Source organism: Leptodactylus fuscus, chromosome 2, assembly GCF_031893055.1.
Source record: "Leptodactylus fuscus isolate aLepFus1 chromosome 2, aLepFus1.hap2, whole genome shotgun sequence".
NCBI classification, from domain to species: Eukaryota; Metazoa; Chordata; class Amphibia; order Anura; family Leptodactylidae; genus Leptodactylus; species Leptodactylus fuscus.
In genome coordinates this window covers 134,408,765-134,469,046 of record NC_134266.1, presented here as the reverse complement: position 1 = coordinate 134,469,046, position 60,282 = coordinate 134,408,765, and the positions used below count along the sequence as shown (strand labels likewise).

Sequence of the window (60,282 nt, the reverse complement as noted above, 5' to 3'; positions counted from 1 at the left end):
TGAGTATTTTTCTGCAATGTGTGGATGGGATTGCACATACTATATACCTACACACTCATAGATATACATTCATATACCATATATAAGCCATATATACACTTATATGAATGTATGAATACTATATATACTCACATATACACATTATTATAGCATACTCTATATAATCACACATACCTGTATACAAACATACAGTACTCACACAGTATACAAGACACATACTTTAACCCTTAAGTACTGTCATGGTGTCTATCATAATGATATGTGTATGGTAGTGGTGTATGATAGACACCATGATAGTACCGAAGGGTTAAACAAATGTACACAAATACATATTAAATATTACATTTTACAAAAAAAAGGAAAAATATATACTCACATTTGTGAAGCAGAAAGTGAGCTTCGCAGCAGCAGACTTGTCTCCGTCCCCACACGGTCCGATGTAAGAGATGACTCACTGCTGGGAGGGGGAGGGGAAGGAAGTCCGGGCTGCAGAAAAAGCTCTTCATAGGATGTCAGGGATATGTGCAGCTGCTGCCCTAGTGTCCTCCCGATGTATACTTTCCCTATATTAATAGGGAAGGTATAGCACTGGCAGGAGGCCCCTCTGTGTAAGCGTCGGGGCCCTGGGAAACTGCTGGCAGCCGGCAATCTTTAATCATTACAGTGCTGCCGGCAGCCTGGGGCCCCGAACTGATAGTCAAGGCTCGGGGCCCACTGGGGGATTCACTGATTCCCCGGCGGGCCAGTCCGACCCTGCCCCCCCCCTGCATTTCTGTGCACACTGTAATGCTCAATAATGGCCCCTGAACACAATATTATCCCCCATAGTGGCCCCTCCACACAGTATTATTCCCCATAGTGGAATTCAGCGCATTGTTGGCTTTCAAACAGTATATAACACCACATGTGCCCAAATCCATGAAAAGTCCTCTTTAATAGATACACAGTCCAGTGCAGCTTTAGCTCTACCCTGGGAGATGTAACACAGCTTGGCTATACTGTGCAATGTGGCTATACTATTGCAGGGTACTAAAGCGGTGAATCAACGACGTGGAAGCCACGTAGGTTAGATCCAGCTGGGCAACCCAGGCAGAGGACTTGTTTATCCAACAGGTTATTCCTCTGGCTTAGGCCAATAGAACAGGATTAAACTTTTTAGATGATCTCCGTGGACTGGTAGGAATTCAGTAGTTGGGATGGACTGGTAGCTGTATATAGCCCATGTGAGGTTCTGAACAGCCTAGAGCAATGCTGGCAGACATGTGAACTGGCTGTAAGCCAGGCTTAGACTCCATTTGTAGTCACCTCTTTATGTGAACGCAGGGGCTGGACTAGGGACAAGTCTCAGCTCGCCCCAGAAGCAGCTTGTGCTTCTATAGGCTGAGAGCAAAACATGTGACTGAAGTAGCAGGATGTTAAAACATGTGGGTTTGCAAAGCTAACACAAGGTGCAAAGCTAGTTAACCCCTAAGGGTGAGTTCACACGGAGTAAAGTGCCGCGTGATGTGGCACGTAGACACTGCGTGAGCTTTTGCGGGCCGTATACGCTCCCATTGATTTCAATGGGAGCCGGGATCGTATACGCGGCGCTATATTGCGGCCGTGATTTCGCAAAATCACGGCCGCAAAATAGCACGGCGTATATGATCCCGGCTCCTATTGAAATCAATGGGAGCGTATATGGCCCGCAAAAGCTCACGCAGCGTCTACGTGCCACATCACGCGGGCACTTTACTCCGTGTGAACTCACCCTAACACTGCTGCAAACAATCCTCAGTGTATGCTAAGTAATGCAGTACAATACAATATACAACACACAAATAGAATGGCTGACATCAGAGATTACCATCTGACAATATACAAGACAATATGGTGACATAATGATGACAAACAGAACGTTACCATCCCGTTCTGGGACACTGCAGTATGGTACTTACTACTCAGCACCACTGTGAGGTCTTTTGCACTCTACAGTTAAAAATGGCCAATTTTATAACATGAAAATCTGTGGGAACATTTCCTTTTTTAATGGACCGTGAATAACATCTATCAAAAAATAAGACATGTCTAATTTTTGTCAAATTTTTTACAGCCAGATAAACCCAGTACAAGTCAGGGGTTTAGTTTTTTAGTTTCAAAGGTAGTTATTGAAAAACATCCAAAAAAATACAGAGCAGCAATAAGTAAAAAAGACAAAAGCAATTAGAGGAGATATGGATATGTGCAGTCATCTAATAAATTGAAGTAATTTATGCTGGGCAGATTTAAAGCAGGCCGGTTTAAGGCTTAAGAGAAAAATTGGAGCAGATGATGGGAACGTCCGGTCAAAGAGCCTTTGTGCCATTCTATGGATAGAGAACCAGAAGTGACAGGCATGCAGGCAGGATCACCAGATATGGAAAGTGCTTGACAAACCCTAAATCAAAGGGGAGATACTGTCGGGTAGAAGCTATGCAGCCTACAGGGGACCAAATAAGCCTTATGAAGAATTTTCAAAGAGGGTCCCATGAGGGTAACCTGTGAACTGCCTTTGCTAATGGATGTGTAACAGTCATTCCTTTTAGCTGAAGTTAAAGGGGCACTATCATTGGCAAAAGTCATTTTTAACTAATCACATCCTTGCATAGCCTTTAAAAAGGATTTTTCACACGTACTTTTTGTATGTAAATTGCCTTAGTAGTTTTGGATACGTCCGTTTTTCCGTAGTAGCCTTTGCTGTATATACAGAAGACGGGGTTCACGGAGAAGCTAATTAGCATATGAATAAAAACGGACTTATTCAAAATCTACTGAGGCAATTTACATACTAAAGGTAGGTGTGGAATAGGCTTTCTAAAGGCTATGCAAGGATGTGATTAGTTAAAAATGACTTTTTCCAATGATAGAGCCCCTTTAAGTTGGAATTAAGGTCTCGTTCTCAGGCCATCATAAAGTCTAATTTTGCATGAGGTGGTCCATAAATAAAGGAAAGGGAGCCTCTATCTGCTGCTCTATATAGGCATAGTCTCTCATAACAGGCGGGGGAAATTTTTGAACAAAGTGGGGTGAGGGAACTTAAGAAGTGAAAGATCTGTGTAGTCCTAAAGACCTCTGAGGGAGGCAGGGTATCCTTCTAAACAAAATTTTCTTTGGTGAAGACCCGCTGGTCACAGAGGACATCAATAAAATAGAGAAGCTGAGCACTAAACAAACACCTCAGGAGATAGTCCAGGAGGGAAGAGGGGATTGAGAAACGGGAATTAACAGTGACATTTGGGCAGCCATAGTTGCAACAGATAATCCCTCACTTTGGCAGTAGCTGGGATTGTATTACAACAAACCTCAAGGTAGGGTTTGCAGAGAGGAAGGGGCTACAAGTGTTGACTCTAGTGTGACCCATTGTAGGCAGTCTGATTCATTATAGATAGTACCAGTGGCGTAACTAGGAATGGCTTGGCCTTATGTCAAACTTTTGACATGGGGCCCTCCAACCCACGACCTCCCCCCCTCCCCCCCTGCATTCCTGCACACAGTATGATGCCCCATAGTGGCCCCTGCACAAAGTATTATTCCCCATGAAAAGACCCCCTGAGTATTATGATAATGTTTGTGGGGTTCACGGTCCCACGACCTCACTTATCCATCCTGGCTCCCACTCACAGCTACTGAAGAAGAAGCGCCAGTGGCTGTGAGCAGGATCCAGGATCAGTAAGTAAATAGGATCCATTACCTGCTGGGCCCTGTGGCAGCCACTACCACTGCTACCCCAGTAGTTACGCCCCTGGATAGCTGAACAGCAATATAGTATTTTTAGAGATGAGGGACCAATAGGCCGCCTAGCCTCTTGTGGAAAATCATAATGCGTCTGCAAATATGCGGTCACTTGTTTGCCCATATGAAGTTAATAGGAAAGAAGAGATCACTAGGGTTTGAAGAGTGCTAAAGTAATAAAGGAAGCAGGGTAAGGTAACCATCTTGACTAAGTACACTCTACCTATATAGGAGAGGGTGGAGGAATGCCATGCAACAACAGCCTTCAAAAGCTTGGGGTTCAGTGTGGCATAGTTCCACAGTTCCTATCCCTAGTCTGGAAGTCAAAGTTCAGGGTTATTAGTTTTTTGGTGCTTGAAGGGACATTACAATGCAATATTTCAGACTTAGATGTATTAAGTCTAAGGCCCGACAGTCGGGGGAAGCATGGCTAGCTCACAGAAATGTCTAGGGAAGATGGTAAAACACAATAGGCTTATGCAAAGAATAGAATTAAGAAGCCAGGGGGCTGTCCTGGAGTATAGCAATAAAAATGAAAATCAAAACATCTAGCTAAAAATCAACAGGATTTCAATGACAGGTCTGAAGCCAAGATAAAACCAGCTACCAAACAGAAATATCAAGATCGATACTTGGGACTGAAATTAGCAACCATAAGTAGAAAGCAAATAATTATGTCCATCTGAGAGAACCTGCAAGGAACAGGTCAGATACTTATCGGGATGGCACACCGGCCTCCTCTATGGGTCTTTTTTGCTTAGGCTGCCAGGAATGGGAGGGCCTTGGAGGCAAAGGGTGATCAGGAACTGGGTCCTCCATCTGTAGTCCCTCACGTCAAAGTATCTGAAGGACGTCCTTCAGAGACTGAATGAGGTAGTCCTTACTGTTAAGGGTACAAGCCAAATGAAAGGGGAAACACCAGCGGTAGCTTATCTGGGCCTTCTGGAGAACCAAAGTCACTGGGCGCATGGTTCAGCACCTGTCCAGGGCTAGGAGCTAGGTCTGTGAAAAGTTGTACTGTTGAGGCCATAGCAGGCAGAGGTTGTAAATTTTGGGCTACTGAGAGAATTCTGTCAGTGCAATTTAAGAATAATGTCTCTAGGTACATTTGGATTTTTTAGGTTGGAAAGACCATAGTTTCAAATGGGTTTGTTTACAATGGGGTATATCTATAGTGTACTGTTTCACCAAAATGATCTTCAATCCTCTGATTCTCTCTCTCAAAGAATCTACTTGTTGAAAATTCTGCTTTAGAGGAACAGTTTCTCTCAAAAGGAGATGCTGTCCCCTTGATATACCTTTTCTTCAGAGAGTAGAAATGACAACTATCTCATATGAGTAGATCAATCGTAGCTATAGGTTTACCATGAATAGAAGTGGATAGACTCCCAGACTGTGTTCTCATGATAGAAATTTCCAGAGATGACAGTTTGGAGCGGTGAACTTCAGATGTGAAGTGCAGTCCCATGTGGTTGATGTTAAGTCCCAAGCTGTTTCAATTGGGAATTTCTGCCTCCCCAGATGCTGAAAATATGATCAATGTACTTGGCACACAGACTCACCTATCCTCTCATCACCAAAAACAATGGGTCGTCCCCACCAGCCAAGGAACAAATTGATATACAATGCTGCACAAGAGCTGCCCCATGCAGTGTCCCTGAGCTGGTGGTAATCCATTATGTCGCAAACCATTGGTTTGTTATCATACAGGTGAAACTTATACTTACTGCAGTTATAAGCTGCATGCAGCTCTTTAGTAAAAAAAAAAATACCATGTAAACTCAACCTTATATAATTTCCTTCACATTAAAATCATCTGGGCCATATAGGTAGAATACTCCAGAGGTTATCCATTTGTAATTTTAGACCAGAATACACATATCTAATAACACACAGGCAATGTGTAGACTATAAAGGAGGCATTAACACTGAGTATTTATGTATACTTACTCTGCTGTCCTTCCTTTTACACGTTGCTATTGCAAAGTCCATCAGAAATCATAATCCTGGGGACACTATATCTATGATCTCTAAAGACACTTAGTGCAGCGACATAACACAAATATTAATTGAGGGCATAGTTTCCTAATGACTTCATTAGTTGTCAGAAAGATATTGCATAATGCATGCATTCATAATGCTCACTGAAGTGTATTGTAAAATGTACCGTCCTGTAAACAAATAAATCATACTGTGGTACCGCAGTAGTCATCAGCAGTCGGAAGCCTGAACAGTCCTCTCAGTCGAAGTCATTAGTCTCCTATAGTTTTATCTACCAAGGAACAGAAGGATGAACACGTTAATTAGGGAACATTCCCTCCAATGTTTGGCACAAACTAGTAAAAAGTTTGGGCAGCGATGGCATCTGTCTAGATCAGCTTTCATCTCTCTTCTTAGGGTACATTCACATGGAGGTTCGTTTTCAATGGGTCATTGTGTCCTTGCAACAAAAAAAAAAAAAAAAAAAAAGGTTTCTAGGCGTAGAGGCTGCATATGGACAGCGGCGGTCACGTTTAATAACCCATTCAAATGAATGGGTTTTAAAGCTGACCACCGGCAAGCCCTCCCCTGTCCAGTTTTCCCGGGGTTTACGACAGAATACAATGGTAGTGTGATCCCTGCCTAGGTGTTTGCCGATTGCCTCTTGACTATATACATCGCTGTCCTAGATAGGTGTAGGTAGTAGATAATTAAGGCTATATTCAAATGTCAACATTTCATGTACATATGCCATCTGCAGAAAATGGCATATGTCAGGCTCGGACTGGCCCACCGGGGTACCCCCACTCCTTTTTTAATAGGTAGTAGGGGATCGGATAATGGCCCCTATTAACTTACCTATCCCTGCTCCTGCTCACTGCTGTCTTTCTCCTCAGCCTTCAAGGGGCCCCGTGTGACGCACATTACATCATCGCAACATGTTGTGCGTTGCACAGGGCCCATTGAGGGTGAAGGTAAAAGAGGAGGCTACAAGCAGAAGTGGGGATCAGTAAGTGAATGCAGACAGTCCTCCCCAATTCTACTAATCTATTTGTTAAAAATACAACCGGTTCACGGAACCAGGGAGAAATCACGCCCTGACCCGGTTCTGCTACTCTCTGACCTGTAGACCACAGGCCACATTGAGCTTCAGCAGGATAAGGGATAAGTATCGGTACTTACCTATCTACTCTCTGGCCCTTCTGGCTTCTTCCCACTCCGGTCGCACATGACGGTGGACCTAAAGCAAGAAGGAGTGGGACCAGGGAGCAGACTTAAATAATGGTAAATAGTAACTAATACTACCATAAGGAGGAGCAAATGAAGGGGCCACTGTATGGTCCATACAATAGCCTCTTCACTACCCCTTCCCCTCCTTACAGTGGCCACTTCACTAAGTCCCCCATAATGTATGGAGACCAGTGATGGAGCATTAATGATCACATGACAGCTGAACTGGGAATTACAGGAGCTTCAGGGTCCCAGATCATCTCTGCATCACATGCTAGAAGGCTAATATAACAGGCCTTGGAGGGACTTGACTTGAGCATAAAAATGGGATAAAAAAAAACCTTGTAATTTAAGAGGACTATAAGTATTTACTAAAACAGAATTAAATGATCACTAACTTATTAGACAACTTAATTTCATTTAATAGAGAATATAATGAAAAATCTCTCTAAAGTTCCTGCCATTAGGTGTCTCCTTCCTTCATAACTTGCTGTTCACTCCCTGTTACTAGGGAAGTTTCATCTTTAGAAACCAGCAGGATGAAGATGGGACTTGAAGTGGAGGGAGAATGGGGGAGGTCTTTTGTTAACACATAGTTTAGCTGCTTGTTGCTTCCTGCTGAAGGGTTGTTAGTCATAGACAGGAAACAGTTTTGCTGATTGTGCTTTGCTGATGTCTGTCTCAATGATGTTTTTATGCTACATTATAGCCTAGATTTGGAATCCAGCATCCCTGAATCTCTTATATTATATTCACTTGGCCTTCTCAACTATTAGCTTGCTATTTTACAGTTATTTCTGGCAGAATTACATGTAAAGGAACCAGTAGTAATAATAATGGATGAGGGGACAGATTGCTCTGTATTGTACACGGAATTGAAAAATGTGCAGCCAGAATGAGGCTGTTAGCAGCAGAAAAACTGATATAACATGAAGGTTTAGACAACCAGAGAACAGATTGCCTAGCAAATCCCTTCAGAGATGTCAACTTTTAATGAAAACTCAGGTAAGTAAGAAGTGCTGATACGTCCTCTTTGAAAACACTTTTCTACTAATATAGAATACATAGTATTAGGATGGAATGAAAGACAGTTGAATTATAGGTAAGGAAAGACGTATAATATCCCTCTGTATTGCATTACATACTTGCCCATAAAAAGATAACAGATGATATGCATAGAGATGGGTTGCCCTCTTGTGGACACTTCTAAAAACAGTAGCTATGATTCCAAAGAGGCTTAAACATTTGTTACAAGTGATTTAAAATTTACAGGTTCCACATACCAACTACTTCAAATACAAATCAAATATCCATTCATATATTTCTGAGACAATAGGTCTCAGGTAATACAATTAAAATAAATAGGTTGAATATTAAATGAAAAATAGCTGAAATGTTTTTTTTTTCTTTTTCTTTTTTTTTTTTTCTTTTTTTTTGGGGGGGGGGCAGCAATTATGTGTGAATATATAACATTGAACAAGTGACAGTTGTGCCTGTCTCCATCTTACATTCCTTTTTCGAGCGCTCCCCAGAGGTCATTGCCTCATTTGCAGAAAACTGTTATCTATAATATAATAGTTATAATAATCTATAATAGTTAGAATAATAATAGCTAATAATACTTATAATAATCTATAAACCTCTTGGTGCCTTTTGGCCTCTTGGTGTGTTTCTCTGAGCCGGCTCATACACAATTGTACTAATTTGGACTTTCAATACGATGATACTAAGAACAGATTGCCCACACTTACTACAAAACTAGTACTTATCTGAGTCACAGCAAATAAAAAGTGGAGTCGTGTGTCCCATTTCAATCACATTTCAGCCATTGAAGTGATGGGAAACAAAGAAAACACTTCACAGGTTGTAATGGATATCACTACTGGTTAGTTTCCATTTCAGTAAGAGTTTATATATTATACAACACAAACACTAACTGTTCAGGCTCCTTATAATAGTTATATATAATAATCATCTTACCAACATTTCTTCCAGGACTCTATGATATATCACAGGGTGCAATGACACACAAATAATTCATTGGATATCATGTTACAATATACAGTATACATCTGCTTGCACAGGCATAATCTACAGGAAATGTACATTGGGAATTAGAAAAGTAGATATTTTTTACCTTAGTGAACAAGCCACTATCAGCATTCCGATATGAGAAAATGTAGGTATAGGAATGGAAGGTTCACAACTGGTTAAATAGTGAGCCCTGCGGTGAGAAAACATTCCCCAGGCTGTTACACAGTGGTAAACCTCAGAAGCGTAACTAAAGTCTTGTGGGCCTAAGTGTAAGCTTTGACTGGGGCCCTCTACCACCACCCTACAAAGTATTCTTGAACGCAATGGTTATGGGTGCTGCAGCGGTATCTCGGATACTTGAATGGATACAACTATAGTACACACAACTGGGATACAACAAGAATACAGTGAGTGAGCAGTGTGACCCCTTCACTATTTACATTGCACACTATCTGTTTTAGTGACAATGCAATGTAATCACAGGCTGTAATAACATTGCATGGGTGCTATAAAACAGATGTCATGCAATCTAAATAGTGAAGGGGTCCCACACAGTATAATATGCTCCTCAGAGCCCCCTTCCCACAGTATAATGCTCCACACAATGGCCACATACAATATAAAACGCTCCCAAGCCTGGTTGGAGCAGCTACTCCTTCGGACCCAACCTCCAAAGAGACTGCTCTCTTTTCTTTATTCTAACCTTTATCCATTCTATATCTGGTCTTGGGATACAGAACTTCAGTTGTCCTTTCTCTGATTGACATATCATATATCTTTAAACACTCCATGGGCCCCTCTTGGTGTGTGTGCCTACAAGTATTGAACTACAAACTATTGACCAGATGGTATAAAACACCTCTAGTGCTACAAACGTACACCCCAGATGTTTCGCCTGTGTGTTGGCGCTGTCACAAAATTTTTAGGCTCCTGCAGAAATATTTGTTGGGAATGTGAAGAGCTAGCCCATACTGGTCATGAGTACATCAGATTCTTGATCTCATTTGTAGAGTTACCCCTGACCCCGGTTGTTAAATCTATGGCCCACTTTCCCTTCTAAGTTCCTCTAAACTACTCTGGCTCCAGCTAGTATCCATAGCTAAATCGTTAGTCCTTTTCTATTGGCCAACAGATTCCCCGCGATTTCACATTACCTCAGAAAGGTGTGACAAATAGCCCATATGGAAGAACTCTCCTATCTGGAGCTTTGCACATACCCAAAATTTGGATATATACGTGCGCCAGGGACATAACTTATGGCCTCTTAGGGTGCCCATAAGCACTGGCATCAGTATTGAGATTGCAGCTTCCATCTGGCCCTTAAGCCAAGGAAACCCACAGATTCCCCTAACCACATTAATGTTGATTAAACTCCTTAGTTCCCATAACCAATACTATCAAGAATTCCCTGTAGGGATGAGGTAGGGGGCCCCAGATCAAAGATTACACCAGGGCCCACAAGACTTTAGTTACACCACTGATTGTCGCCAAAAACCCCATCTGGGCTCATTTGGGGCTGATGAACTCCCCCAACTTACTTGGTTGCTCTAGCTCTTTGCGCCATGACCTATCGTTCCACATAGTTTATGTTCTGTTATTACTTGTTTGTTTTTTCATAGTCTTAATGTTCCTCACTTTTAGTAAGAATGGATCTGTTTGTATGGATATCTATATTTTCTCTGCTACTGCCATTCCCCGCCCTGAAAGTTCAAGCTACTTTAGGCCGACCCCAGAGTATAAGTAAGGCCCAAGGGAGGTTAGTAAAATTAACAACCACTTTTACTCACCTTACCTCACCACCTCTGGGTATTCTTACAGCTCCAACATTCTTTTTAGGGTTCTTCCAGCCTGCAACTGATTTCATGCAAGCCAGGGTCAGCATTAAGGCTTGCTAGTTATGCCCTGGTAGTTGACTCCGCATATTCTTGTGATTTAAGTCAATTGTTAAACCTACCATTCTCATAGTGAAATTGTTATCATCGTTCACGTAAAATTTCTCTAGCATTAGGGGACCTATAGCCTCAATTTATGCTTTTCATAAGTGGAAGCGGAAGCTGCCATGGTCTTCAGCTACTGTAGTCTGTCCATTTCAAGACTCAGTGTGCTGTGCATCCACATAAACTACTTTTTTATACCAACTCTTGTAACACATGGAGCTGTCAAACTATTAACCTTAAAGGACATGTACAGATAGTAGGACACTGGAAAAATAGCAGCAGAGGATGAATGCATTTACCTTCATAAAAAGATGCTGTGTGATCATTCCTTAAAGGGGTATTCCCATGACGCTTGTTCACTAACCTGCAGGCTGTCGTGCTATCTTCACTTCCTGCTTTACTCGGCACATAGGTGGGCGGGGTTTCACTTGCACGGGATTGGTTGTAAATGAATTACCACAGTATGAAGCTGATGTAGAGGCTGATGTAGCAGAGCTGGATTTGTGTCACCTTCCATTACATACAGAGGTAACGGACTCCCTATCTCAGCCCTTATCAGCCAAATTCAATTAAACCTACTGATAAGAGCTCAGAAATCCCGGAGCTCTCACCTCCCCTATCTGAGAAGCTCCGCTACTTAAAAGACACGAACAGCTCAGAGCTGCTCCCAGCCCCTCCCTCCCCCCTGAGAGCAGGCAGCTACATCACTTGACAAATGAGCAGATAATCCCAAGGGCCATAGAAACGGAGTGTAAACAATGAAGTGAATAAATTAAGATAGCGGACAAACAAAGCTGTTTTGATAAAGCAATACATTTAGGAAAAGTCTTAAATCCACATAAACTAGCAGTATAGATAGGATCCTTGTGATGGGACAACCCCTTTAAAGGGGTTGTCCAAGACCCAGACGTTTTCCATTTACTGCACCAATTAAATATTCATACCATCTGAATCAGTTTTGCAATATAATGTCATTATGAGAATTTCCCTCATTCTCCTGTTCCTGCTATATATGGAGAGCAGCGGTCACAGGAGAGGGGTGGGTGAAGGCAGAACTAGACCAGCCCATGCTAGGGAAAGCTTGTGCTGCACCAGAAGCATGAGACACAGCATGTGGGAAGGTATATGTGACATCATGTGACCGTATTAGGAATGGGAGAAAGGGAGCCAGTGCTAGAGATATGAGCGAATATGCTCGATCGAATACCTCGGCCGCATAGCTCCTGATGCAAAAACACTTCCACGGCTTCAAATTTTTACTGCCCCTCCCACCTTCCCTGCTACTGGGAGCTATGTGGCCGAGGTATTCGATCGAGCACATTCGCTAATCTCTAGGAACCACTGTGGTCATAGCATATATTATAGATTGTATGAATATTTAAATAATACAGTAAATAGAACATGTGGGTTCTCGACAACCCCTTTAAAAATATATTCAAATATATCTAAAGAAACTAAAGCCATACAAATTAGTGTTTGATGATCATCATTAACTATCTCTTGATCAACATGAGATTAAATAGCACGCATCAGTAAAGGGATTGTCCAACAAATTATTGAAAGACTGAATAAATTCACTGCTCCCTGGTCCTACATTCCAGCAGAGGCAGCTCTGGTCTTCTGTTTACTGCTCCCCCTAGACTGTCAGTTGTGATACTCTAGTTATTTATATAATTAGCTTACTTGTATAGCGCCATCATATTCTGCAGTACTAAGTGACTGCTGCAATGCAGGTCTCAGCGGTGACCTCTTTACAAATAGAATATCACAGCGGTTGTATATGGTTTATGAATAGGTCACTATTGAGATTGTGGAGAGGCGACTTAGGTTTTATATATTATTGGCCACATCAGCTGCACTATTATATCTTAAATAAAACAATAAGACTGACAAACCTTTTATTACACCACATGAAGAAATACTTACAATTTATAATACTAAAACCATGCATATGACAATGAAGTATTGTTGAGGGGGAGGGGAAATAAATTCATGCATGTGACAATGAAATATTACAGAAGGGAGAGAAAGGAAAATATGTACTGTATTCTGAAAAAAAAAAAAATACTGCTGCACTCCTCGGATCATCCTTGTTGGGAGCATGCTTAGAAGCTCTTGTGGAATGGTGCATGGTCTGGCAGTACCGGACCTCTAACATTTTACAAAGATTAATGTGGAAAACTTTGGTAAAATCTTGTATCCTGACCATGCTTTTATAGGATGATGTTCTTTGACTCCATGGTGGTGCTATATAGTACTATTTACAAAGATTGTAAAGACTTGTAAATTGGTTACACTTGCAATACTGCTTCCACTTTTCTCCAAGACTCTGCTTGCTCATGGTCTGTTAGACATCAAAGTGTGGCATGTATTATTACAGTGTACGTCCAATTATAAAACATATAGGAGTAGTACAGATGAATATAAGATCTCATTAACGTCTTAAAGGGGTTGTCCTGGATAAATATAAATGCCTACACTAATCTAAACACCCTGCCTCTTACTTTTTAAATTACATAATCGATGGGGCGGTCATGTGATAATCTTTCTGATTATCCAGAGCCAATCAGTTTCCCCGTTTCTGGAAACGGAACGTCACTGCTACTCCCTCTCTCCTCTTTGAAGTAATACATCTCCGTCTTCATTTATGAAGATGTTATTTTTTAAATATTAATCTAAGGCTGGAGTCAGCAACCTTTTTAGTCTGGGATGCAGATTTGCGGGGGACATCAGATGACATACTCCAGTACTTGAAGTGCCCCAAGGATTATTATTTTTTTTTTTTTTTCCCAGGAGGACCCAGAGGCTGAAAAGGTTGGGAAACACTGTCCTAGATAAGTCATATAAACACAAACCATAACTGCAACCAGTAAGTCGACTGAGCTTACAGTTCAGGATATTATCCCAAGTATAATCTGCAGTAAGCCCGCTTTGTGAGGGCAGAGGGTTCCCATCACAGCCTAGTCTTTTTGTTGAAAAAAAGACTAACAAATGTTTACAGTCTTATTGAAATGAATGATGGCAAATATAGCTGCCATATTAAACTTTACACAGGTAATTACTGTCCTTTGACTAGGACACCTAGACATTGTGCCTCATGTTGCCACCACCTCCCAGTGCATCCTCCCGTCCGACTTAATATACATGGACGACTAGAGAGAGTCCTAGGCCAGGTAGATATGCCTTGGGTCACTGACTGCTGGTCTAAGTAGATGGAAAGAGTAGACTGCTTGAAAAGATATATTTAACCCCTTATAAAGCTGGGGGAAAAAAATCTGAATGGTGCATAATTAAATTGTGTAATTTTGTATTGTGTAATTTTCACTTTTTGGTGATATTTTCATGTATATGTTTTTGTAGAATGTTACTGCTCTGTATAATACTCTACTGTTGGTGAATAAACTACATTTGCATCATCCTATTGTCTACGAAGTCTGTTACATATTGAATGATACCATTACACTACAGTTTGTCTCACAAACATTAAAGAGGACCTTTCACCACTTTTGGGCACATGCAGTGTTATATACTGCTGGAAAGCTGACAGTGCGCTGAATTCAGCGCACTGTCAGCTTTCCCGATCTGTGCCCACTGTAAAGAGCTTACGGTGCCGGTACCGTAGTGCTCTATGGTCAGAAGGGCGTTTCTGACCATTAGCCAGAGACGTCCTTCTGCCTCGCGGCGCCAATCGCGCTGTGCTGTGGAGCGGGGAGGAACGCCCCCTCCCTCTGCTCACAGCGCTCGTCCATAGACGAGTATTATCAGGAGCGGGAGGGGGGAGTTCCTCCCCTCTCCACAGCACAGCGCGATAGGCGCCGCGAGGCAGAAGGACGTTCCTGGCTAATGGTCAGAAACGCCCTTCTCACCATAGAGCACTACGGTACCGGCACCGTAAGCTCTTTACAGCGGGCACAGATCGGGAAAGCCGACAGTGCGCTGAATTCAGCGCACTGTCAGCTTTCCAGCAGTATATAACACTGCATGTGCCCAAAAGTGGTGAAAGGTCATCTTTAAGCTCTGTGAATTGAGAAGGGTGGGTGGGGGGGGGGGTGGAATTGGTTAGTGGATTTGGAAGACAGAGTCATAAATTAAAATAGCAAAAAATGCAATGGAGAGGGATTAAGGACGCAGAGGTCCCGTACTGATTTATGCAGTTTCAGGCTACAATACAGGTGAAACAGTCTTTGCACATTTAGCTGTGCACTTGCTTTGAAAGGTTTTTTAAATACAAATTTGAATGTTAATATGGAAAAAAAATGTTTTTCAACTACAAGTAATTCAAAATGTTGCAGAGTTTAAGATATGTTCTTACCATCTTGGTGAAGAGAGTCACTTGTCCCAAGATGCCAATAGATACATCCATGTATGCAAGAACTTTAGGTTCTGGGACTTGTCAGAAGCCCAGCTATGATTTCCTTATTGTGGCTGGATTATCTTCTCATTAGTGTAGTGTTTCAGCCATGATAACCTGTCCACAAGAGGGAGATCTCTTTCTGCATTCATAGCTGTATCGATTGGAAACTGATCAATGCTAGAGATTGTTACCACTAGGATGGTTGGGGAATATGTAGAAGACTAAAAAAATGTTTGCTGATAGTTACATTTTTAATTTGGAATGGTCTACAAACGTTACCTTCTTTAGAAAACCCTTTTAATAGTGGAGCTACAAGAACAGTGCAGATCAGTTTCTGTGCAATTCCTATACCTTCCATTCACCTATGCTGCAGTAATGGAAACTGCCCATGTTCAGTGGTTGGAACTTGTGAGTTCTTAATCCCTTAAAGTTTAAAAGGGAGTCTGACAACAACAAACACTCTTCTAAATCACATGTATGCTGTTGGTTGGGACAGTCCGTGACCTGGTGAACATAACTTTTAATCCAGGTCCCCAACAACCAGCCCACTGACAAGTACCAGACAGTTCATCACTTGATGCCGGTCCTTCCAGTCATCAGGGATCTCTGTTTGGCTACTAGGTGTTGCTGAAGCTCCTATGCTGCATGTAATACATAGCACAGGAGCATCGGCAGATACCTGGTACAGAACCTGTGTTAGAGTGATTTGCTGGTGTAGCGCAGATCGCTTTCCATTGACCTAGTGTTAGTGTACCTAGTGTTAGTGTACTATAATAGTGCCCCATTTACCACAGGTAATGGGGCACTATTATAGTAATAATGCCCCCAGTTAACAACATTACGTGTGGGGGGCACTGTTATTAACCATGGTAGACCACATGAGGACCCCCAAACGCAACTGCAAGCAGTGTGCCAGTGAAAGCACGCGGACCCCATAGACTATAATGGGGTCCGTGTGCTTGCCGCCAGATCTCCGCAGCGATCATGCAGACAGGAAAATAGTTCCCAATCTACTTTCCTGTCCGCATGATTTGTGCGGGTAGAGCGTAGCAAGCACACAGAGCCCATTATAGTCTATGGGGTCTGTGTGCTTTTACTGCACAGCGCTTGCAATTGCGTTTGGTATTCCGTTCAGGGGGTCCCCAAGCGGAATACCAACATAGATGTGAATGAAGGGTTACTATAACAGTGCCAATCCCTCCTCCCACTAAAACCTCGCCCCTGAAGCCCCACCCCCGCCAGGCCACAAGAAAATTGACCTACATGTAAGTTGTTCTTGGTAGAAAAAAAGATGTTGGGGACCATTGTTTTAATCCAAACAGTGTGCACCAAGGGTGTGGCAATGTCTGGTAGAACACCTACTTTCTCCAGTTGCCACCAAGAGTCCTTACACAGACTCTTGTTTTATGGTTATGTGACTGACATTTAAACCTAGACAAAAACAAAAAAACACATGTATCTAAAAAGAAATTTTATTGCTGTCTGTGCAAAGATTCCACATGCATTCAGTTCAGACTAGCACAATACTTAAAATAAAAAAAGGAAAAAACAAAAATAGACATTTATAACATTCAACCCCCTGTTCACATTTACCAATTTCAAATCACAAACAACTGAACAGGATAGGAAGCCACAGGGGTTAAATAAATTGCCCTTACTTCCATTAAATCTTTACAAAAAGAAAAAGAAAAAAGGCAGGATTGTGGAAAAGAAAAACCTAGGAAAGGGTAGAAATGAGATGCAGGGGCATTTTCTGTTAATATACTTTGCAGAGGCAGATAAACACTCTAGCCCTTTCAGATGGGGTGCTATGTGGAACCCCAATGGCATTTAGAAATTGCTGCTCAAGTGTGTTTATTATACAGTGTGAACAAGACAAGGTAAAAATACACAATGCAAACAAGTGCATTGGGCTTTGGAAGTTCTATGCAGGGCTGCTGGGTACAACTGTCCATCTTCGTGCATACTACATTAATCTTCAGATCTTGGTATTATGCACAGATATCCTGCAGGAATGGACCAGAAATGGCAGACTTCTCAGTTTTATGCGCTGAAGTCAGAGAAAGCACCAGTCTATCCATGTGTTTGTGAATGCCTGTGCTCTGGCTTCTCCTGCCCCTTCATTCCCCGGTCATTTCGTCAGTCTCCAGTGACCTGTGTAGCTTGTCCATCAGCCGCCTGACCGCTAGACTGGATGAACAATGGCTGTGTGATATCCTGTCCAGCTGGCATGGTAACTTGCTGGATTTGATATAATTGCTGTAAAACAGTAAACCGGTATTACATAAAGCCATGAATGTGCAAAGTTTGTTTAATAGCCTTATAATCCCGCTGCTGGCATTACCTGTCCATCAGTGAACTGGCTGAATTGCTGTTGACCTTGCTGTACTTCTGCTTGTGCTATCTAAAATGAAAAAGCACCTTTATGAACAAATGTATCATACGTCCAAGATACCTATGACATTTCAGACAGAAGGTTCATGCTTTAATACATATTTGGGAAGACTTCTGGGCACTCATGAAATGCTGGTCTTGATAGATAAAGTTTGATATATTACACGGATGTCGATTCAGGGTGGAGTTTGGAGTGTGAGATACAGTTCTGATAATTGCACTTGCTCAGTATCTCCTCTGACAAGCAGTGAAGCTGCAGCTTTAGAGGCAAGTGGCTGAACAACTCTAGGATCTGTCTGCAAATCTAATCAGTCTTGCTTCTCTCTCCTTCATTATGTGTCTACCTCAGCACATTTACTAAAGGTGGACACCATAAAAGCTATTTGAGGCTAAAGCCCCACGGGACGGAAACGCCATGCTAAAGCGCTGAGGGAACAACCGTGGCGTGAACGCATTGCGGTTCTTCCCACAGCGCTTTGAACAGAAAGTTCAGGGAGTTTTCCTCCGCGGACTTTGTTACAATTATATCTATGGGAAAGCCGCCGGTGTCTCCGTAGATATAACTGAAATCACAGCTTGTCCGCACTGCGATTTTTTCCGCAAAGTGGGCATGGGATTCGCATGAATCCCATCCACTTTGCAAGTACTGTACAACGCTGTGATTTTTCCCACACCGATGTTGCTGCGGCCAAATCACGGCGTTTCCGGCCCATGGAGCCCCGGCCTAACAGAGTAGACTGCACTATTCTAACATTCCTAGCATATTTTCAGATCAATGCATTGTTAACTGCTAGTACAAGAATGTTTATAGTTATGAACTGGATTTAACTTTTAAGACAACCCTTATGTGAATTTTGTATCTTTACAGCTTTATTTTATTGTAAATAGTTCTGCAAATGAAGTATAAGGAGAAATGTATGTTTAGACCATGTCCGGCGCATGAGTGTTACATTTTTTTATGCCTAATTTTCATTTGTGTAGCCTACTTACAAGATAAAACAAAAACTCGGTGAAGCATTAGATTTGATTAATGTGCTCTATAACATTAAACTATAGCAACCTGAAATCAACCTAAAATTTCATTATGTGTTTATATGAACAGAGACATTCATATGACAAATACATTTTCCTTTCCACCACAAGTCCAATTTAAAGCATGTCAGACAGTAGTCCGTATTTTACATCATGCAAAGGTGGCTCACGTCAAGACTCCCGACTCACTTAAAACTGACCACCACTGCCAAAAGGTACCACATAATGGTAGGACAGGTTAATCTGGATCAAACATCAGCTTTAACTACTACAGTTAAATAGATGTGATTACACTGCAGTAATTTAACCAACTGCAGAAGTTCAGACTATAGAATCATGTCATGCAGTTCAGAGACTACGCAATAGTAGATGGTATGAATAGCACAAGAGATACATTTTGCCACAAATGTCTACAGAGGTGTACTGCCATCGCAAAGTAGTTCCTCTGTAGTGAATACACATGCACCATTAAACCGACTGCAAGCCATGAACCCAATTGTATACTGTAGTGACATCTTACATATTTAAGGGTTCATGCTATGCAATAGGTTTAATGGTGTATCCACTACAGAAGAACTACCTCTATACTAACATTATAGTCTATGAAGTTTGTGCAAAAGTACTTCTCTCTGGTACTACTCATACCTTTATTGTGTGGCACCACTTCTCTCTGGTGCTATCCCTACCATTTTTCGTGAAGGATATCATTCCCATTCATTATAGAAATCCCTCAATTTTTAAGAAAGTCTCCATATATAATGAACATCTATTTTTTTTAGCCAGTAATTAAAGCTTACATTCTATTTTTCAAATAAACCTGTCCTACCACTGCCATTTTAAACCTACAAAACCATACACAGCCTCATATACTGAAGGAAAAAAACAAAAACACCTTACCTGTTGTGCATTGGCTGTTAAGGTCTGAATCTGTCCCTGCACAACCTGCGTTCCAGACACTGGCTGAGCGAGACGTATGTACTGGAGCTGACCAGTGTTCAGCTGCACCTAGAAGAAACAGTGCATGATATCAGAAGTAAACAATAGAAACTTTTTTTTTTTTTTTGCTCCAACTTCTATTATCAGTTCCAGTCTGCCAATCTGCTCAATTACCGTATTTTTCGGACTATAAGACGCACTTTTTTTCCCCAAAATTTCGGAGGAAAATGAGGGTGCGTCTTATAGTCCGAATGTGGGAGGAGGAGCGGATTTACAGCATGGCCGCGCTACTGCCACCGCTGGTTTTCTTCAGCGGCAGGAGCGTGACAATCTGCAGGCCCCGGCAGCTAAGACACTCCCCAGCATCCGCCGGTCTATTACAGCAGATGCCGGGGACTGTGTTAGCTGCCGGGGCCTGCAGATTGCCACGCTCCTGCCGCTGAAGAAAACCAGCGGTGGCAGTAGCGCGGCAATCTGCAAATCCGCTCCTCCTCCGCATTCCCGGCAGTCAGTTAGCCCCGGGGCTGGTCCCAACCGGCCCCATACCTTTAGTGATGCAGGCCGGCTCCTGCACGGCGAGGCCGCAGGAGCCGACCTGTTCCGATGACAGCTGGGAGCCTAATGAAGGCTCCGAGGCTTGTCATAGATATATATTACTATCGCGGCTGGTCTATGACACTCCGCGATAGTAATGTATAGAATCTCCCATAGACGGCAATACACTTGTATTGCCGTCTATGGGACTTGCAATCAAATGATTGCAGGTTCAAGCCCCCTAGGCGGGGGATAATAAAATAGTAAAAAAAAAAAAAAAAAACACTTAAAAAAAAAATATAATAAAAAAATAAAATAAATAAAAGTTCACCTCCTTTCTCTAGAATACATATAAAAGTATAACATTACTGTGAAACATATACATTAGGTATCCCTGTGTCCGAAAATGCCCGGTCTACTGATAGTTTTATGTACAGTGAACGTCAAAATCAAAAGTGCTAAACCGCCGGGTTTTTCTCTGTTTTGCCTCAATTAAATAAAAGGTGATCTAAGCAATAAACATTTCCCAAAATGGTATAACTAAAAAGTACAGCTGGCCCCACAAAAAAAACGCCCTATACATCCCCGTACAGCTGCAGGGTCACCTGTCAATGTGGCCTTGCAGCTGTTCCAAAACTACATCTCCCATACATTAAATATTTTACCATTTTTTGCCTGAAAATTTTTTTCTCCCTATTTTTCTCCTCTAAAACCTGGGTGCGTCTTATAGTCCGAAAAATACGGTAACTCTTTAGAACAAACTTGACAGACAATGGGCGCTATAAAGGACAGCAGTCGGGAGGAGAGTTTCCCCTGATAGCTGTCATGGTATCTAAAATTATTCTTTCTGGTGGGACATGGAAGCATTATACACTATACAATTGGCACACAATATAATGCTATTCGTGCCCTCCAACACAGTACAATGCCCCATTATATTGTTTGGGGACACCAATAGGACATTCTAGCATGTGGAGACCACTAATATGAGCTTTGTGTATGTACGACTTAAAGGAGTTTAGCAGTTAAGGATACTTCATCCCTATCCACAGGACAGAGGATCTGTGAGCTATTCACTTCAATGGGGCTGTGGATGCTGCTAGAAGTTAGTCCTAGCAGCCTCAGTGAAGTGAATGGAGCACCGTTCATGCAGGTGCAAGGCCTCTCCATTCACAAGTAGGTTTTGGGGGTTATCTGTTGGGATGACTGGAGACCTGGTGGTTTGGCGCCTAGTGATCACAAACTTGGACCCTGTCCTGTGGAGAGGGAACAAGTGTGTCTGTCGACAGTTATAATCTTCCCTAAAACACCAGTTGGCAACATTGACCACTCCTCCTAAAATTGGTCACCCCCCCTTCCCCTAGTTTCTTGCTGAAACCTGGGGAAAATCTACTCTTATTGGTTGAAAAACACAGTACTGCTTTTTCTAATGAAGTTTCTGTTCTGAGGACAAGAGGAGTCTTTAAACCCCCCAAAACAAAACACAGTAATTAAATCTACAGCACCCCTGACTGTATAATTAGATGGATATTTACTCTCATAAGAATTCAACAACTAACTTTTTAAGGGATTAACAAGTTAGTGATGTCAGATTCTCCACAACTCTGTGACCAAACTGACAGGTCATAGCATTAAACTGATAATAATGCCTCACAGCTCTTCTCATTCCAGACGGACAGCTCGCCGGCTGGGGACCACTGCAATTGTCACTGCCATTAACAGCAGGACCAATAAGCTATCTATGACACATTGACAGTAACTGTAGGAGGAGAATGCTTGTCCAATTGCAGCAAGTGTCTGTCGCTTAGGACAAGCGCTCTCGTACGGTGTCAGAAACAGGTCTGCACAATGAATGGAATAGCCTTTAGGTCAGTCCTATTGTAATGCAGCTACAGGATAACTGGACAAACATTACAAGTTACATATTTAAAGCTGTGTTTTGTAAATCCACAGTTGCATTGCTAGTATGTATCATCATTTTTGTGTGCTACCATAATATAATCAGCACCATAACTAGAGTCCTGACTATTATATTTGGCTAGGTGTTGAACTGACATGGGATCCTGAATACACAGTCTACTTTTCACAATTCATATAGAACTTTAAAGTTATTGCATCACATTTAGGCAGTTTTATTATTCACTATGCATTACATGATTTTTTCCCTCAATTTTAAAATATATATACATACATACACACACAAAAAATAACCCCCCCTAAATGATACATTTAGTTTGTGTCTCATTGTTTCACTGTGTTTTGTATTGGCAGTTACTTTGCCACTTGGCACCAGATTTCACCTGTACACCTTTTATGTCTCATAGTTGCCTCTTGGGTCCTGATCATTGTATGGGTGCCTGTTATCAGCACAAATATGACAAGTGGTATATGGTAGTGAATTGGTATTGTGGAAATTTAGGGTAATTAACAGATTGAGACAAAATTATCCTATTCCAATATAGCTGCTGCAACATATGGCCTTTATGGCGTATACGCACCCAGGGATGCAAGTAATTTTGAAATTTATGCATGTGGTTTATACTAAAACAACATTTGATCTATAAGGCACATGTGAAGCCAGTCATGTATGCTATTGTGACACATGTGCATTTCTTCAAATCACTTGAGGCTAAATCTGCCATCAAGGAGAGGCAACTTACTTAGCATTCATTGACATGAAGCAATTATGACCGACTGCAACTGTGTCCTTCCCCATTTACAGTAGCACACCCCCTCCATCCTTTAGCCCAGACAAAAAGCCAAAGGGCAAAATGTGTGTTGGGCTGAAGGTTGTGGCTGGTTCTCCAGCACCACCAAGTTTTGCTTACTCCATTCTTACATTGTAATGCTTTGTGTATGATCTGTATTGCTACTATGGTCTATACAACAAGGTAATGTTTTTCATGTGGACCTGACATTACAATTAATAGGCCATTTATTATACATTTTCTTCATTAAGGAGTATTGAACAGGTCTTGAGAATCATTGTATTAATTCTCATGCTGGAAAAGCTGCGACTAGCAAAGCATTGCCATACATACCGGAATCTGCTGGATCTCTCCTGTATTGGTAATTATTTGTTGCATGACTTGCATGGTTTGGCCGGTTGCACTCTGACCTTGCTGGTTTTGACCTTGTGGTTGGGCCTGGACAATTTGCACTTGCTGACCTTCTCCGACCTGCATAGTCACTGGTGCACTCTGTACAGAGAATACACAAATATAAACCTTACAATTCAACCCTGTAAGAGCCTACAAAACCTTAGTGCAAGAGGAAAGTGTAGGACTGCCAACATTCTGAAGAATCCAAACATCTTCTCACTTCATACATTTTAATATACAGAAAAGAGTAAGAGAGGAAGCGGACATTTGCATCCAATTTATCTGACCTGTCCTTGTTGTGGCTGAGCAATAATAATCTGGCCAGGCTGGAGGGTGGTCGTTGATGTAGTAGTTTGCTGACCAGTCGCCTGACCCTGAACTTGCACAGCAGCTGGTTGTTGGGCTAAAGTAAAGTAGTACTGAACTGGTTCCGCTGGAGTCACTGCTTGTCGAACCTCTTCCTAATCAATACAAAAGCAAGAAGGAGAAGGGGAAAAAAACAAAAAACAGAAGAATCAATAGATAAATACATTGTTAACCCATTTTTTGTTTCTAAATTTATTTCCATGAAAAGCTTTTAGGGCATCATGTAATCATACACCTCCATTTTGATTGTGAATTCTACTGTGGACAGTGAATAATGAATGTCTAAAGCACTGCGGAATAAGTTGGTGCTATATAAAAGTAGTCTCTACAGTCTATAGGAAAATGACTTGGTCTGAGGAATATTCCGTGGCAGAGGGGGTAAACACCCTTCTCCCAGCCACATTATATTCACAGCTGAGAGTGTAGGATGTTTACAAACCCTGCACACAGTCATAGTAAAACAGATGATAGGTAAAGGATGTACTGCATGAAATCTCATCTGCACGGCTGGCAAGCATCCAGATTATTTGTATAAAGCTCCCCATTGTGTCTGGTTATTCAGAGGCAAGGTGTAGAAGATGCTACCCACCAATAATTAACAAAGTCTCACTGCTGAAAGATGCAGAAGAGGTAGCCATTACCAGGCATAAGATTGGTACGGTGAAACCACATAGGACCAGCTGTGTAGGCTCACACAGGGAAACCGCAATTACAATTGTTTTAGAGGGGAAATTGCCTTTTGTCACCAGTCCATTAAACAAAACAAAACAAAACAAAAAAAAAAAAAAAGGGCCATCTTTAGATCAGAAAATTGCTCCTATACACCATGTCATTGCACGTGAACCTTAACTATTTAGAGGTTTTATGTCATGTCAACAAGGTAGACCTTTATAAGGCTCGGTTCACATTAAGAACCTGTGACAGATAGAAAATGGAAGAAATCTCTAGCCATATACATAAGCAAGGAGGCTGAAACAGATATATGAGCGATACATCACTAACTAGGTACAAGATTAAATTTGCTAGTACATACAAAGGTATGCAGTAAAGTACTGAGCTTAGTCTACCATGCTATTGCACACTGTGCAGGATAAAGGTTATACCAGTCTGACGGACTAGGTCACTTATGCAGATAAGCAAAACTCACCTAACCATCCCAGAGTTACGATGGCTTCTACTCTCTGGACAGCGCCTTTAAAGAGCGCAGATGTAATGAACGTTTATACAAAAAAGGTGGTCACAAGACAGTTCAGGGCTGAATGCTGCATGTACAGACATCACTATGTGGCACAAGGCAGTAAATTCACACTTTTTTTTAAACCTACACTGCATCTATAAAATAACCATGTAATGAGCATTAACAATCTACCATTGAGTCTACACTTCTTATTCAGACATATAACTCTGTATAGCCTGCAAAAGATATTACAATTCAATCTTTTACTAGTTGCCAACCCAGAATGGCAAACTTGAAACCTGAATTACCATAGCATCCTTATTTTACGTTTCCCCCAATTTCCTGAAGAAACTGCTGAAACATAAGATGCGCCATAGCTATGAAGGGCTAACTGATTGACGTCAGACACTAGAGTCTGTAGGATTCTGGGAAATTGAATCACCCCAATGTGACAAGTTCTGTCCAATTACCAAGAGATAAACTATTAAATGGAATATATAGAAAACACTGCAGCCAAGGTACCTAAAATATTCTGAGATCGAATATAACGTTGTGCGACAACACAACTCAGAACCAAATTCTAAAACATTGCCAATTTGGTACCAAACAGAAATACGCAGGTTGGTACAACTTACTTAGCAAGTTATCAAGGTGCCCGCTTGCATTTCTCCTAGAAACCGTGGCAGAGACGAGCGCAGCAGCCAACAGCTGTAAACATCCGACTGAAAGCCTTTTCCATAGAGTCACAGCTTCCAGTCAAGGATGTTTACAGCAGCTGAGACTGCCAACAGATAAAGCAGAACTACAGCCAGACATGTGGCACAGTTCACACAACAGTGCTAAGCCGTTTGGAGCATCAAGTATTCCATTTTTTTCTTTTGTAAAGTGGAATTCCAATTTTATTTATTATTTTTGTGTCAGGGGTTGTTCAGTTAAGTAGATTACAAATATTGTTCAATCCAACTTTTAATTCAAAACAGACTAAAATTCTCCCTAGCAACCCTTTGAGCTGTTGTCAGCATTGTAATGCCATTAGGTAGAGCTGTAGCATTTATCAGAGGGAAGGATAGTCACTGCAAGTGGCTATATCTCTGGTTTTATACCACTTAGAAAAAGGTTTCTGGTATCATTCTCAGCTTTCATATTCTGTCCATACTGCAGTTATTACAAAAATAAATAAATAAATAAATAATTATATAGATATCACTAGTTAAAACAGTAGGGTATGTGACTTTATATACAGCACTTCATGATTGTTTTTAACTAGTGAGGGTGGGTTCACACCTGCGCCCATGTCCGCTTTAAGCAATCCTGCTGGGTTTCCATCTTCTGCCCCGTGAAACTGGACAAGGGACGGAAACCCGGCAGTCAGTTTTCAAACCCATTCACTTGAATGGGTTTGCAAAGTGACCGCTCGTGACACAAAGTCCTGCATGTCCGACTTTGCATCTGGTTTAAAAAAACCACAAAAAAAAAAAAAAAACGGTTTCGCAGTGGACAGGCTCAAAAGTCACACAGGCGGTCACTTTGCAAACCCATTCAAGTGAATAGGTTTGAAAACAGACTGCCGGGTTTCCGTCCCTTGTCCAGTTTCTCGGGTAGAGGACGGAAACCGTCCGGTTTGCCTAAAGCAGGCAGGGATCTTGGTTTCTCTTAGGGCTAGTTCACACGTGAACTGCCCGCGCGGGTTTTGACACCGAGAGAGACGCGGCAAGCCGCGTCTCTCTCTGGTCAAAACCTGCCTGCTGTGACCATTGCGGTCGCGGCTTTCCCCTCCGCTGTCGGCTCAAATGAATGAGCCGACATAGGAGGGTGCTGCCGCTGGGCGAAAGACGCACGGCTCAGCCCGCGCGGCTTCTGCACGAAGAAAGGACATGTCGCTTCTTTTCTCCGCTAGGAGCAGCCCACCGCTAGCGGAGAAAAGAAGCCCGGTGGTCTGCATAGACCACCATTGTAAAGGGGAGGTTTTTGACGCGAAATCCGCTGTCAAAAACCTCCCCTTTGCTCACGTGTGAACGAGCCCTTATAGTTCTAGTATTGAATGAAAGCGGAGATTGCAGTTCTAGCTATTTTTTTCTAGGTTGCATAAAACCAGAGAGATGCAGCCATTTAAAGTGACCATCTAAATACCATGGTACATACGGCACTACTACCCTCAGTTACTAAAACTCCTTGTTGACTAGAGTCACCAATATCTACGTACAGTGTAAAGTGGATAGCTCCAGTAAAGTATGGTTAGAAATCAGATCATAGAGAGACTTACTTGGCGTTTTGGAGGCTTTAGCTCATCACGGGGTACAATGTCAATTAGGAAATCAAACTGGTCAAATTTTGTGATTGCCATGGCAATGTCGTTCCTCTAAGAAATTAAATAGAAAAAAAAATAAATATATGATATATATCGTAAAAGCAAATGGAAAAATTATAAGCTTGACCTATCCATAAATTCACACAACTTGCCCTTCCTCAATATGAGAGGTTTGCAACATGGCACTTTTTTTTTTTTTTTTTTTAAATCTTGGATTCTTAGTGGCTTTGATCCTGATGGCCCATTCTAAGAGTACGCCAATCAATCTCATATTGGTTGGAGGTGTATCCCCACCAATCAAGTAGCCGCACATCCCACAGTGCTGCCTTAAGAGTTTACCAGACAACTCTTCACACAAAAAAAAGTGTTGCAATACCAGGGACATCCACACACAGATGTCACTGTACAACAATAAATGAGCAGTTCAGGTGACTTAGGGGGAAATGCTCCTATGTGCCATCAGCAGACCACTACTGCCTGGCAAACTGCTCAGCTCAAGGAGAAAAATAAGTCTTCACTGAACACAGGTTACAATTCATACAAGCCTACCGAGAGGGGAGGAGGAGGAAGAGGAGGAGTAAATGAGAAGCAGGGGTAAACAGACATCCTGGAGCAGATTACAGAAAGACTCACCAGAGCTTTATTTACATTTATAAAACAGTCTTGCTGAAAAATGGTTATAAAAATGAAATAAAAATTAATGTCCTCCAGCAGCTTGTTGCCCTCTACTAGCTTTTGCCACACTGGACTTCTGCTCCCCTTTGACCATAATGTAATGTAATGTAATCTGTTAGCTAAACCATCTTCACAGTGAAGACACAATTGTGAAATGAGCAGTTTGCCAGGCAGGAGAGCAGCTGATAACAGGAGATATTACAAAGTTTCTTCTTATATTCACCTGAACTATTCATTTGCAGGAAAAATAAAAATTTAGTTTCTGTGAGTCAGCTGATCGTTGAAGGCCTGACTCTACGAAGTCCTACTGATCTGACATTGATTGCCCATCCTAGAAAAGTTCTAAAATAATTTATGAGGCACTACAGCAAACCAGCATTACCTGCAATGTCCTCCTTTTGTTGTCTTCTGTGTGAATCCAGGCTCGCAGGGTCAACTCTGTTATAAAAATCTGGGCAGCTTTGGCAAACAGTACTGGAGCTTCAGCGCTGATCATCTAAATCACAAAATTGGAATAATTTTTCCCTTCAGTTAAACAGGTCTGAACATTGGGCAGTAGTGTACAACCTGCCACTTATACCACATCAGCATGTGATACAATGGTTCTATTCACACTGGAATACAAACATGCTAGAATGAAGACTGCATGCCCTGCGAATGATCCACCCATTTCCAGCATGTAGGATAATAAAAAAAAACAAAAAAAAACAAAAAAAAACAAAAAAAAAAAAAACACATTTTAAAACAGTTACACAATTCTATTCAATTAAATGAATACTAAACATGAAACCCTCAAAATGTTCAATAAATAAATTTCTTTAGCAATGTTGCTTTGTTTGCTTGCTAGGTTATTACTCCCATTGTTTACACAGTTTCCATGTCATCAGTCACTGCTCTCTTGCAAAGTCTATATTGTGATACTTCATAGTGTCCTGTTCAGCAAGCTGGGGGAAGGTTGCTTTAGCCGTTTGATGAAAAATGGAGGAAGTGAGAAGAGGAGACAGCAGGCAAAGCTGCTGAAACAGGGAGATGGGAAAACCTTCTTTAAGTTGGTGGCATTTTTACGATTTCGACTCACTTCCTTCAAGCTAAAATGACATATCACCTGTACTTTATGTTTCAGTACGATTCTTGGGATACCAAGTTCAGTATTATTTGTTTTAACCCCTTAAAATCCCCCCCCCAAAAAAAAAAAAAAAAAAAAGAATTCTCCCCCAACCCTCCCCGCAAAGTCTTCATATTCTGACAAACATAACTTTTTTTTTTTTTTTTTTTTTTTTTTAATATATGTCTGTGTATGGGGATGAATAGTTTTTTTTTTTTTTTTTGTTTTTTTTTTTACACACACAATACATTTTAGGTTCTCTGTCCAGCTCAAAACTAAAAAATGCCTTGGCAGCCAGAGGTGAAGAACAAACACCATCCCCCCCCCACCTTCCCACACTTAATCTGAAAACACCCCTAATAGTGAAAAGGTTACTATGCTTTGTTTTGGTGACAGGCTGCCTTTAAGAGCAATAGAAATAGATCTCCACAAGAGCATCTAATTTATCAGAACCTCACTCCATACATTTCCCTTATATAGTGACATTTGACAGGGAAGGGGGCCCGAGTAAAAACAAAACAAAAAAAAACCCATCACATTAACTACTCACTTTAACATCTTCATCAAGCTTCATGATTTTTTTAATCCGAGCAAGTGGAAGTTCCTGGACACGGAAATCTTTCTGTATAGAGAAAAGTAGTGTTCGAACACAAATCAGTATGTGCATGAAGATTTGCACACAGCACATTTCTAAGAAACAAATTCCAAGTCTTACGCTAGGTTCACACCTGCGTTCACGGTCTCCGTTCCATGGTTTCCGTCTTCTGCATGGCAGAAGACGGAAACCATAGACCGGGTCCGGCCGTGAGCGGCGGTGAGCGTTTTAGCCTCTCCGCCGCGAAACTGGATTTTTTTATCCGGACACAGAGTACTGCATGTCCAACTCTGTGTCCGGATTATAAAACCCGGTTTCGCGGCGGAGAGCGCAAAACGCTCACCGCCGCTCACGGCCGGACATCTCTCTCACCCATTCAAATGAATGGGTGAGAGAGACTCCTGCAGGTTTCCGTCTCCTGCCTCTGTTTTAGGCAGGAAACGGAAACCTCAAGTACGGAGAGGGCAACGCAGATGTGAACGAGCCCTTATCTGTATTTTAATGCAGATGTAGACTTTCAGTGAAACCTGCAGCAGATCCACAGCAAAGTTGAATTCAAATGAATGTAACATGACAATATTACATAGAAAAAAACATTTCTGAAAACACAGTATGTAAAATAAGCCCTAACCCAACTTTAAAATAAAAATAAAAAATTAAACAGGTAGTTTGCTTACTTTAGTAATTCAATTACTTGCATTATAACGAACTAAGCAAAGACCCACATAGTGAAATGCAGCTGATAAGAACAAAACAAAAACTCCCCACAAGTTAAGTTAAGACGCATTGTGTTTTATTCTGCTGCTTTTTTATGCAATGTATGGATGGATGATGGGGTCATGGTTCTGTAAAGGGGAGGAAATTCAGAAACTTACTAAAGGGCCATTTTATGGTCCAGCTTGTATAAGATCCAACTAGAGGGGAGGCTCAAGCCAAACTAAACAAGACACCAAGTACTTGTGGGCATAATCCATCTGGACCTGAAGAATTCTGTCTCCCTTTATGAAGAGGAGAATCGAAATCTGGACAGAGAATATCATGGATAGTGTGTTCCTGGATGTTGCATACTAAATGTATATAAGGGACAGTGTCAAACAGCTTGGAAAATATAGTTTGTAATTGGATTGAAAACTGGTTAAAGGATAATATCCAGAGAGTTGTGGTCAAAGACAACTTCTCAGGTCCTCTGTTACAAGTGGTGTAGCCTAGGGTTCAGTGCTAGGTCTGCAGTTTAAAGGGATTCTATCATTAGACGTACACATTGGAATGACCTTAAGAAAGGCTATTCTTCTGCTGTTTCCTGTTTGCTTGTTTAATTTGTATTGAAATTTTCAAATAAACAAATAAACAGTACAGTTTAACCACTTCCGGACCGCCCATAGACTATATACGTTCGGGAAGTGGTTGCCTTGTTCTGACAGGAAGTACCTGTACGTCCAAGTCAGAACACAGCAGCTGCACGGAGATCGTGCAGCTGCTTTCAATGGGAGCCAGCTGTAACTTCAGCCGGAGCTCCCAGAGAGCAGGGAAGATTTATTACCTCCTCTGCTATCTCGATCACTGTGTTGTATACACGGCTATGGATGCTGCCATAATTCAGCCGCCCTCTGACCCGGCAGACACGTGATCTGCTGGGAGCAGAGTCTTACAAGAGCTGCTGGGTCCTACAGGACCCCAGATCAGCTCTGTATACTGTATATACAGTGTGCAGGAGTCTGGATTTCTCCTGTAACTGAGGTTAAATGTACCAGCCCCAGTTATAGGAGAAATCAGCCTCAAGTACAAAAAAAAAAAAAAGTGATCAGATGTCCCCAAAGGTCTCTTATCACCTTATGGGGAAACAATCTGGGAAAAAAATAAAATAAAAATATAATAAAAAAAGTTTTTTTTTAAAAAAAGTAAATAAAATAAAAAATAAATAATACGCTAATAAAACGCCGTTATTAAAGGTTATAGCCCCACCCCCGATGACACCATACAAAATAAAAATTACCGTAACGGAGAGGAAAAACTATATTATAAAGTTTTTCAGTGACACTTTGTGTTATTAAATAAAAAAAAAAATTATAAATTGAAAACCAGACACAATTTCCCTCCTATTTTGTTTATATTTTCCTGGATATAAAAAAAAAATTAAAACACATTTGAAAATAAAAATAACATAAAAATAAAGCCCTATGTGTCCCCGAAAAAAGACGCAAAAATTAGTTGACTAAGACATACGAGAAAAATTTTACAGACCTCAAAACCGCACATACATAATAAACCTAAAATGTGTCTGGTCCTGGACCACAAATTGGCCCGGTACTGAAGTGGTTAAAAAAAAAAAAAAAAAAAAAAAAAAAAAGGCTATTCTTCTCTTACCTTTCTTTTTCTGATCCACACCACCGTTCCTGAGAAATTTCTTATTTCTTCCATATGGCAATGAGTTTTCAGACAGCAAAGAAGGCGTTTCCCGTAGCTGAAACACCACTGGGGGCCTCCTCTGTGAAAACTCATTTACATATGGAAGAAATAAGAAATTTCTCAGGAATGGTGGATCAGAAAAAGAAAGGTAGGAGAATAGCCTTTCTTAAAGGGGTTGGCCATTTTCAGACCAATATTGACAAACAAATGTACAATAAAAAGATATACAATTTTCCAATATACTTTCTGTATCAATTCCTCACGGTTTTCTAGATTTCGGCTTGCTGTCATACATTCTCTTACTTCTAGAAGATACAACTCTGACCCTGGTCATGTGATTTACGGTCCATGGTCATGTGATGAGCACACAGGTGCCGCTCGGTATAGTCACAGCACAGTAATCAGACATCTGCCTGGTAATCAGCTGTGCACCTGTGTGCTCATCACATGACCATGGTCAGAATTTCATCCTCTAGAAGTAACAGAATGAATGTCAGCAAGCAGAGATCTAGAAAACCGTGTGGAATTGATCCAGAAAGTATATTGGAAAATTGTATATCTTTTTATTGTACATTTGTTTGTCAATATTGGTCTGAAAATGGCCAACCCCTTTAAGGCTATTCCAACGTGTACTTAGTTAAAAAAGGAACTCGTTTAAGGCTAGCTTGACACTTGCGCCGGGATCCAGTTGTTCAAGTAGACAGTAGGTACACCAGGTTTCTGCCGTTTTTAACATTGAACCTGGCGGAGAGAAAAGTCCTCTGTGCAGGACTTCTCTCTTCCACTTTTTGGCAGAATTGGTGCTCGGAGTCTCCATTGCAGATGTGAATGTAGCCTTACACATTTTTTAATGATGTAGAAGATGGGATTTATAGCGGAGTCTATATTTTTGCAGACAACACCAAGCTCTGTAATACAGTACAGGCTATAGCGGATAAACATAGGTTACAAGCAGACTTGGACAGTGTTTTAGCATCCACTTGGCATCTGGGTAAAAATAATCCACATGCAACATATGTCCTAGAGAGAGTAAAGCTTGGAGAGTCACTGGTAGAGAAGTATCTGGGTGTGCTTGTAGATCATAGGTCAAATTACAGCATGCAATGTAAGTCAGCTGCTTCTAAGGCCAGCAGGATACTGTCTTGTATTAAAAGGAGTATTCACTCAAGGGACAGGGATGTAATATTACCACTTTATACGTCATTGGTGCGGTTCCATCTGGCTTATACAGTTCAGTTCTGGGAAAAGTATATGGAAAAGATTCAACAGAGGGCCACAAAACTGATGAGGGGCATGGAGGACCTCAGTTATATGGGTAGGGAAGAAATATGATAAACCAGTAAAACAATATACAAGAAATAAAGGAAAAGCTTTTCCATGCAAAATCCCCTCAACATCAAGTATACTTATGGAATAATTGAAAAGTGGGAAAAACTGTAATGCACTTCTGCCACAGTTTATCCTGCACCCCATGGGCCGGAAACGCCGCGCTAAAGCACTGCGGGAACGCATCGCAGTTCCTCCCGCAGCGCTTTGAACAGAAAGTAGTTTCCCTCCATGGACTTTGTTACCATTATATCTATGGGAAAGCTGCCGGTGTTTCTGTAGATATAATTGACATGCTGCGATTTCCAAAACAGTGTCTGTTTTGGAAATCGCAGTGTGTCTGCGCTGCAGTTTTTCCTGCAAAGTGAGCATGGGATTCGCACGAATACTATCCACTTTGCAGATACTGTAAAATGCTGCGATTTTTCCTGCGGTGTTTCCGGCCCGTGGGGCCCCGGCCTAAGGCCTCACACTGTCGAAACGCAGCTTTTTTTTGTTGCAGATTTTGTTGCGATTTTATGAGCCTAAGCCAGGAGTGGAATGAGCAGAAGGGAGAAGTATAAGAACTTCTTATATATTACCATTCCTTTTATAGCTGCTATTGGCTTTGGCTCAAAAAAACGCAGCAAAATCTGCAACAAAAAAAAAGCTGCGTTTCCGCAACATAGGGCCTTAGTCTTATGCCCCACAGGCCGGAACCGCTGCGCTAAAGCGCTGCAGGAACAACCATGGCGTGAACGAATTATGGCTCTTCCCGCAGCACTTTGAACAGAAAGTTTGTGGAAGTAGACTTTCTGTTGTTGTTATTATCATCTATGGGAAAGCCGCCAACGTTTCTGTAGATATAATTGACATGTTGCGATTTTCAAAACTGCGACTGTTTTGGAAATCCCAGCATGTCCGCGCTGCAATTTTTTTCTGCAAAGTAGGCATGGGATTTGCATGAATCCCACCCAGTTTGCAAGAATTGCACAACGCCGCAATTTTTCCCACGGCGTTTCCGGCCTGTGGGGCCCCAGCCTTAAGGAGCTTTTCTGCTTCCTATTTACAACTGCCGTCAGCCATTTTGTGAAGGATTTCAAATAAGGGAGCCTTCACACACAGTTTACGCTCTGCTCATTCTGAACGTAAACTCGTTCAGAGTGAGCGGCGTAAAACACAGTTCCCATTGATTTCTATGGGTGCCTGCATACGCGCGCTACCCATTGAAATCAATGGGAGGCTTTTTTACCTATTGCTTTCAATGTGATACGCGCGTATGCAGGCACCCATTGAAGTCAATGGGATCTGTTTTTTTACGCCGCTCACTCTGAACGAGTTTACGTTCAGAATGAGCGGAGCGTAAACTCCGCGTGAAGGCTCCCTAAGAGTTGGGCTGTGCAAAAACAGGTGATTTGGCCTACTGATTCCACAACCAGGCACACAGCAATCTGTCTTCCAATGGATGCACAGGCTCTTTTCATGATCATGGACTGATTTTTGGCAGGGAAAACATAATTGACAGCACACTCTGTTTATTCAGTCATACCAGAAAAAATCCAAGTGGTAACCCGCCACTTATTTATAGTACATCAATAAGTTAATCAGAGGAATTGTATATAGGAGCCTATTATAAGGGTCAATATAGTAATATGCAATGTTTTGGGCTGCTAATGCCCTTCATCAGGCAGATATAGTAAGACCAAAGCAAATGGACGCAGGAAGTAACAATAGCCAATAGTAATTCCAACAAAACTCCACAGCTGGGTAGAAGGGATGGACTGTATAAGGGTAAGTTCACACAGAGTTTTTTGGTCAGGGTTTTAAGGCCGTATCCGCCTCAAAATCCTGACTAAAAAGACGGCTCCCATTGAAATCAATGGGAACTGGTCAGTTCTTTTTTACGGGAGCCAGTTTGTTCCGGCTCCCGAAAAAAGAAGAGGGATGCTCATTCTTTCAGGCGGATGTCGCAAGGCGAATCCGTGGCATGGATGCCTGTATGCCGATGCACTGGCACTGCACCGGCATCCAGTCGCAGCTACCCGTATTTTGGTGCGGCACCTGAGGCGGCCCTGTGTGAACTTACCCTAAGAGTCTGGTCAGTCCTCCTCAGAATTGTGCACCCCACCCCTGCTACTAGGAGAGCACTGCCTGGCCCTATCCAATACTACATAGATTAATTTTTATCCACTGGTAGAAAAAAAAAAATGACAGCAAGCAAAGATCTAGAAAGCCATAAGAAATTGATACAGAAATTGTATGAAGAGGTATACAACTTTCCAATATAAACATTGGTCTCAATAAGTGTCTGAAAGTGAACAAATGCTTTAATCATTTTGTTTAGAAGTCAACAATTCCCCCCCCCCCCCCCTTAACCACTTCCCCAGACCAATTTTTGGTCCAGGACCAGACACTTTCAGGTTTTTTTGTATGTGTGGTTTTGAGGGCTATAACATTTTTATCATTTGCGTTAGTCAACTAATTTCTCTGTCTTTTTTCAATGACATACAGAACTTTCTTTTTTTTTTTTAGATTTTTGTTTCTGCATTTTTTTTATATCTGGGAAAATAAACAAAAGAGGAGGGAAATGTGTGTTTTCACTTTTCATTTGTTTTATTTAATAGCACAAAGTGCTACTAAAAACTTTACAAAAAACAGTTTTTCCTCCATTACGGTAATTTTTATTTTGTATGTCGTCATCGGGGTGGGACTAGAACCTGTAATAAGGGCATGCTATTGGCATATTTTTTTATTTTTTTTTTTAAATGTAGATTGTGAGTCCCACATAGAGCTCACAATGTACATTTTTCCCTATCAGTATGTCTTTGGAATATGGGATGGAAATCCATGCAAACACGGGAAGAACATACAAACTCCTTGTAGATGGTTTTATGCCCTTGACGGGATTTGAACACCAGGACTCCAGCGCTGCAAGGCTGCAGTGCTAACCACTGAGCCACCGTGTGGCCCCTTTTTTGTTATTTTACTTTTCTACTTTTTTTTTTTCTTTTTTACATTGTCCCCCATAAGGTCATTATAAGCCTTTGGGGACATCTGATCACTTTTTCGTCAATAACTATAAAGCTGATATGGGTCCTGTAGGACCCAGCAGCTCTAACAGACTGATTCCTAGCAGATCACGTGACAGCATAATACGGTGTGCAGGGGCTACGATGAGGCATAATACTGTGTGCAGGGGCCACTATGGGGCATTATAGTGTTTGCAAAAATGTGAGGGTGGGGGATGGGTTGGTTGGTCGAGGACTTTGGCGTCGGGGGGGGGGGGGGGCATGTTGAAAGTTCGCCACAGGGCTCCGCCATTCCTAGTTACGCCACTGGGCTGTCCATAAAAAGTTAAGGAGGACCTTTCATGTCTTTCACCACTGACAGAAGGGGGAACTTACAGCCTAGCCTCATTGCTGGGCTGTGGGGAGCGTTGACGCTAACGTACTAAATTCAGCTTTCTAGTGGTATTAGTACCACACATTGTTGAGGAAATAAACACCTAGAAAACAAGCATATGAAGAACTTCTCCTTGTGGTACAGTAGCAACATAGGAGTATAATTAACCCCTTGCCACTAAGCGACATACTATTATGTCATGCTGAGCGTATAGATAAAGAGGACCTTTCATGGTTTGGGGCAAAGGCAGTTCTATATACTCCTGGAAAGCCGACTGTACACTCAATTCAGCGCACTGTCGGTCACTGTTGCTCAATCTGTGCCCCGGGTAAAGAGCTATCGGTGCCGATACTGTAGCTCTTTATAGTCAGAAGGGCGTTCCTGTCACTCTGTCAGGAACGTCCTTCTGCACAGCAGCGCCTATAGCGCTGTACTGTGTGCGCGGGGAGGAACGCCCCCTCCCTCTGCTCACAGTCCTCGTCCATAGACGAGTATTATCAGGAGGGGAGGGGGCGTTCCTCCACATTCACACAGTGCAGCACGATAGGCACTGCTTTGAAGAAGGACATTCCTGACAGAGTGTCAGGAACACCCTTCTGACTGTAAAGAGCTACGGTACCAGCACCGATAGCTCTTTACCCGGGGCACAGATCGGGAAAGCCGACAGTGCAATGAATTCAGCGCACTGTCGGCTTTCCAGCAGTATATAGAACTGCCTGTGCCCCAAACCATGAAAGGTCCTCTTTAAGGCTCAGCGCTGCAATAGAATGAGGCTTTTATGCCACAGGCAATGGAGTTGTGCATGCAGCATGACTTCAGGGAGGGCTACATAGTGTGAGAGAAGGCAGAGGAATCATGGAAACTGTAGTTTGTTCACAGATTCACCGCATGAAAATAACCGTGATATAGGGAACAGCAAGTAAAATAAAGCCAAGAAAAAACTGCACAAGGGAACAGCGATTTTACTTTTAGCACTGCTGTGGATATATCTGCAGATAAATGGGTTATCCAGCTTCCAAAAAATTAGCAACTGTTAGTTCAAGGAGAAATAAGTATACATTAAAAAAGGCAAGTTGAGAGTTGACAAATCCTCTTAAAAAGGCTGGTATGTAATGCTACAAAAGAAGGTGCTGCAGCCTAGTCATAGCTTCCAACAAGTGACTGCTGAAAGTCTCACAGGCTTAGCCAGTCTGAAGAGCTCCACTTTGGATTTGTTGGGCTGCCTTCATTAGACAATCCCTTCAACAATTCATTATATACTTTTGCCTAGCACAGGGCCCAGATTTACAGTTAGTCAGTCCAAACGTCTGACATTTTAGTTTACATTGCCTTATAAATCAGCTTACATCGAGGCAGAATTATACAGACATTTTGCTACATGGGGGCAAGGCGGTTGTTCAGGGGTTAGCACTGCAGCCTTGCAGCGCTGGAGTCCTGGGTTCAAATCCTGCCAGGAACAACATCTGCAAAGAGTTTGTATGTTCTCCCGTGTTTACATGGATTTCCTCCCATACTCCAAAGACATACTGATAGGAAAAAAAAAATGACACTGTGAGCCCTATATAAGGCTCACAATCCACATAAAAAAGACATTTTGCTGCATGGTGGCACATTTATAGGGGTTGTCCCATCTCAAGGATCCTATCTATACTGGTAACTTACGTAAATTTAAGTCTTTTCCTAAATCTATTGCTTTAGAAATTCTGCTTTTTTGCCTGCTATGTGACCTTATTCCTCCCATTGTTTACACAGCATTGCTATAACCATGGACCTGTGAGATAGGACAAGTGACCTCACTTAGTGCTGGCAGAACAATCATCTCAGCTAATTGCAGTTTGTTGATAAAGGGGAATCTGTTATCTCTCTATGTAAACACACAGATAAAACTGAGCCCCTTCTGTACAAGCATGTGCATATTATCTGATCTGCATAAGTAGTGTGATACCTCAGCAGGATAGGGTAGGGGGAAGAAATACAGGAAGTGAGAAAAGACTGAAGGCAGACAGCTGAAACAATAGATGGGAAAGCCCCAATCACACCCACATGTCTAGCACGTGAGCAAATAATTGTGGTTATTAGCACAATGTGGTGCTGAAATGAAAGAGTACAACTTTATTTTCTCTTATTTTTGAGATAATCCCTTACCACTGTTAGATTTCGAATATCCTCCATCACCCTTGGCCAGAACGACTGTAAACTCTGCTGTGCATCACTGTTTGCTGCACCGAACCCCCCATCAGTAGACATGTTCAAACCTTAAAAGAAAAAGAGAAAATTTAACAAACAAAAAACCCACCACACATTTACTCAGAAAGATAACACAATCCAACATACAGAGAACGGCATTGCCAATGTGTAGATTTAATATCCTGCAATATCCAGTTCTGCAGCAGTGTGCATCACTGCAGTGTCCTACAGGGGGCCTAAAACAAAAAAACTCACTGAGGCCAGAGCTCCACCTGCATGACTGAGAAGAGAGGCTTAACAAGTATAGACCCGGAACCCTAGAAGAATAGTCAGAAGAGTACTTCTACCACGTGCCAACACTCAGAGGCAGACGAGCATAAAAGTGTGGCTTTCTATGGAATGTGTACGTCCATCAATGAATAACGCTACCTTAATGTTCAGTGGCAGCTGAAGCTTTATCTGCCCTGTAAATAGAGAGTACTCCTCCTCACTGCATAAGACAGCAAAGACTCAGATTTCAATGCATTAAAATTGAGAATTTTTTTTACTCTTTGTACCCAGGTCTGACTAATTGTGTACAAGATCTACATTGGCATATCGTCAAGGACACTATATGGCACTCTGTACCCAAGTAACACTGCTCACCGCTGCCTGCATGTGGCCACAAAAAGTGGTCACATTCTAAAAATATCCCAAATGTTCTCTTTCAAGTATTAACAATGCCTTTAAACAGCTCATGACATATGCCAGTGTACTTTCTGTTATGAATCATAGACAGCATGGAGCTAAATTTGGCTTCACACAAGTAGCTTTGGATTCTGCAGAATGGCAAGGGGTAAATCAAGGTCCAAACCACTAGCAGTGCAAAGCCATGACAATTTATACTGCTGACTACTGGTATAAAAAGAAAACTCCCTACACACCTCACAACGTAGTAAAGGAGAAGAATGCAATCATAGTAAGGGCCCGTTCACACAGAGTAAACGCACGTGTATTTTGGCAAAATATACGTGTAAAAATAAGACTCCCATTGACATATTTTTTTTTTTTACACGTCATTGAAGTCAATGGGAGTCTTATTTTTACACGTGTACTTTGCCAAAATACACACGCGTTTACTCCGTGTGAACGGGCCCTAATAGTAAAGACCTTTTCACACTTGCTGCTGTGGTATCATATGGGAATTCACCCAATGGCTACTCACAAATAGCTAAAGGGTTTCTCTGGGCGCAAAATACATTTTCAAAAACAGGTCTGTTAGTACTATTAATAGGTTAAGAATAGAGATGAGCGAGTACTGTTCGGATCAGCCGATCCGAACAACACGCTCCATAGAAAAGAATGGATGCACCTGGTACTTCCGCTTTGACGTCGGCCGGCCGCTTAACCCCCCGCGTACCGGCTACGTCCATTCATTTCTATGCGAGAGTGCTGTTCGGATCGGCTGATGAGAACAGTACTCGCTCATCTCTAGTTAAGAAGTACACCCAAAAACCTCTAGCAGTGTTTTGAGTGATTTTTGGAGCTCCTGGAATCCTCTACATCTTCCAATTTATACCCTACAACTCCCATTGGCCTAACACTAAGGCCCCATCCTCACAGAGTAATGCGTCACTCATTTAGACACATATACACGTGTCAATGTGGCGCTTCAAAACAGATCCCATTGATTTCAATGGGTGCCGGCATACGCTCATAACACATTGAAAACAATGGCAGGCTTTGTAATCCATTGATTTCAATGTGTTACGCACGTATGCCGGCACCCATTGAAGTCAATGGGATCTGTTTTGAAGCGCCGTGCTCTGACACGTGTATAAGTGTCTAAATGAGCGTCGCATTACTCCTTGAGAACGGAGCCTAACACAGCAATAGTGTCCACTATTTCCTTTTTTTTTTTTGCTTTTTGTTTCTGCTTTCTGAGCATGCAAAGAAATCATGGATAACTGTGAATTAGCTATAGACATTATTGTCAAAATATAATGGACACTTACCATCATAAGTCCATTATTTTGTATAGACAAGTCCTGTACCCCATGTTACGTCCGTTAAAATAATCGAACATGTGGTTTGGTGAAAACTGACACTAACAGACCAAATCCCACTGAAATCAATGGGATTTTTAATGGATTTATGATATACCCATATATACTCGAGTATAAGCCGACCCGAATATAAGCCGAGGCTCCTAATTTTACCACAAAAAACTGGGAAAACTTATTGACTCGAGTATAAAGCTGAGGGGGAAAATGCAGCAGCTGCTGGAAAATTTCAAAAATTAAAATGGTCGGAGTTTTTGGGTGCAGTAGATGCTGGGAAAGGGGAGGGGGTGTTTTGGTTGTCTGTCTGCCGCTTCCCTGAGCTTGAGGACTGCAATTTTTTACCCCCACTTGGAATTCAGTCTGGCTGACTATAGGGTATCTGCAGTGCTCCTATTAACCCCTTCCCGACAGAACAGGAGCACTACAGATCCACTATATTCAGTAGACCAGACACTTTCAGACACAGGGATACCTAATGTGTATGTGTTTCATAGTAATTTTCTACTTTTATATGTATTCTAGGGAGAGGAGGGATTTAGAACTTTTATTTATTTTATTTTTTAAAGCTTTTTTTTTTTCACCATTTTATGGCAGATTCTATACATTATTATTGTGGCTGGTCATAGACCAATAAAAAAAAAAAATATATATATATATATATATATATATATATATATATTTATTTTTTTTTTTTGCTTGACTTGAGTATAAGCTGAGGGGGGCTTTTTGCAGCACAGAAACTGTGCTGAAAAACTCGGCTTGTACTCGAGTATATACAGTATGTTAGTGTCTGTTAACATTTTGTAATGTATTGTAGCAACGGACACTACCAATAGTAGTCTGTGCACACATGTCAGAATGGTTAAACTTTACAGCTGCTGTACTTTGTACGACAACGGTGGGAAATCTGAAATATTCTATTAGGCTTGTTTGTAGTAACCATGGAGATGTATAGCTTGTGCTCTACACATAAAACTGAAAAGAACTATAGTAAGAGTAAAAATGCATTGCGCTTTTGCTTTATTTTTTTTTATTGTTTTTTTTATTCCTGTACTAAAATCCACAGGCAACAATGTAAGTTTTTCTAAAACTTACCTTTTCCGCATTTGCTTTTTGTGGAAGAAATTAAAAATATTTCACCCTCTTAAAAAAAAATAAAAAAAATGCCGCATGTCTAAAATATGGGGCCTTAGGCTCGGTTCACATCTGCGTCTGGGGATTCAGTTTCCCTCTCCACAATTTTCACACGGAAACCACACAGACCCCATTATAGTCTAGGTGTCAGCGGGTTTCTTAAGGTAACCGCTTTTTTTATGCAGATTAGATTTCTGAATGCAAATATGAACCTACCCAGTTAAAATCTAAATTTTGTAGTTTTGTTTAGTACTAATATATTCTTCATTCCCTATCCGTATGTCTTTAGAATGTGGGAAGAAACCAACGCAAACAGGTAGAGCATACAAACTCCTTGCAAAGGTTGTTCTTTGTCGCATACAAACCTATTTTGCAAGTGAACAGTGCTGACCACTGAGCCATTATGCTCAGTTTTAAAGCCCACCACCACATTTGGTATTCTGGATGAATAGTCCCACTACTCACATCTTTTTGCGAAAAAGGCTTACGCTGGATGGCTCCCCCCCACCCCCCATCAAGGTGGAGGAAGCTGGTGAATTCTATTATCTCATATAATAAAATAGTATTCAAGGGCAGAGGTTGCCCTCAAAAATTCCAAAAGGTTTGGGGCTCTGTGTGTAACTCACATCTGACTATACACAGCCCCATCCTTTCTTACTGCCCTGAACACCTTTATTGCCTAGATGCGGGTGAGAAACCTTTGGCCTTTGCGTACTATACTTTCCACTTTATCCATTGGATCTTCCTACGATTATGACACAGGGGTTGGACTGAAGTATATATTTGTATATGCTCTCGCCCTCTACAGGTCATATTAACATAATGCTAGTTTCAGCTCACTAGCCAGGGCTTTCTACTGGATAACTTTTGCTTAATATTTATTTCAACTACAGATTACACAGCACTGTTTTGGTTCTTTGCTGTATTTTGTCTGGTTCTTTTTACAACTCCCAGACTATGGTCTTTTGTTATTTCGTATTAAGTACTCTTGTTGTGTAATATGTTGTACAATTTTTCAACAGTTAAAAAAAAATAAATGAAAACCCCACTGAGAGCTCGTTCACATCTTCGCCCCGTCTCCATTCATACAGGTTTCCGTTTCCTGCCTGAAACTGGGCAGGAGGCGGAAACCTGCAGGCAATTTTCAAACATGGGTTTGAAAATTGTCCGGCCGTGAGCACCGGTGAGCGTTTTGAGGTCTCCGCGGCGAAACAGTTTTTTTTTGGTTTTTTTTTACCAGACACAAAGTCGGACATGTGTCCGGTTAAGTTGGACTTTGTGTCCAGTTTAAAAAAAAAACGGTTTCGCCGCGGAGACCTCAAAACGTTCAACAACGCTCACGGCCGGACTCGGTCCAACAGGTTTCCGTCTGCCGGCTGAAGACGGAAACCTGACTACAGACACATGGTTAGAAAACCCTCCTGTCTTGATCAGTTGATAATAGACAGGACTATGAGTGCAGGGACTTTTTACAGTCTTGGACAATTTCCTTTATTGTAGCTGGGTTATAAGGCAGGGACGCTACCTGGATGAGAAGATGCAGAGCTCTAAAGTTGGAGTCAGTTTTGGGTAGAGATGGGAAAATGTTATACTGCAGATTCAAAATAAAGTCTTAGTTACTTCGACTACACAATTATTCATATTGCAGAGTCACTTTGATGTATAGCCATGTTTCAAAAGAATTCGGTAACTAAGGCTAGGTTCACACCTGCGCCTGTATTCCGTTCAGGGTTTCCGTTCTTGAAAGCACTTAAATGCAGAGATTTCTCAGCTTTTTTCGGAAGGAAACCCAGCAGACCCCATTATAATCTATGGATCTTAGCAGGTAACCGCTTTTTAAGCGGGTTAGCCTTCCCTTTTTTTTTTGGTCTCCAAGCAGTCCCAAAGAACAGAAAGTTGAAAGCTAGTGTGAACATAGTGTAACTTTTTTTTGTAAATTAAAGGAGCTTTGTAGTTTAACTATGGCTGTCATATGAAGTATGGCTATATATGAAGGAGATGAAGTCTGAACAGGAGTCAAGTCAAGTTGGAGAAAGGAGTCTGTTTGGCCTACCAAGTCCACAGCCTTGATTTTGAAGGAGTTGGTAAGTTTTTCCAACGCTACATCCCTGCTTCAGAGATCATATCCAAATTGCAAGTATTTGGATGCCAGCAGTACTTTTATTTCCCTACTATGGTTATTCAATAGGTCACTTATAGCCTTCCACTTTCCACCAAAGGATAGTCTCGCACCCCCCCCCCCACCACCACCACCCACAGAAGTCAGCTGATGGAGAAATAATATTAAAGTTCTACCGTAGCATTCACACACATTTTAGCACACAGTGGACATTACAACAGTCATACATGTACAGACACTGGGTGATGGATAAATCTTTCTAGAAAGATCACTCCTTGATCCCCTGTCAGAAAGACATCAGTCCAATAATGGTAGCAATGGCTGGCTAAACCAGGCTACTTTTCACATTTCACTCTGGTTGAACGCATCCACTTTTGTCTAATGTGTACAGTCACCTTAGAGCTCACAGTTAGAATGCACATACTTGTTAATGAAAGGTTACATATTTTCAAGGACACCACTAATTATGTCTTTATGGCCGTCTTGGAGATATAATTGTTACAAGTACAGCACCATCTATAGTAAAGCATTAGCCATTAGATTAGATATATTTTACACACTAGCCTTATACACCAAGATCATTGTCAAATAACCAATCTGCCTCCCCCAATGTTCATGTCCAACTAGTTGTCCCGTCTGGTATTCTAATTTGCACCTGCAATATCTTAGGTGGCGGGCTATAAAGAAAAAAATAAAATTAGAAGTAATTTTAGATATAGTAGACCTCCTTACCAGGTTTATCTATACACTGACACATTTGAGGCTACAGACTGATCCTTTTGCACACTTGGTGTACTACACAAAAGTTTGTCCTTGATGCTCCCAACTCTAAAGCAGCAGCAATTCAAGGTCATCCCAAATGAAAGAGGCCTGACATGGAGAAGAGCAAGAGAACTGCACCAGAAAATACTAATATACTCCAAACATCATGGTAGTCCCTGCACAAATGACACAAACCTCTGCATGAAAGACAAATCTCTTAACGGCAATGCCGTGTCTGGGCTGCACATTCCAATGACCTTCATACCGTATGAGAAAAACTCCAGTATAAAAGCTAAGCTCTAGTAACAACTATGAAGCTCACTTGTCTAGGTTGGAGCTGGGGTTACCATTACACATGTGCAAGAATGTGCCGTGTCTAGGGACTGTTATGGATACAAGGTATGCAAACAGACTGCTTACCTGCAAGATACAAGGGCATATTGGGGTGGGGTGGGGGGATAAATTCCTTGCCGTACACAAATTAAATGTGATGTATATATCGTGAAAAAGTAATGCCTTATAGTTGGGTGGAGGGGATCCCATTATAAAATAAAAGTTATGTCAGCTAGGAAATGTAATACTAAGTAACAGCTGTTCATAGCAGCGACGAAGTATGAGGAATACATTCCAGGTAAGGGACAACATACCTCTAACTGAGCTAGGTTATGTCAAATGACCTTTCTTCCATTGTGCCCTGCTGTATACCTGTAATGGTGTATGACACATCTACACATCCAGAAGACAAGCAGTTTATAGCTCTAGTGCATTCTATACTGTCTCTTATCACGGCTTATCAATAACACAAGAGGAAAGCGAGGCATCTACACTTCACTGTGCAAGAGGTGCAGCAGAAGGTATGCCTGGAATGTAAGGGGCCATTTTCTTAGACACTACAAACTTGAATTCCTCAAAGAAAAAGGAAAAATAATAAATTCTACTTTACCAGGGCACAAGAAGAAGAAAAAAAAATGTGTGAAAACTTACCAGAGCAATCTGCAGCAGTTCAGGAAATTCACATTTCATGAGGCCAGAGCCAAGCACTTACATTTTTTCCCCCTTCAGCTTCACTCTCACTAGCCCTCCCCCTCTCGGGAAAGAAAAAGAGCGCAGAAGAAAGGACAAAGGCATGAGGACAAGCAAGGAAGAGACAGTGGCATATCCATCCAAAGGCCAAACACAGTCTGCTTTTCTTGCAAACTCCTCGCCATTTTTCTTTGTCTTTCAGCTGACCCCTGTCTAAAGGAAAAACTCCCAAGTCTCCAATGAAAAATCCTGCAGCCTCCTTCCACTTTAACAGTCAAAGGCATTCAATCTAACTTGCTACATGACACCAACACCCGCCTCTCCTCTGATCCCATTTGCTCCAGCTTGTTATTGCAGGGCACTGCTCTCCGTCTATTGGCGGCTGGCATGATCAGTCAGCTCTACTGTAACACTTCCTGTTTAAAGTTACCTTGAGACAAGCAGGGGTCAGACCAAGTGACTTTAAAGAACGGAGTACATTCATTAAAATCTATGTGACATTCAATGCAGCATTGTTCTCTGCCACTCACCAGCCGACGTTTCTATTGCCAGCTTCCTCCATGTCACAGGGGAACAGCTTGCATCAACAACTTGTTTATACACTCAAAATACAAAGCCATTTACTTTACATTTGTCATCTGGACCTCAAAATATAAATAGGTGTGATGTATATATATATATATATATATATATATATATATATATATATATATATATATATATATATATATATACACACACACACACACTGCTACATTTGTGAGAAAAACAAAGCACAGAGTTATATAGCTGAAGCAAAGCTTCATACAAAGCCAACAAAAGTTTATAAGATTCAAAGGAAAATAACTGAATGAAAAATGGTTTCCCAAATCTATTCCAAACAGGAATAAAAATAAATAAATAAAAGCAATTATATGACATTTGTATGTGGTAGTAGGGATGCTGCATGAAGACACTGAGTGTTGTTCTTAAGACTGGCATTATGTACACCTGCCTTGATATTCCTGGCACTGCTTGGAGGAGGCAGCAAACCCATTATTCACAATTTTAGGCTAGGTTCACATCTGTGCTAGAGTCTCAGAAACTGCCAGAAATCAGTAGAGAGAAAAGTCCTATACGGAGGACTTCTCTCTGCCAGTTTCATCATAAAAAGAGCAAGACACCCAAGGAACATTATAGTCTATGGGGTCTGCCGGTAACTACTGTTCTAGCAGTCTGACTCTAGGTTGTTGGGGTCCCCAGCAGAAGAGGACGATGTTAACCAGGCAGAGATGTGAATCTAGTCTTGCATAAGGGGAGGGGAGAAAATATCCCCCAGTGTTTACAGATCTTGTCCCCTAGAACTGTATTCTCAAAGTAGCTTTGAATGCTTTTATTATTGGGGTTGCCCAAGAAAAGAAAAAAACATGGCTGCTGCTTTTTTTTTCATAAGCAGTAAAGATCCACTAATTCAGTAAATAGACTTCCCGTAAAAGTAAATATGCACCCAAACTAGGCAATAGTATGCAATAATAATAACAATAGTATACTATAATTTAAAAAAACAAAACATTTATTTTGAAGGCAGAATCATAGTTGAAACGTGTACGGGGTAGCCTTACAGGTTAGACTGTGGACAGTGCCAGTCAGCAAACTGTGTCCCTTGTTTATGTGGAAGTTCACACATATTGAGGGGGTAAGAAGGTAGAGTGAAGAGCTCTCATACCAGGGGTAGACATCAAAGTTGCTGCAATTAGTTTCTACTTTAAAAACCATAAAAAAAATTTATATATATTTATATATATATATATATATATATATATATATATATATATATATATATATACACACACACACACCCAATACACATTAGGATAGGTAGTGTTGGCCTATCAATTTCTCTGGACCATCAGAAGTCCAGAACAAAGAACAGGAAGACCGCTGTAATAGTAGTTACACATGGAGCCGTAACCGCATTGACTAAGAGACCGTTTTAAAATTAAAGGCTGTGCGTGCAGCTGATTTCAGGTGGACATCGCAATGGAGTCTGCAATGAATGCGAATGGTATCACCAAGGAGGTGTCAAGTCTGAGATGGCAGGTTCAGCCACCAGAATTGGTGGGTTTGGCTGACATACATCTAATGTTTATGCTTTAGAACAAGAAACGACCATTTATACTATGGACACAAAGCTTATTTTACTCTCATAAATCCTCAAAATGGAAAAATCTACAGTAGTGACGAGCAAAATACTGTAAAGAGTAGTAGCAGCCCATACATCTTGTGAGACTATAGTTATCCATCAGTCAATGCTTACTAAAGATGTTGAAATATTTATCCATTACACAATCAATGAATTCAGCGCACTGTCGGCTTTCCCGTTCTGTGTCCCCGGTGAAGAGCTATCAGTGCCGATACCTTAGCTCTTCACCGTCAGAAGTGCGTTTCTGACAGTAAGACAGGAACACCCTTCCTCACAGCAGTGTCTATAGCGTTGTACTGTGAGAGCAGGGTGGAACGCCTCCCTCCCCTCCTGATAGTGCTTGTCCATAAATGAGGACAAGGGGGGGGATGTTCCTCACAGCTCAGCATCATCGCTGGGCGGTAAGGAACGCTCCCTCTCACAGTATAGCGCAACAGATGCTGCTGTCAGGAAGGGAGATTTTGACTGACTGTCAGAAACGCCCTTCCGACAGTGAAGAGCCACGGTACCGGCACTGATATCTCTTCACTGGGGCCACAGAACGGGAAAACAGATAGGGCACTGAATTCAGCGTACTGTCAGCTTTCTAGCGGTGTATTACACTGCATGTGCCCCAGGAGGTGACAGGTCCTCTTTAATCATTTCAATGCAATCTGGCAGTGGAACACTGAACAATGGCCATGCACGAATAGACAATATAATCAGAAAGAGGAAGAGAAGCTTTAACTTAAGGGGCGTTCACCGAGTGTCCAGTGTATTCCACCGGGTTTCCGTCCTCAGCTCCAGTGGACTGGACAGGGGTCGGTCAACTTTAAAACCTATTCACATGAATGGGTTTTTAAAGGTGACCGCTGGTGTCCGCCTTTTTTTTTTTTTTTTTTTTTTTAGCCGGACACAAAGTCCTGCATGTCCAACTTTGTGACCAGCTAAAAGAAAAAAAAAAACAAAAACACACACACACTGTTTCCCCACAGACCGGGCACCGGCAGTCACCTTTACAAACCCATTCAAGTGAATGGCTTGTAAAGCTGACTGCTGGGTTTCCTTCCCTGTCCAGTTTTACCGGGAATGAGGACGTAAACCCGGCAAAATGCACAGACCGGACACTGAGCGCAAATGTGAGCGAACCCTCAAGCTAAACAGTAATGTAACCATTTTTACACTATTGTGTCAGGGGGTATTTGGTAAACATTTTTGAAATACACATTATCCTATCTAACTTCCTTATTTATTATAAAACAGACTATAACATTCTCCCTAGAAACGCTTCAATAGCTAATACTAGTGAATGTCCTTGTAAATATGCAGAGGCGGGGGGGATGGCCACTTCAAATGGCTTCACAGGTTTATAACACTTAGAAATCCTCAGCTTTCATATGCTGCCAAGATTAAAGTACCAGCTATAATAGAACCTTGTGATATACACTCACCGGCCACTTTATTAGGTACACCATGCTAGTAACGGGTTGGACCCCTTTTGCCTTCAGAACTGCCTCAATTCTTCGTGGCATAGATTCAACAAGGTGCTGGAAGCATTCCTCAGAGATTTTGGTCCATATTGACATGATGGCATCACACAGTTGCCGCAGATTTGTCGGCTGCACATCCATGATGCGAATCTCCCGTTCCACCACATCCCAAAGATGCTCTATTGGATTGAGATCTGGTGACTGTGGAGGCCATTGGAGTACAGTGAAGTCATTGTCATGTTCAAGAAACCAGTCTGAGATGATTCCAGCTTTATGACATGGCATTGCATTATCCTGCTGAAAGTAGCCATCAGATGTTGGGTACATTGTGGTCATAAAGGGATGGACATGGTCAGCAACAATACTCAGGTAGGCTTTGGCGTTGCAACGATGCTCAATTGGTACCAAGGGGCCCAAAGAGTGCCAAGAAAATATTCCCCACACCATGACACCACCACCACCAGCCTGAACCGTTGATACAAAGCAGGATGGATCCATGCTTTCATGTTGTTGACGCCAAATTCTGACCCTACCATCCGAATGTCGCAGCAGAAATCGAGACTCATCAGACCAGGCAACGTTTTTCCAATCTTCAATTGTCCAATTTCGATGAGCTTGTGCAAATTGTAGCCTCAGTTTCCTGTTCTTAGCTGAAAGGAGTGGCACCCGGTGTGGTCTTCTGCTGCTGTAGCCCATCTGCCTCAAAGTTCGACGTACTGTGCGTTCAGAGATGCTCTTCTGGCTACCTTGGTTGTAACGGGTGGCTATTTGAGTCACTGTTGCCTTTCTATCAGCTCGAACCAGTCTGGCCATTCTCCTCTGACCTCTGGCATCAACAACGCATTTCCGCCCACAGAACTGCCGCTCACTGGATGTTTTTTCTTTTTTGGACCATTCTCTGTAAACCCTAGAGATGGTTGTGCGTGAAAATCCCAGTAGATCAGCAGTTTCTGAAATACTCAGACCAGCCCTTCTGGCACCAACAACCATGCCACGTTCAAAGGCACTCAAATCACCTTTCTTCCCCATACTGATGCTCGGTTTGAACTGCAGGAGATTGTCTTGACCATGTCTACATGCCTAAATGCACTGAGTTGCCGCCATGTATTTGGCTGATTAGAAATTAAGTGTTAACGAGCAGTTGGACAGGTGTACCTAATAAAGTGGCCGGTGAGTGTAATTAGTTAAACACAAATAGGAATTTAGCCTTAATATGAAGCAGTTCATTGCTTCATATAAAATCATGTTCCTGGCTGTGTTTCTCAGGTTCTGTTATAGCTAGTACTTCATTCTTGACAGCATATCATTCTTCTAGGTGCTATAAAACCAGAGATGCAGCCATTTGACATGACCATGGTCCTTTGGCAAATGCTTCTGCATTGTGTACAGGTGTATAACAGTCTCCGTGACATTTTACAATGATTTAAATGGACATCGGGTGCGTTCTTTTACTGTCCGTGTCTGCCCTTAACTGTCCGTTCACAAAGATGTCCGACTTTTCAAGCAGACAGCAAAACCCGACGTAGGTTTTTGCTGTTCGCTTGAAAAGTCGGACATCTTTGGGAACGGACACTTAAGGACACCCACGGACTGTAAAACAACGCACCCGATGTCCATTTAAATCAACGCAAAATGTCACGGACACAGCTAGTGTCTGATGCTAATGTCCGCAGAAGATTTTGAATGGACACTAGCAGCGGACACTAGCTGTTGGACACCGACGGTAGTGTGAATGCCGCCTAAGACAAACTGTTTTATTAGGGTTACGTTCTGAGTTTTTTTGCAGGTGGATTTTGAAGCGGAATCTGCCTCAAAATCCACCTGCAAAAAAAGGCTCCCATTCATTTCAATGGGAGTCAATTTTTCCCGCTAGCGGAAAAAAGCAGCAACATGCCCCATCTTCCCCTGGATTCCGCAGCTGACTCAGCCGTGGTGTCAGCGGCTCGAGACTCGCTCCTGATTAGGCCCATTCATTTGGGCCTAATCAGGAGCGGGATTCCGCAGAGAACTCACATGGCAGAAAAGGTTTCCACTGTGTGAACAGGTATTTTCAGGTAACTATTGACGTTGAGTCCAACCGATCACATTAGGAGTCCATCTGAATTCAACAGCAGGAAGGAGTATTAACACTGCTGCACCATACTATATGGGACTCACCAAGAAAGCCAAATACTGGTTCAAAGTTCTCTCAACAGCATAGTCAGATTCATAATAGCATAGGAGTCAGTGGAACTTCAATTTACCATGGATGAACTAGGTCTGGATACAGTTTTCGTCATTAAAAAACTTACCGCATATTAGAGAGAAGAACAAAGCTGATCATAATGGCCACATGGCTTCTGAGAGCTGTCTAGTACTGTAAAATGTAGTGACAATTTTGTTGAGGTAAATGCTATACTGTGTGCCATTTTCTCAGGCTAGGTTCATACCTGACCCCAGTCTCTGCCGGGGGATTCTGTTCCCCATTTCGCTTTAAAAATGCAGAGGAAAGTCCTGCAAGCAGCGATTTTCTTTCCGCATTTTCCGGCCCATTTTGGGAGGAAACCTGACAGCCCCATTATAGACTATGTGGTCTGCGGGTTTCACAATCTCCACCAAGTGTGTAAATTCAGCACGGAAAAGTGCTCAAGACTATTAGGGAAGCTATTACACTGCACAACCAACCATGGTACTCTACGGCTTTACCAGAGTTTATTCATGAAAAAGATGAAATTCAGGAGATCGAGAGGAGTTTTAAAAGGATTCTACCACTAAGCCAACATTTTTTCTAATTACCACGTCGGAATAGCCTTAAGAAAGGCTATTGTCTCTTACCTTTAGACGTGGTCTCCCGGTTTTAACGTGTATGCAATTGAGTTTTCTCGCAGCAATGAGGGCGGGCCCCAGCGCTCAAACGGCAATGGGGGCATCTCCACTGATGCCCGAGAGCTCACTCCAGCGACGCATCCATCTTCAGCTGCAACCCCGCCTCTTCTGTCTTCCGTCTTGGTCCAACCTCCGATGCCTGCGCAGTACGCTCCTGTATTGAACTACAAGAGCTCTTGTAAAAAAAATGTTGGTTTAGTGGTAGAATCCCTTTAATACTTTCTTGAAGAAATGTTGTAGGGTTTTTATTTCCCTATTTTAATCCAAGGGAAAAGTGAATTCAAAAAAGAAAATGAAAGCGAAATTAAGTCACACTTTGTTGGATATGCTTCTGGCTTTGAAAAAAGAAAAACTGCAATGGTATTTTTCCCAACACACATTTATCATGCAGTGTGTGCCCTTTTTGTGGCATGCATATGGCAGATTATCCAGAGTGGAATTCCAATAGGTTCTAGTACAAATAAAGCACAAACCACATGAGGCAGCCACTGAATGGCACCACGTCTGGACTTCACATGAAATGACAGATCTCCATGCAGCTCTTAGAAGTCTTAGCGCTATCTGCTACCCAGTGAGCAATTCTTTGTGGGGTAGACAAGGTCAGTGTCGGATCAGGACACTAAAAGTTGCACTGATCATACAGTGTACACGAGATCATATTAGACTACAACCAATGCACAATACCCCATGTAACAATTCAGACTGTAAATAAGGTCTGGCATTGGATGGCAGCTCTATATATAGCACTCTTCTCACGGCTATCATTGTAGACAAAGCTCAGCACTACACACTCCATTGCTGTAATGAGAACAAGCCCTAAAGGATAAAGCAGACCAGATATGTACAAATACAAGCTAGTCCAGCAAAATCTGTGTCATGTACAAGTGACTCACCAGCTTTCATATATCTACAGACTGTAAATCCAACATCACAATCAAGTGAGGAAGACTTCAACTTTCTCTTCAGTACTGAATGAAACGGTCACACTCTTTTCTGCATATGACCAGTTTCCAACAGAATATAGGAAGCCGGTTCACTCTCAGTCAGTGGATTCAAAAGGAATGGGAAATAGAAATTAAGAATTTATATTTCCTGTTGGATCAGCTTCAGACAGAGGGAAAAAAAAAAGCCAGCTAACCCAACAAATACAATTCTTATACACACCAGAAAGCAACCGAAACAGTTCTCGCCGAACCAGCAAGGTGTCGAGTCCAAAGCATCAGGAGACACTCAGAATAAAATGCATATAATATTATATAAATTTGATGTACCGTACATACTCGAGTATAAGCCGAATTTTTCAGTACAGTTTTTGTGCTGAAAAAGCCCTCCTCGGCTTATACTTGAGTCAAGCAAAAAAAAAAAAAAAATAAATTTTTTTTTTTTCTTTTTTGGAAGGGGGGGGGGGGGTGTCTATGACTAGCATCAATAATAATGTATAGAATCTCCCATAAAATAGTGAAAAAAATAAGGCTTTAGAATTTTTTTTTTTTAAAAAAATTAAGTAAATAAAAGTTCTAAATCACTCCTTTCCCTAGAATACATATTAATGTAGAAAATGACTGTGAAACACATACACATTAGGTATCCCTGTGTCTGAAAGTGCCCGATGTACTGAATATAGGGTATCTGCAGTGCTCCTGTTCTGTCGGGAGGGGTTAATAGGAGCACTGCAGATACCCTATATTCAGCTGAATTCTAAGTGGGGGAAAAAACCCAGTCCTTAAGCTCAGGGAAGGGGCAGACAGACAACCAAAACACCCCCTCCCCTTCCCCAGCAACTACTGCACCCAAAAACTCCAATCATTTTAATTTTTGAAATTTTCCAGCAGCTGCTGCATTTTTTTTTACACGTGTAAAAATACACTTGTAAAAATGCGCCTGTAAAATGTCATTGAAGTCAATGGGAGTCTTAATTTTATACGTTTATTTTGCAAAAATACACGCGCATTTACTCAGTGTGAATGTGTTCACATGGAGGAATTTGCCACAGATTTGGGGGCAGATTCCATCTCCCATTGTTTTCAATGGGAGGCGGAGATTGCAGCAGGACACGGAAAAAAGCAGCAACTTGTTCAATCTTGTCATGGATTCCGTGGCTCGAGACGCCCTGAAGATTATGCCCATTTATCTCTGGCCTAATCAGCAACAGGATGCAGTGATGGAATGCTAATGCACTGCATCACCTTGTGGCTAGAGCGCGGCGAAAATTCCTCTTTATTTTCCTCTGTCTGAACTTACTCTAAAGGAACCCAAAGGAATAACAGTACATCTTACCTGAAGACGATCCATTATCTATACCAGACAGGGGTTAGAGGACACAGATGGGTTGCACCTTCTGCTTCAGATGTTATGTTAGTTGTAAGAAGAAGTGGCTGGCTGAGTTTCCCCCATAGCCAACTAGTAACCAGTCTGGTGCTCCCACTAAGAGAACCCAATAAAAAGTAAGTTGCCTGCCTGTCAGGAATTATCCAAACCCAAGAGACTGAACACACCAAAGGAATAACAGCACCAACCTCTGCCTCCAAGATGCACACCAAGCTACAATCTCCCATCCGTGATAATCTTAGCAATCTGTAGGCCTTTCCCAGAAGGAAATAAAAAAAACTTTAAAAAAAATCTAGACAGAGGCTGTCTGAACACAGCCACAGCAGAGTCTACAAAAAGCTGGGGCTTCATACCAAGACAGCAGGAGTTGCAGCAGAACCCAGAAGATGTGAGTAAAGCTAAAGGTCCCCATGTCAGAAAACCGCTTTAGGGGGTGTTCACACGGAGTAACGCTGCGCTGATTCTAGCACGATAACTCGCATAAGAATCAGCGCTGATAAAAAGACTCCCATTGATTTCAATGGGTTTCATTTTCCTTGCGGAACACATTGAAATCAATGTGTTAAAAAGCCTCCCAATGATTTCAATGTGTTCCATATGGAAAACGAAACCCATTGAAGTCAATAGGAATCTTTATGAGCGCTGATCCTTACGAGAGCTATCGTGCCAGAATCCGCACCACGTTACTCATGTCGGGTTTTGCCGTCCGCTTGAAAAGTCGGACATCTTTACAAACGGATAGTTAAGGACAGGCACGGAGTGCAAAAGAACGCATCCGATGTCTATTTAAATGAATGAAAAGTGACACGGACACAGCTAGTGTCCGCTCCTAATGTCTGTGAGAGATTTTGAACGGACACTAGCAGTGGACACTGCCTGTCTGACAATGACGGTAGTGTGAACGCTCCCTTATTGTTGCAAACTTTGCTGCTTTCTTGAGCCAGTCAGCAGTGTCTACAATAGGAATTGGAATTATGTAGGAAGCTCTTATACTTCACCTACTGCTCAATCCACTCCTGGCTTTGGCTAAAAAAAACCCCAAAAAAGCCACAGCATAAATCGGCAAGAAAAAAAATTATATAATAGTTCCGACTCAGACATGTTTGTAAGGTTCCACTTGCTTTCATTCAGATCAAACATTTTAATAACTGACATGAATAAAGTTACGTTAGTTATCCAGGTTGATGTGTGGGTTTGATTATTTTTCGATTAATCGCTGGGCGCTAAATGTAACTTGCATACAGAAAGATTAGCACCTCTTCTGCATTTACACTCCACTCCTAGTTTTGGCTTACACATTGAGGTAAAATACTGAGCACATAAGCACATATGTGGTGGTATTACCACATGGCAATGAGGCACAAGCATGGCTACAGTGTCAGGAAACCCTGTTCTCATATGGTGTGGTACCCAACAGGTATACCATTAACAATCATTTAGAAACAATGTGTGTGTGTGTGTGTGTGTGATTGATTCCTTACACTTGTACATCATCCAGTAGAGTGCTGCTAGCATCAAACTGACATTACAGATTGTGGCGGCCATTTCTGCATGCTACAGGCTTTCTATATTCAGAGGATGCTAATTCACTGTGACAGTTTGCAAGACTACACTGAAGCCCCTCACATGAACCAGAAGACAACATATTCCCAGTTCTGACTACTTCTCAAAAATTAGCATTTCGTCTTTAACCATTTACTAGTACCCTAGAAGAAAAGAGCAATTGTGCATTCTCTTCAGGATTTTAGACTCTTTTTTAAATGGTGTTATTTATTTATTTTTTTTAATCTCCAAAACACTGTATATATCTAGAAATTTAATTTTTTTTCTTCAAAAACAGAGTCGCACTTTTCCCCTCCTCCTATTGATTTCGATGAGTTTTTCCAAGGCAGAACCCACCTGAAGATAGGTCATGTTGCTTTTTTTTCCTGCGTTCAGGCAGATTCCGTCTTGAAAAACTCATTGAAATCAATGGAAGGCGAGAAAAAAAAAGTGGTGTTTTTTTTTTCCCCACCAAAACAAATAGGGCCCCCTTTCCATAGGCAGCAGAGATGAATGCTGATCTTGGCTGCCGGAGGTTATCAAGGAGATAATGGTCAAAACTACCATCGTGGTGCTACATCCTGGTACATCGCCCCTTAAAGAGAAAGTCTGGAATCAGTGTAACACTTACTTTTAGTAACCTGACCTGTGATCTCAGAACTGAGTAGTTAGAACTTCTCACCCTATATAAGGGTAAGTCCACACAGGGTTTTTTGGTCTGCCTCAGGTTCTGGACCAAAATACGGGTAGATGCGACTGCATGCCAGTGCAGTGCACCGGCATCCAGTCGCGCGCTCTGCTCCGGATTAGGCCCAAATGAATGAGCCTAATCGGGAGGGAGTGTCTTCAGGCAGATTTCGCGAGGCAAATCCACCTGAATGAGCATGTCGCTGCTTGTTCCGGGAGCCGGAACAAACGGCTCCTGGAAAAAAGAACTGACCGGCTCCCATTGATTTCAATTGGAGCAGTCTTTTTGTTCAGGACTTTGAGGCGGATACAGCCTCAAAATCCTGACCAAAAAACCCCGTGTGAACTTACCCTAAGGCCCCATGTAACATGCGGAAGCAAAAAAAAGTTGCAGGAAAACTGCAGCAGCAACAGATCACTTTTTTTCCCTGCAGTGCGTTTCACAGAAATTCCACAGAGAAAACTTTCTGCTTCCATTCTACCTATATGGAAATGCTGGCGGTTTCCTGAGGTAGAATTGACACATTGCTATTTCCAAAACCGCAGATTTTGGAAGCTGCAGCATTTCTTCGGCACATATTTTGCAATGCGTGGATGTCATTTGATAGAATCCCATCCACTTTGCAGTGACTGTAAAACGCCACGTGCGGCTCAACCTAAAGGACTCATATTGATGACTTAATATGTGATCATTGGAAGTCTGACACTTGCGATCCTCACTGATCAGCTGGCTGAAGAGGCCACAGCATTCAGGAGAGCGCTGTATCCACCTTACTGAATAAGAAGTGTATATTGTAAGGGCTGCGTTTGGTATTGCAGCTCAGCCACATTCATCCAACTGGTACTCGGCTTCTGTGACACATGACGATGATGATGATGAACGTGATATCAGCTCAGGTAAGTGGCTGCAGGGCTTTTGACTGCTGTGGCCTCAAACAGCAGAGGTCCTAGGTGTCAGTTTCCAAGTAATGACTTATGGATGGCCTATTCCATACTTATGTAATTTTGGGGTTGGAAGCACAGGAGTCAATGTAGCCCATCAGGTGCCAGAACAGTCACAGTCTGACTTCCATCTCCGGTTTCTCTGGTGTTACCATACTTCAGAGTACAGAGGTGAACAGTCTTATAGAGCTTACTACAGGAGGCAGCCATATATAGTCAGTGTTTGTATATGTTACATGGGGAAACAAGTCCAGTATGGACACATAGGAGTAATCCATATCCACACAAGCCCTGGCCATAGGCTTTCAGTACAGCACTGTTTTGGAGGAGGGGGCCCGGAGCAGGTCACGTCCACCTCTATACCCCCCTACTACACGGCAGTGCTCCGGGATTACCGGTATATTAGATAAGCGGCCGCCGAGCCCTGTTGTTCCCCCTCCTAAACAAGCTGATTTCCGGACTAAGCGACCAATCACACCGACCAGGCCGCGGCCTCCACCAATGAGCGGGCCCCGAGGCGGGGAGTGAGGCCTGTCACCGGTTCGTGCAGTAAAGTTCAGCCTTTGACTTTCTCTAGCACATCAGACGGTGTCGACCTCCCCCCTCGCCCTGAGCACAAAAGACACAACTCACCGTACGGCTCCCTCTCCGATGCACGGCACTCCTTCCGGCGCTGCAGCACTGGCGCTAAGGTCACTGGCTGGCACTCGGGTCACACCGCGGGATCTGTGCACGTGATTAAAAGAATTCCCTTAACCTCTTGATCGCGCTCCGGGAGACGAGGGGGAGGGGCCGGCGGGAACCGAAACAAGATGGCGGCGGCAGAAAGGCACATGCACGCCCCTTTAACCCCCCCCCCCTATTCGTTCTCGCTGCAATAGTTATGCGCATGCGCCCGACACACTAGACCCGCCTACCCCGAGTAGACGTGCTGACCAGTAAGAACTGAAGAAAAGGTCATTTACAGATGTGGACACTATCTCCATGGTAACTGGCCTGAAGTCGGAAAGTCCAGAAGAACCTTCTATCTACTTTACGACCTGCTGCTGTGTCTGAATATATGGTGTATTATATATAGCTATAGGCCGTACAGCTATCAAGTTGTGCTGTGCAGATGAATGTCTTGGTCATTGTTATCAGTAATTTCAGACCAAGTACAGGGTGGCTACAGCCATACACAGTTATAGCCATCTACTGAGAGCATGAAAATCTTTCAGGCAGAGATGGGACTGTAATGAAGGCGCCCCCTGTGTCTAGATGGTGGACAAAGGAACTGCCGGAGCTGTTTGTGCTTGTTGGTGGATCCTCTCTACTGGTGATCTGCCTGGATCATCCTGTTCACCGTGTGTGTCCTCACTTAACCACAGCCCCAATACCTCCTAACACCTAGGTCGGAACGGTCTAGACGACCATCACACGACCATCCTACTCCTCAGTCCAATGGTGTCCCCTCTCAAAGCCTGCCAACTGTGCAAAATGTCTTCAAGCGCATCACAGACATGTCAAGTAGTCACCGATCTGTGCACTACCCAAAAGTAGCCTCTGAGAGCCTTTTTATAGGGCAGTGTGAGAAGCACTTTTACACCCTTTTGTGGCAGCACCCAGTATCTGATCAGACCACACCTGTAAGCATTTTCATATCTGCCTGAGATATAACTGCAGATGAGTTTTGTAGCAATCTGGGGGCAGTATTTATTTTTTTTGTCAATGTGGGTACTTCAAATTCTGCCTGTAGCCACCACTAGGGGGAGCTTACTAAATACTGAGCTCAGTGAATGATCAGTATACAGTGAGCTCCCTCTAGTGGTGATTGCAAGAAGCCAGAATCAATATAATTTTTTACCTCTGTTTTATCTCAGACACAAGCCTGAAGGTTACAAGAATATTATAAATACTAATATTATAAATGTGAAAGTTTGTGTGTTTGTTTCTCAATCACGCAAAACCGGCTGTAACCTCAATTAAAATATAGGCTACTTTTTATGCCGATAAATGACAGTTTCATGATAGTTATGAATTTAGGTTCACATACTATATTTAACAGATCTTAGCAGCAGCCTTATCTCAGCCAGGGCCATCCAGCTATGCCTGTCTTATGTCTGCACAATAAGTCTGAAAACCAATGTATAAAGAAGCAGGCACAAGTCAATACCTAATGAAGCACACCCGGCGTTCAGAAGCCTGGGAAAGCTGGATGACATTCAATACAATACATGTTGTCATAGAGATCTCTTCAGCCACTAAATAGCACACTTGGTTTTGCAGCAATATGAAAGCACAGAAAGCTGGACAACCCTGTCATGGGAATTGGAACCTAGCTTTCCCAGACTCCCGAACAAGAAACCAACTACTATTTATACAGTTAGTATGGGATGTATA

At 42.1% G+C, this 60,282-nt stretch overlaps 1 protein-coding gene across 2 annotated transcripts; it reads right to left on the bottom strand.

Moving 5' to 3' along the window:
* Positions 1 to 16,741: 16,741 nt before the first annotated feature.
* NFYC (nuclear transcription factor Y subunit gamma) lies at positions 16,742 to 58,766 on the bottom strand. Of its 2 annotated transcripts, none has more exons than XM_075264703.1 (10): positions 58,537 to 58,766; positions 38,767 to 38,876; positions 29,464 to 29,535; positions 28,191 to 28,304; positions 27,089 to 27,184; positions 23,570 to 23,743; positions 23,223 to 23,381; positions 19,609 to 19,716; positions 17,630 to 17,689; positions 16,742 to 17,544 (listed from the first exon to the last, which is right to left on the bottom strand). In XM_075264703.1, exons 2-10 carry the CDS (start codon positions 38,866 to 38,868, stop codon positions 17,425 to 17,427), a joined length of 1,005 nt encoding a protein of 334 aa, XP_075120804.1. In that variant the 5' UTR covers positions 38,869 to 38,876; positions 58,537 to 58,766; the 3' UTR covers positions 16,742 to 17,424. The 2 variants fall into 2 exon arrangements, with proteins under 2 accessions (XP_075120804.1, XP_075120805.1); XM_075264704.1 differs by lacking the exon at positions 58,537 to 58,766 and adding an exon at positions 45,850 to 46,302.
* Between the last annotated feature and the right edge of the window lie 1,516 nt (positions 58,767 to 60,282).

Excerpts from the sequence above, each read along its gene's own strand:
- NFYC (XM_075264703.1), bottom strand. The coding sequence starts at position 38,868 with ATGTCTACTGATGGGGGGTTCGGTGCAGCAAACAGTGATGCACAGCAG. Across the intron at positions 27,185-28,190 it reads ACAAAAGGAGGACATTGCAG|AGGAACGACATTGCCATGGC; the intron begins GTAATGCTGGTT and ends TTAATTTCTTAG. Across the intron at positions 17,690-19,608 it reads TAACAGCCAATGCACAACAG|ATAGCACAAGCAGAAGTACA; the intron begins GTAAGGTGTTTT and ends TTTTCATTTTAG.